Raw genomic sequence first — 72089 nt, forward strand, 5'->3', positions numbered from 1 at the left:
TTGAACATTGATGATTATGTTACTAATGTTCATGGATATTACTATGTTAATGTTTGTTAATTCTTCATTTCTCAGTGATCATGCCTACAAAATATTACAGGTTGGGTAGCATGTCACATCAAAAAATCTGTTTTTATCACTTACCTCCTCAAGGACGAGCATGTATTAAGTTTGGGGATGTTGATACGTATCCAACTATCTATATATTGTTTTATTGTTCCATGCTATTATATTATCATTCTAGGATGCTTTTTAGGTATTTACTTGTTGTTTTATATTATTTTTGAGCACTAACCTATTAACCAGGTGCTAAGTGCTTGTTACTGTTTTCTGCATGTTTTTGGCTTTTGAGTAATACTATACCAAGTGAAGCCCAATTACCCTACAACTTTTTGATGATTTTTTTTTTGGACAAAATAAGGCCATGGAAGCTTCGGAATGAGGTCGGAGGCCCCATGGGGTGGCGCAAAGCCAACAGGGCATGCTAAAGGGGGTGGCCATGCCTTGATTGCTTGGGGCCACCTCCCTTGGCCTCCGGTACCCCTCTTTATCCTATAAATTCTCTAATATACCCAAAACCCTAGGTAGCCTATAGAAACACTTTTTCCATTGCTGCAAGTCTCTGTTTAGCTGTGTGCCCATCTCGAGTTCTATTCCGGTGCCCTGTGAGAGGGGGGATCGATCATGGAGGGCCTCTACATCAACCTTGCTGCTCCCATCGTGATGTGTAAGTAGTTCACCACAGACCTGTGGGTCCGTAGTTAGTATCTAGTTAGCTATCTCTCTCTATATATTCTTCATTTCCATGATCACCGTGATTCTTGCGGTGATCTATCTTATGTAATCACTTTGTGCGATGCGTTTGTTGGGATTCGATGAATTGTGGGTTTATGTTCAGATTATTAAAGAAATATATTTGAGTCTTATCTAAATATTTATATGCATGATTCTGAAAGCTTCATAAATATCACTGATCTATTGATTAGTTTTGGAAAACTAGATTGATCTATCTTCAGTGAGTGGGGTGCGTTGTAGTGGGTTTAATCTTGCGGTGCTCTATATCCTAGTGACAAAGTAGGGGACAAGACATGTATTTGGATTGCTGCCACTAAGGATAAAACGATGGGTTTGATTCATATTAATTGGATTTTTTAGTCTATATCATGTCATTTTTCTCCAAGCATTACTCGGTTTTACTTAATAGTCGAGATGCATGCTGGAAAGCGATCGATGGGTGGAGTAATAGTAGTAGATGCAGGCAAGAGTCTGTCAACTTGCTTACGCACGTGATGCCTATATGTAATGATCATTACCATCAATAAATATTGCATAACTATGCATTTCAATCAATTACCCAAGAGTAATTTGTTTACCCACCGTATTCTTTGTACAAGAGAGAAGCCTCTAGTGAAAAATATTTCCCCCGGGTCCATTGAAAAATATATTGACAAACTCTCTCAATACCTTGTTGCCATTTATTTCATTTATTTTTATTTTACAATTTAAAATTATCAACTATCACCTAAACTACTCATTTGCTTGCAAGTAACGAGTTCAAGGGGATTGATAACCTTCTTGCCAGTGTTGGGTGCAAGTTTGTGCTCTTTTGTGTGTAGGAGCTGAAGATGGGAAATTACATAGTTCTTCTATTGGTTAGATAACCTTTGTTCTCATTGTGGGAAATACTTATCTGTAATGTGTTGCATCATCCTCTTGAGGGAAAAACCTAACACAGATCACAAGGATCAGGTACCCATCCCTCATGATGTACATTACACGTACCATCTATGAAGGAACACAACTGTGTTCCCGATGTCTATGAAAACAGACATAATCGTCCGTGCCACACCTTCTACTAGTAATGTGGGCACTCTGCTAGCATCGACCAAAGTAATCAACAAAGCCCCGTCCCACAAGGGGTAGTATGGTCGTACATGTATGGTTGGGACGGTCCGCATATGTTAAATCTATCTGTTTTCGAAAACACACACACAACTTGCCTCGGTACACCACTTCTTTATCAAGTGGATACTGATGACCCACACGTATAGGGGATCAATCGTAGTCCTTTCGATAAGTAAGAGTGTCGAACCCAACGAGGAGCAGAAGGATCTGACAAGTGATTATATGGTGAGGTGATTCGTAGCGAGCAACAAGTAACAAAAGTAGCTACGGTGCAGCAAAGTGGCCCAATCCCTTTTGTAGCAAGGGACAAGCCTGGACAAAGTATTATAGGAGGAAAAATGCTCCCGAGGACACACGGGAATTTCTGTCATGCTAGTTTTCATCATGTTCATATGATTCGCGTTCGTTACTTTGATAGTTTGATATGTGGGTGGACCGGCGCTTGGGTATTTCCCTTACTTGGACAAGAATCCCACTTATGATTAACCTATCTCGCAAGCATCCGCAACTACGAAACAAGAATTAAGACAAAGTCTAACCATAGCATTAAACTAGTGGATCCAAATCAGCCCCTTACAAAGCAACGCATAAACTACGGTTTAAGCTTCTGTCACTCTAGCAACCCATCATCTACTTACTACTTCTCCATGCCTTCCTCTAGGCCCAAATAATGCTAAAGTATTATGTAGTCGACGTTCAAATAACACCACTAGAGGAAAAAGAACATACAACACATCAAAATATCGAACAAATACCAGATTCACATGACTACTATTAGCATGACTTATCCTATGTCCTCAGGAACAAAAGTAAATACTCACAAAGCATAATCATATTCATTACCAGAGAGGGAATGAGTAGCATCAAGGATCTGAACATAAACTCTTCCACCAAATAATCCAACTAGCATCAACTACAAGAAGTAATTAACACTACTAGCAACCTTACAAGTACCAATCAGACTCGTGAGACGGAGATTGGTTACAAGTGATGAACTAGGGTTTGGAGATGAGATGGTGCTGATGAAGATGTTGATGGTGAGAGTCCCCTCCGATGAGAGGAGTGCTGGTGATGATGATGGCGACGATTTCCCCCTCCGGGAGGGAAGTTTCCCCGGCAGGATCGCCCTGCCGGAGCTCTAGATTGGTTCTGCTCAAGTTCCGCCTCGTGGTGGCGGCGAGTCCTCCGAAAAGCTCCCTTCTGATTTTTTTCCGGACGAAACCCTTCATATAGCAAAAGATGAGCGCCGGAGGGGCAACAGGGGGCCCACAAGCCCCTAGGCCCGGCCAGGGGGTAGGCCGGGCCTGGCTTGTGGCCTCGAGGTGGCGCCCCTCCGGTACTTATTTCGCCCAGTATTTTTTATATATTCCCAAAACATTCCACGTTGATTTTCACGGCTTTTGGAGTTTCGCAGAATAGGCATCTCAAACTTGCTCCTTTTTCAGGCCAGAATTCCAGCTGGCGGCATTCTCCCTCTTCATGTAAACCTTGCAAAATAAGAGAGAAAAGGCATAAGTATTGTACCTTGAAGTGTAATAACAACCCAAAAAGCAATAAATATCAACATGAAAGCATGATGCAAAATGGACGTATCAACTCCCCCAAGCTTAGACCTCGCTTGTCCTCAAGCGAAAGCCTAGCTCAATAAATATGTCCACATGTTTAGGGAGAGAGGCGTCGACAAAACAAGATACGAACATGTAGGCATCATGATCATGATTAGAACAGCGATACCAACGTTTAATCTCTCATGCTAAAGTGACAAATTCTTCACAAAGTAAAGCATGGATCACGAACCTTACCGAGAATCAACAACCGATAGCCTTTAGTCATTGAAGCAATTGCAATTTATCAGAACATCAGAAAGAGTCAAATAAGAGCTTGTAATGCAAATCCACATACTCAATCATCTTTTTGTCTTCTACAATTGCTACAACTCACGTGGTACTCATGAGATCAAAGTTTCAGCTGGACAAAGAGAAAGATAGGGGCTTATAGTTTTGCCTCCCAACTGCTTACCTCAAGGGTAATGTCAACAATAATAATTCTTGAATACGTACCTCCAAGTTGACATATGAATAAAGATATTTCCCTAGAATTGGTGGAGATCACCATGACTCTTTCAAGGGCAAAAAGTAAAGGTCCAAGATAGGCCCTTCGCAGAGGGAAGCAGAGGTTGTCATGCGCTTTTGAGGTTTGGATGCGTGTCCTCTTAGTACGGAGGAACGTCACTTTATATTGCCTCCTGTAATGAAGAACTTTATTATGCAGTCCGTCGCTTTTATGTCTTCCTCATCACAGGTTCGTACAAAGCTTATTTTCCACACACTAATATATCATACATATTAGGTAGCAATTCTTATTGCTTGCAATGATGACAACTTACTTGAGGGATCTTATTCAATCCATAGGTAGGTATGGTGGACACTCATCGCTAAACTGGGTTGAAGGTTTATGGATGCACAAGTAGTATATCTACTTGGTGCGGGAGTTTTGGCTAATATGAGGTGGAAGCAATCGTCACATGCTAAGGGATCTCTAATCATATAACATTGTTCGGAACCAAGCAAACACAATTCATTAGGTTGTCTTCCTTGTCTAACATCTACTTATAAGCATGTAATAGTTTAGTGAGTGTTCACAATCATAGATGGTGTCAAGGATGATATATTTATATGTGAACCTCTCCTTCTTTATCACTTCCTATTAATTGCAACAATGACCAAGGTCTACGTTTGTCTACCTCAACAAGTTTCAATCATCATCCTTCTTATATGTGAAGCCATCACTTCCCATAAGATCACTACATGATCTTTCATGCTTTTGTTCTTTCATGGCAAGAGGCAAAGCCCTTCAAGTAAGATATTGTTTATTATATGGCTCACGAGCTCGAATACATCGGGAGTGACACTTCTGTAGGATATGTCCTTGTTCATATTCAGGTACACAATGTCTAATAACACCATCTACTCCTTCCTTATAAAGGTGAGGATCATCCTAAAAGTAATGTCTCAAGTCAAAGAAGAATTTCTTCTTTTGTTGATATGTGAAACTAGGTGGTATCTATTTGGCAACGATATAGTTTGCATTATCAGCATACCACGGTGCACTACGTGAAGCATTGATGACATTCAATTGCTCATCTGGAAAGCTATCATCAATAGGTTGTGGGTCATCAAGAACGTTCTCCAACCTAGACAAGTTATCTGCTACTGGGTTATCAGCACCCTTCTGTCGACAACGTGCAAATCAAATTCTTGTAGCAAGAGAACCCATCTGATATGTCTAGGTTTAGCGTCTTTCTTCTCCATGAGGTACTTAATAGCAGCATGATCAGTGTGAATAGTGACTTTGGAATCAACTATGTAAGACCTGAACTTTTCACATGCAAACACGACTGCTAAAAATACCTTTTCCGTAGTAGCATAGTTTCTTTGGGCACTGTCTAAAGTTTTACTAGCGTAGTGAATAACATTTAACTTCTTATCAACTCTTTGCCTTAGGACAGTGATACGTCTCCAACGTATCTATAATTTTTGATGGTTTCATGCTATTATCTTGTCAAACTTTGGATGTTGTGTATGCCTTTTATATGTTTTTTGGGACTAACTTATTAACTCAGTGCCATGTGCCAGTTCCTGTTTTTTCCATGTTTTTGACCCCTTTCAGAGGAGGATTTTGAACGGAGTCCAAACGGAATGAAACTGCCAAAAAGATTTTTTCCGGAACAGAAAAAGATCGGAGACCCGGAGAATCAGGGCAGGAGGCCAGCAGGGACCCCACAAGCCCTCACGTCGCAGTCAGGGGGGGAGCGGCCACCAGGCTTGTGGCCTCCTTGAGGCCCCTTTGCCCTAGGTTTTGCGCCTATATATCCCCAAAAATTCCACAAAAAATCAGGAGATCATCGAAAGTACTTTTCCGCTACCGCAAGCTTCTGTCTCCGCAAGATCCCATCTGGGGCATGTTCTGGTGCCCTGCCGGAGGGGGGATTCGGATACGGAGGGCTTCTTCATCAACACCATGACCTCTGCGATGATGCGTGAGTAGTTCACCATAGACCTACGGGTCCATAGCTAGTAACTAGATGGCTTCTTCTCTCTCTTGGATCTTCAATACAAAGTTCTCCATGGTCTTCATGGAGATCTATCCGATGTAACCTTCTTTTGCGGTGTGTTTGTCGAGATCCGATGAATTGTGGATTTATGATCAGATTATCTATCAATCTTATTTGAGTTTCTTCTGATCTCTCTTATGCATCATTTCATATCCTTGTAATTCTCTTCGAGTTGTGGGTTTTCTTTGACCAACTAGATCTATTATTCTTGCAATGGGATAAGTGCTTGGTTTTGGGTTCATACCGTGCGGTGACCTCACCCAGTGACAGAAGGGGTAGCGAGGCACGCATCCTGTTGTTGCCATCAAGGGTAAAAAGATGGGGTTTTCATCATTGGTTTGAGTTTATCCCTCTACATCATGTCATCTTGCTTAAGGCGTTACTATGTTCATCATGAACTCAATACACTAGATGCATGCTGGATAGCGGTCGATGTGTGGAGTAATAGTAGTAGATGCAGAAAGTATAGGTCTACTTGTCTCGGACGTGATGCCTATATGTATGATCATTGCCTTAGATATCGTCATGACCTTGCGCGGTTCTATCAATTGCTCGACAGTAATTTGTTCACCCACCATGATATTTGCTATTTTGAGAGAAGCCTCTAGTAAACACTATGGCCCCCGGGTCTACTCCACACCATATTTTCAGCCTTACACTTTTTACTGCGTTGCACTTTCGGCCTTCAGATCTCACTTTGCAAACAATCTTGAAGGGATTGACAACCCCTTTAAAGCGTTGGGTGCAAGCTTGTTTGTGTTTGCGCGGGTACTGTGAACTTGACAAGACTCTCCTACTGGATCGATACCTTGGTTCTCAAACTGAGGGAAATACTTACTGCTCCTGTGTTGCATCACCCTTTCCTCTTCAAGGAAAAAACAAACACAAGCAAGTCTCCATCAACGTGTCAATTTCTGGCGCTGTTGTTTGAGAAGTAGCAAGAAGAATTTCTGGCACTGTTGCCGGGGAGGATCAAGTCAAGAACTCATCCAAGTAGGTGTCGCAAACTCATCTCTTGCATTTACTTTGTTTGCGAGTTGCCTCTCGTTTTCCTCTCCCCCACTTCACAATTTGCCTCTTTCGTTTGCCCTTTTCTCTCACTTGTTTTATGTTCGTCTGTGTGGGATAGTCTACCTATCCTCATGGCCAGATCCACCACTTCAAACGATAATCCCGAGAACGAAGTTCTCAATTTCAAACAAATTGAGGAAGAAAACTTAAAGGACACTTGGTATAGGATTTGCAATGCTCAGAGTAGATCTACTCATAAGCAATCGACTACCGTCCAGCTTCGCAGTTTTTATATGGGAGTTTCTCCTTGGAATAGGTATATTCTTGACACCATCGTAGGTGGAAATTTCTTGGGTAGCCATACCGTTGATTCTTACGGAGCTGTAATAAATTTGGTAGGCTCACCCCCACTCTTGGTTAATGGAACTACCTTAACTCTGGAACATGTGATGCGCAGGCTGGACGTCATTGAAAATAAAGTTGCTACGATAGAACTCATTGAGAATTTGGATAAAAAGATCCACAATCAAATCACACAGTACGGATCCAAGGTGTGAATGGTTTTGAAAAATTTAAAGGAGAAGGAACCCAGAGTTATCCAAAAACTAGGTCATGATTCCGCTAGGATTGGCAAACTAGAGGATGTTATAACCAACTTGTGTTCCGCTTTTGCCGCTGTGCAGAATACTCCAAACTTTACCCACAATAAGGTCACCAAGTCTGTTTTTGTTCCCAAAAATAGTGGTGAATCATCTAGCAAAAAATATGAAAACCTTAAGATGATAAGTGATCACGCTACTTATGGTTTGAGCACCAAAGACGACGATACGTGATTCTATCTCTTTTATGCCTAGCTCAGGGCTTTAAACAATAGCGCTTGTTGGGAGGCAACCCAATGAATTTATCTTTTTATTTCTGTTTTTTGCATCCACACCATCATAATTCTGTTGTGATTGTGTTTTTTGTGTTTCTTTTTGTGTTTGAGCCAAGCAAAACCTTTATGACTAGTCTTGGTGATGGTTGTTTGATCCTGCTAGAAAAAGACAGAAACTTTTCGCTCACGAGATGATTTTTCATTTTTATTCAGAAAGATATTTTGAGTTGATTCTTTTTTCTTCTGGTTGATATGCCTTTTGCGCAGGCAGTCGTAATGTTTGAGATTTTTTGAGGTACCATAAGTATACGAAGTATACATATTGCTACAGACTCTTCTGTTTTTGACAGATTATGTTTTTGTTGAGTTGGTTGCTTGTTTTGATGAAACTATGGTTACTATCGGGGGGTACTAGCCATGGAAAAGTGAGAATACAGTAGCCTAACACCAATATAGATAGAATTCAAGTTTGCTACAGTACCAAAAGAAGTGGTAGTTTATTTTCTTGTGCTAATGTTATCACGAGTTTCCGTTTAAGTTTTGTGTTGTGAAGTTTTCATGTTTTGGGTGATGTTCTCATAGACAAAGAGATAAGGAATGGAAAGAGCTCAAGCTTGGGGATGCCCCGGGAAGGCATCCCCTCTTTCGTCTTTAATCCATCGGTAACATTACTTGGAGCTATATTTTTATTTACCACATGATATGTGATTTGCTTGGAGCGTCTTGTATCGTAGGAGTCTTTTCTTTTTGTTGTGTCACAATCATCCTTTCTGCACACCTTTTTGAGAGAGAGAGACATGCACTCATCATGATTTTGCTAGAATGCTCATAGTGCTTCACTTATATCTTTTGAGCTAGATACTTTTGCTCTATGTGCTTCACTTATATCTTTTAGAGCACGACGGTGCGTGTCTTGGTAGTTGGCTTATGCTATGAAAGTAGTCCCAAATGTGATAGGTACTCCAAGAGGATACAAAAACCTCCATCTTCATGTGCATTGAGTAGAAAGAGAAGTCTTGATTCCTCTCAATTAGTTTTGAGACGTGGATTTGGTAATATTAAGAGCTATGTTAGTAGGGTGTTGTGAATCTAGAAATACTTGTATTGAAGTTAGTGATTCCCGTAGCGTGCATGTATGGTGAACCGCTATGTTAGGAAGTCGGAGCATAATTGATCTATTAATTGTCATCCTTTGTGTTGAGGTCGGGATTGCGTGATGGTTACACCTAGCAACCCTTCCCCTCGGAGTATGCGTTTAGCACTTTGTTTCGGTTACTAATAAAAACTTTCACAACAATTATGTGAGTTCTTCATGACTAATGTGAGTCCATGGTATAGATGCACTTTAACCTTCCACCTTTGCTAGCCTCTTTAGTGCCGCGCAATTCTCACCGGTGCACAAACCCACCATATGCCTTCCTCAAAACAGCCACCATACCTACCTACTATGGCATTTTCATAGCCATTCCGAGATATATTGCCATGCAACTCCCACCGTTCCATCTCATGACTTGTGCTGTCACTCTCATATTGCCATTGCATGATCGTAAGATAGCTAGCGATATGTTTTGAACGTCATATGCCATACTAGATCGTTGTACATCCCGGTACACTGCCGGAGGCATTTCCTATAGAGTCATCATTGTTCTAAGCTTTGAGCTATGAGTAAATAAAAGTGTGATGATCATCATTATTAGAGCATTGTCCCATGTGAGGAAAAAAAGAGAAGAGGCCAAATAACCCAAATAAAAAAAGAGAAAAAAGAGGTCCAAGTGGCCAAATAAAAAAGAGAGAAAAAAGAGAGAAGGGACAATGCTACTATCTTTTCCACACTTGTGCTTCATAATAGCCCCATGTTCTTCATGATTGAGAGCTTCTTGCTTTATCACTACCATATACTAGTGGGAATCTTCATTATATAACTTGGCTTGTATATTCCAATGATGGGCTTCCTCAAAATTGTCCTAGGTCTTTGTGAGCAAGCAAGTTGGATGCACACCCACTAGTTCTCCTTTTGATCTTTCACATACTTATAGCTCTAGTGCATCCCTTGTATGGCAATCCCTACTCATTCACATTGATATCTATTAATGGGCATCTCCATATCCCTTTGATACGCCGAGTCAATGTGACCATCTTCTCCTTTTTGTCTCACAACCACCACCACACTCTATTCCACTTATAGAGCTATATCCATGTCTCACACTCATGTATTGCGTGATAGTTATAAAAAGTTTGAGAAAGTAAGAGTGCGAAAACAACTACTTGGCCAATACGGGGGTTGTGCATGATTTACATTAGTTGTGTGAGGATGATGGAGCATAGCGAGACTATATGATTTTCTAGGGATAACTTTCTTGGGCCTTGTTATTTTGAAAGTTCATGATTACTTTGCTAGTTTGCTTGAAGTATTATTGTTTTCATATCAGTAGCAAACTATTGTTTCGAATCTTACGGATCTTAACATTCATGTCACGTGAAAGAAGTTGCAAAAGGACAACTATGCTAGGTAGCATTCCACATCAAAAATTCATTCTTTATCACTTCCCTACTCGAGGACGAGCATGAGTTAAGCTTGGGGATGCTTGATACATCTCCAACGTATCTATAATTTTTGATGGTTTCATGCTATTATCTTGTCAAACTTTGGATGTTTTGTATGCCTTTTATATATTTTTTGGGACTAACTTATTAACTCAGTGCCAAGTGCCAGTTCCTATTTTTTCCATGTTTTTGACCCCTTTCAGAGGAGGATTTTGAATGGAGTCCAAATGGAATGAAACTGCCAAAAAGATTTTTTCCGGAACAGAAAAAGATCGGAGAGCCGGAGAATCAGGGCTGGAGGCCACCAGGGACCCCACAAGCCCTGACGCCGCGTCCACCAGGCTTGTGGGCTCCCTGAGGCCCCTTTTCCCTAGGTTTTGCGCCTATATATCCCCAAAAATTCCACAAAAAATCAGGAGATCATCGAAAGTACTTTTCCGCCGCCGCAAGCTTCTGTATCCACAAGATCCCATCTGGGGCATGTTCTGGTGCCCTGCCGGAGGGGGGATTCGGATACGGAGGGCTTCTTCATCAACACCATGACCTCTCCGATGATGCGTGGGTTGTTCACCATAGACCTACGGGTCCATAGCTAGTAACTAGATGGATTCTTCTCTCTCTTGGATCTTCAATAAAAAGTTCGCCATGATCTTCATGGAGATCTATCCGATGTAACCTTGTTTTGCGGTGTGTTTGTTGAGATCCTATGAATTGTGTATTTATGATCAGATTATCTATGAATCTTATTTGAGTTTCTTCTAATCTCTCTTATGCATGATTTCATATCCTTGTAATTCTCTTCCAGTTGTGGGTTTTGTTTGGCCAACTAGATCTATGATTCTTGCAATGGGAGAAGTGTTTGGTTTTGGGTTCATACCGTGCGGTGACCTCACCCAGTGACAGAAGGGGTAGCGAGGCACGCATCGTGTTGCTGCCATCAAGTGTAAAAGGATGGGGTTTTCATCATTGGTTTGAGTTTATCCCTCTACATCATGTCATCTTGCTTAAGGCGTTACTCTATTCGTCATGAACTCGATACACTAGATGCATGCTGGATAGTGGTCGATGTGTGGAGTAATAGTAGTAGATGCAGAAAGTATCGGTCTAGTTGTCTCGGACGTGATGCCTATATGTATGATCATTGCCTTAGATATCGTCATGACTTTGCGCGGTTCAATCAATTGCTCGACAGTAATTTGTTCACCCACCGTGATATTTGCTATTTTGAGAGAAGCCTCTAGTGAACACTATGGCCCCCCGAGTCTACTCCACACCATATTTTCAGCGTTACACTTTTTACTTCGTTGCACTTTCCGCCTTCAGATTTCACTTTGCAAACAATCTTGAAGAGATTGACAACCCCTTTAAAGCGTTGGGTGCAAGCTCGTTTTTGTTTGCGCAGGTACTCTGGACTTGACGAGACTCTCCTACTGGATCGATACCTTGGTTCTCAAACTGAGGGAAATACTTATTGCTCCTGTGCTGCATCACCCTATCCTCTTCAAGGGAAAAACCAACGCAAGCAAGTCTCCATCAACGTGTCAATTTCTGGCGCTGTTGTTTGAGAAGTAGGAGACATCACAAACAGCATAATCACTAGCATCACACATGATTTCAAAAGGTAAGTTCCAATCAGGTGGTTGAACAATAGGTGCAGTTATCAAGGCCTTCTTAAGTATTTCAAAGGCTTCCTCACAATCATCATCAAAAACAAAAGGAATATCCATTTGCAAGAGATTGGTAAGAGGCCTAGAAATCTTAGAGAAGTCTTTAATGAACCTTCTATAGAAACCACCATGACCAAGGAAACTTCGTATACCTTTGATATCTGTGGGGTATGGCATTTTCTCTATTGCATCAACCTTAGCCTTATCGACTTCAATACCTCTTTCAGAAATTTTATGTCCGAATACTATGCCTTCATTAACCATAAAGTGGCATTTCTCCCAATTCAAGACAAGATTGGTGTCTTTACATCTCTGCAAGACTCGATCAAGGTTGCTGAGGCAATCATCAAAAGAAGACCTGTAAACGGAGAAGTCATTCATGAAAACCTCAACAATCTTCTCACAAAAGTCAGAGAATATAGCCATCATACATCTTTGAAAGGTGGCAAGTGCATTACATAAGCCAAAAGGCATACGTCTATAAGCAAAGGTACCAAAAGGGCAGGTGAAAGTGGTTTTCTCCTAATCAGATTGTGCAACTGGTATTTGGGAGAAACCAGAATAACCGTCTGGAAAGCAGAAGTGTGTGTGTTTAGACAGTCTTTCTAGCATTAGGTCGATAAAAGGCAAAGGGTAATGATCTTTCCTAGTGGCTTTATACAATTTCGTAAAATCGATCACCATCCTATAGCCAGTAATAATCCTCTGCGGGATCAATTCATCCTTATCATTAGGGACAACGGTAATGCCTCCCTTCTTAGGGACGCAATGCACCGGACTCACCCAATCGCTATGAGCAACAGGAGAAACAATACGTGCCTGCAGGAGCTTTAGTATTTCTTTTCTTACTACTTCTTTCATCTTAGGATTTAATCTCCTTTGATGATCAGCAACTGGTTTGGAATCAGGATCGGTTTTAATCTTGTGTTGCCATAGACTGGGCCTAATGCCCTTAAGATCATCAAGAGTATATCCAATAGCAGCATGGTGCTTCCTCAGAGTTTTTAGTAATTTCTTTCCTTCAAGCTCTGAGAGGCGAGCACTAGTAATAATATGATATATCTCTTTTTCATCAAGATAAGCATACTTAAGAGTATCAGGCAACTGTTTAAGCTCGAACAAAGGATCACCCTTTGGTGGGGGCGGATCCCCAAGCAGTTCAACAACAAGGATAGGATATTGTTCTAAGACAACTCTATCTATCTCATCCCTTTCATCCATATGCATATCATTTTCATGCTCTAGCAAGTATTGCTCAAGGGATCAGTAGGAGGCACGACAATAGAAGCTAAGGCAATAGTTTCATCCCTACTGGGCAACTCTTTTTCATGAGGTTGTCTACCAAACTTGGAGAAATTGAACTCATGTGACACACCTTCGAAACCAACAGTGACAGTCTGCTTCTCACAGTCAATATGAGCATTGACAGTATTGAGAAAAGGTCTGCCAAATATGATGGGACAAAAGCTATCTTGAGTGGTAGCAAGAACGAGGAAATCAGCAGGATACTTCGTTTTACCACACACGACTTCAACATCCCTAACAATTACCACAGGGAAGATAGTATCTCTATTGGCAAGATGAATAGTGACATCAATAGGTTCTATTTCAATAGGTGCAATATCATCTTTGATTTCATCATATAAGGATTGAGGTATTGCACTAACACTAGCACCCACGTCACATAAACCATGATAGTAATGATCTCCTATCTTAACAGAAACAACAGGCGTGCCAACAACAGGCCTATGTTTGTCTCTAGCGTGAGGTTTAGCAATTCTAGCACCATCTTCACATAAGTGAATATTATGTCCCTCAACATCGTCGGACAAAAGATCTTTGATAATAACACTGCTAGGTTCAACTCTAATTTGCTCAGGGGGTGTAGGTGTTCTAATATAGCCTCTACGTATCACAATTGAAGCTTTAGAATGATCCTTTATCCTAACAGGGAAAGGTGGTTTCTCAATGTAAGCACTGGGAACAACAGGACCATTATAGGCAATGACTCTCTCTTCAACTGGATTGGGTTTAACTACATTGACTTCTAAAGGAGGATGATATTTAAACACTTCTGTTTGGGGATATCAACATGAGCAACAAATGATTCACACAATGAAGCTACTATCTCAGAGTCAAGTCCATACTTAGCGCTAAAGTCACAAAAACTATTTGTTTCAACCAAGGATTTAACGCGAATCAAACTGGAAATTCATACCTGACTCCATACCTTCTTCAAGCTCCCAATCTTCAGAGTTGCGTTTAATTCTCTCCAATAAATTCCATTTGAAGTCAATATCTCTCTTCATAAAAGAACTGGTACAAGAAGTATCAAGCATGGTGCGATTACCATGAGAAAGCCGAGCATAGAAGTTCTGAATGATAATTTCTCTCAAGAGCTCATGATTGGGGCATGAATATAACATTGATTTAAGCCTCCCCAAGCTTGAGTGATGTTTTCTCTGTCACGACGCCAAAAATTATAAATATAATTCCGATCACGATGTACTAAATGCATAGGATAAAACTTTTGATGAAATTCTAATTTCAACCGATTGTAGTCCCATGATCTAGTATCATCACATAGCCTATACCATGTCAATGCCTTATCCTTCAAAGATAAAGGAAAGACCTTCTTATTGACCTCATCCTCGGGAAAACTTGCAAGCTTAAATAAACCACAAATTTCATCTACATAGATTAGATGCAAGTCTGGATGTGATGTTCCATCTCTTATAAAAGTATTAGCCAGTAGTTTCTCAAGCATACCCGAAGGAAATTCAAAGCAAATATTTTCAGTAGGTGAAGCAGGTGGTGGAGCAACTCTTTGTGCTCCCGCTCGAGGTGAAGATACCCCGAACAAGCCCCTCAAAGTATTAGTATCCATAGTGACAAGTGACAATAAATTCAGCACACTGTATGAATGTTTCCATACCAAGTTCCACTTACCAAAGGCGCTTCACTCCCCGGGAATGCGCCAGAAAAGAGTCTGGATGACCCACAAGTATAGGGGATCAATCGTAATCCTTTTGATAAGTAGGAGTGTCGAACCCAACGACGAGCAGAAGGATCTGACGAGTGGTTTTCAGCAAGGTAATATCTGCAAGCACTGAAATTATCGGTAACAAGTGATTGTATGGTGAGGTGATTCGTAGCAAGCAACAAGTAACAAAAGTAGCAATGGTGCAGCAAAGTGTCCCAATCCCTTTTGTAGCAAGGGACAAGCCTGGACAAAGTCTTATAGGAAGAAAAACGCTCCCGAGGACACGCGGGAATTTCTGTCATGCTAGTTTTCATCATGTTCATATGATTCGCGTTCGTTACTTTGATAGTTTGCTATGTGGGTGGACCAGCGCTTGGGCACTTCCCTTACTTGGACAAGCATCCCACTTATGATTAACCCCTCTCGCAAGCATCCGCAACTACGAAAGAAGAACTAATACAAAGTCTAACCATAGCATTAAACTAGTGGATCCAAATCAGCCCCTTACAAAGCAACGCATAAACTAGGATTTAAGCTTTTGTCACTCTAGCAACCCATCATCTACTTAGTACTTCCCAATGCCTTCCTCTAGGCCCAAATAATGGTGAAGTGTTATGTAGTCGACGTTCACATAACACCACTAGAGGAAAAACAACATACAACACATCAAAATATCGAACGAATACCAAATTCACATGACTACTATTAGCATGACTTATCCCATGTCCTCAGGAACAAAAGTAACTACTCACAAAGCATAATTATATTCATGACCAGAGAGGTAATGAGTAGCATCAAGGATCTGAACATAAACTCTTCCACCAAATAATCCAACTAGCATCAACTACAAAGAGTAATTAACACTACTAGCAACCTTACCAGTACCAATCGGAGTCGCGAGACGGAGATTGGTTACAAGAGATGAACTAAGGTTTGGAGATGAGATGGTGCTGATGAAGATGTTGATGGTGACGAGTCCCCTCTGACGAGAGGAGTGTTTGTGATGACGATGGCGACGATTTCCCCCTCCGGGAGGGAAGTTTCCCCGGCAGGATCGTCCTGCCGGAGCTCTAGATTGGTTCTGCTCAAGTTACGCCTCGTGGTGGCGGCGAATCCTCCGAAAAGCTCCCTTCTGAATTTTTCCATATGAAACCCTTCATATAGCAAAAGATAAGAGCCGGAGGGGCAACAGGGGGCCCACAAGCCCCCCAGGCCCGGCCAGGCGGGTAGGCTTGGCCTGGTAGGCTTGTGGCCTCGAGGTGGCGCCCCTCTGATACTTCTTTCGCCCAGTATATTTTATATATTCGGAAAAAAATCCACGTTGATTTTCACGGGTTTTGGAGTTGCGCAGAATAGGCATCTCAAACTTGCTCCTTTTTCAGGCCAGAATTCTAGCTGCCGGCATTCACCCTCTTCATGTAAACCTTGCAAAATAAGAGAGAAAAGGCATAAGTATTGTACCTCGTAGTGTAATAACAGCCCAAAAAAGCAATAAATATCAACATGAAAGCATGATGCAAAATGGACGTATCAGATACCTAGCACAACATCTCCCTCGGGCATTAGTGGCACCCGATGGAGTTTTCAAGAAGTCTTTGAAAACATTTTTCCCATCTCTATGCATATACACGTCCCGACTACTTGCACCTATCTACTTCCCACCCACATGACTCTCAACGGAACCAAGAGTCATGCACAATGCAAGTATCAACGATAAGTGCACTGGAGATCAACAGAGCAAGGTTGTCACGATAGCTTCATCATGCTTTCAACGCAACAAAATAAAGTGTTGTATGATATGCATAAAAATGGTTGGGTTAACATGGCCAAGAGATTGCTTGCCTAGCTCAATAAATTCCTTGAGGTCTTCAAAATCTTTTGGTCCAACTCCTTTGTCAACAATATAATCTATCATTAAAAAAGTAATGGGCACAGATAAGGCCATAGCAAAAACAAGAAAAGTAAAGCACTCACAAAAATATCAATCAATTTTTATTAAATACTAGATTTAAAACTAAAAATACAAGTTGTGTTAGTTTTGGAGTTGGAGTGATAAAAGCATAGATATTGATTTTTAACACTTGATTTAAATGCCCAAATAGGGATTTAAATTGGAACAATACACAAAATGTTGTCCAAATGGTGTGCAAGTAACAGGATTAAAGTAGGGATGATTACAAGATATTAGGAGTTGAAATCACTGGATTTGCATGAATATTCAAACTTGTAGAAAATTGCAAAGTGTAATGAAATTAAAAAAAGGCACTTGGGCCATTGGGCCAGGTCGGCCGTAGCTGTTCCATGCCGAGGCCAACTAGGCCAGGCGAGCCTGGGGCACGCACGCCCGCGAGGTTCAATCCTGACGCGCGGGTCCCTACTGCTAGCAAGGGGGGAGGCCACGGGAGGCTGACATGCGGGTCCCATGGGGTCGTTGTCATCCTCCAACCAAGTAGGAGGCGGCACTCACCAATAGTGACGGGGGCACAACGACGGTAGCTGTAGGTGCGGATGGACTTAGGGTGGTGCCATTCTTCACGAGGAGGTGGTGGTGGTCGCCGGGGAGGTCTGGGCCGCAGGCATCGAGGGATGTTACATCTCCAACGTATCTATAATTTTTTGTTGTTCCATGCTAAACATTATCATTCTAGGGCACTTTTGGGAATTTATTTGCTGATTCATATTTTTTAGCACTAACCTACTAACCTAGTGCCAAGTGCGAGTTGTTATTTTCTACATGTGTTTCACTTTTCAAGTTTATATTACCAAATGGAGACCAAATACCATGAAACTTTTTGAGGATTTTTTTCGACCAAAAGAAGATGTGGAAACTTCACAAGAAGGACAAGGGCCACACAGTGGCCCCACAAGCTAACAAGGCGCTCCTAGGGGGTGGCTGATCCCTGTTAGCTTCTGGTCCACCCCTGGTCTGTCGACCTTGTTCTTTGTCTTATAAATTAACATATGTTCTCAAAACCCTAGGAGAGCTCCCGAAACACTTTATTCATTGTGCGAAATCTCTGTTCTGCCGAGTGCCCAGCTGGAGCCCTGTTTTGGTGGCCTGTCGGAGGGGGGATCGATCATGGAAGGCCTCTACATCAACCTTATTGCTCGCATGGTGATGTGTGAGTAATCTACCATAGACCTACGGATCCCTCGTTATTACCTATATGGCTATCTCTCTCTATAAGTTCTTCAATACAAAGTTCATCGCATCTTCGTGATGTTCTATTCGATGTAATCACTTTGTGTGGTGCTTTTGTTGGGATCCAGTGAATTGTGGGTTTATGTTCATATGATTCATGATGAAAAATTGATTCTTCTTTGAATCATATGATTATTATTTTCAAGATTATTATAGCTTCCTAAATCTATCCGATCTATTTGTTGGAAATATGCCCTAGAGGCAATGATAAATAGTTATTATTATATTTCCTGTTTAAATATAATTGTTTATTACCCATGCTATAATTGTATTGAATGAAAACATAGATACATGTGTGGATAAATAGACACAACAATGTCCCTAGCAAGCCTGTAGTTGGCTAGCCAGTTGATCAAGGATAGTCAAGGTTTTCTGACGATGTGCAAAGTGTTGTTGCTTGATGACTGGATCACATCATTAGGAGAATCATGAGATGGACTAGACCCAAACTATGAACGTAGCATATTGATCGTGTCAATTTATTGCTATTGTTTTCTGCGTGTCAAGTATTTGTTCCTACGACCATGAGATCATATAACCCATTGGCACCGGAGGGATGCCTTGTGTGTATCAAACGTCACAACGTAACTGGGTGACTAGAAAGGTGCTCTACAAGTATCTCCGAAGGTGTCTGTTGGGTTAGCATGGATCAAGACTGGGATTTGTCACTCCGTTTGACGGAGAGGTATCTCGGGGCCCTCTCGGTAATACAACATCACACACAAGCCTTGCAAGCAATGTGACTAAGTGTAAGTCATGGGATCTTGTATTACGGAACAAGAAAAGAGGCTTGCCGGTAACGAGATTGAAATAGGTATACGGATACCGACGATTGAATCTCGGGCAAGTAACATACCGAAGGACAAAGGGAATGACATACGGGATTGCGTGAATCCTTGACACTGAGGTTCAATCGATAAGTTATTCGGAGAATATGTAGGATCCAATATGGGCATCTAGGTCCTGCTATTGGATATTAACCGAGGAGTAGCTCGGGGCATGTCTACATAGTTCCCGAACCCGCAGGTTCTGCACACTTAAGGTTTGGCGATGTTTTAGTATAGTTGAGTTATATGTGTGTTTACCCAATGTTGTTTGGAGTCCCGGATGAGATCACGGACGTCACGAGGGTTTCCGGAATGGTCCGGAGATGAAGATTGATATATAGGATGACCTCATTTGATTACCGTAAAGTTTTCACGCATTACCGAGAATGTACCGGGAGTGACGAATGGGTTCTGGATGTTCATTGGGGGGGCCAGCCCACCCGGGGGAAGCCCATAGGCCTTAGGGGTGCCGCACCAGCCCTTAGTGGGCTGGTGGGACTGCCCAAGAGGCCCTATCCGCAGGAGATAAGAAATCAAAGGAAAAAGAAAAAAAGAGGTGGGAAGGAAGGGAAGGACTCCACCTTCCAATCCTAGTTGGACTAGGATTGGTGGTGGACTCCTCCACCTCCTTGGCCAGCGGGCTCTTGGGTTCTTGGACCCCAAGGCAAGTCTCCCCACCCCTCCTTGTATATATAGTGAAGGTCTAGGGATGTTTTCAGACAACTTTGCCACGGCAGCCCGACCACAAAACATCATGGTGTTTCCTCTAGATCGAATTTCTGCGGAGCTCGGGCAGAGCGCTGGAGGAGTAGATCCTTTACCACCACCGGAGCACCGTCAAGCTGCCGGAGAACTCATCTACTTCTCTGTCTTGCTTGCTGGATCAAGAAGGCCGAGATCATCATCGAGTTGTACGTGTGCTGAACGCGGAGTTGCCATCCATTAGGCACTAAACCGGAGCGGATCGTGGGACGAATCACGGGACGGTTCGTGGGACGGTTCACGGGGCGGATCATGGGACATGAGGACGTTCCACTACATCAACCACGTTTCTTAACATTTCGTGTTGTGCGATCTACAAGGGTACGTAGATCCAAATCTTCTATCGTAGATGGACATCACCATGATAGGTCTTCGTGCGCGTAGGAAATTTTTTGTTTCCCATGCGACGTTCCCCAACAGTGGCGTCATGAGCTAGGTTCATGGGTAGATGTTATATCGAGTAGAACACAAAGGTTTTTGTGGACGGTGATGTTCGATTTGCTACCCTCCTTAGTCTTTTCTCGATTCAGCGATATTGTTGGATTGAAGCGGCCCGGACCGACATTATTCGTACACTTACGAAAGACTGGTTTCATCGATTGACATGCAACCTCGTTGCATAAAGATGACTGGCGGGTGTATGTTTCTTCAACTTTAGTTGAATTGGTTTTTACCGAGGTGTTCCTTGGAGAGGTTAAATAGCAATTTGCACATCTCCGTTGTGGTTTTTGCATAAGTAAGATGCGATCTACTAGATACCCATTGCAACCACGTAAACCATGAAACAACAATTAGAGGATGTCTAACTTGTTTTTGTAGGGTATGATTGTGATATGATATGGCCAATGACGTGATATGATATATTGGATGTATGAGATGATCATGTTGTAATAGTTAATATCGACTTGCACGTCGATGGTACGGCAACCGGCAGGAGCCATAGGGTTGTCTTTTAAACTAACGTTTGTGCTTGCAGATGTGTTTACTATATTGCTAGGACGTAGCTTTAGTAGTAATAGCATGAGTAGCACGACAACCCCGATGGCGACACGTTGATGGAGATCATGGTGTGGCACCGGTGACAAGAAGATCGTGTCGGTGCTTTGGTGATGGAGATCAAGAAGCACATGATGATGGCCATAGCATGTCACTTATGAATTGCATACGATGTTAATCCTGGTATGCACCTTATTTTTGCTTAGAATGACGGTACCATTATGAGGTGATCTCTCACTAAAATTTCAAGATGAAATTTTGTTCTCCCCGACTGTGCACCGTTGCCAGACTCCGTCGTTTCGAGACACCACGTGATGATCGGGTGTGATAGACTCAACGTTCACACACAACGGGTGCAAAACAGTTGCACACGCGGAACACTCGGGTTAAGCTTGACGAGCCTAGCATGTGCAAGCATGGCCTCGGAACACATGAGACCGAAAGGTCGATCATGAATCATATAGTTGATATGATTAGCATAGGGATGCTTACTGATAACCCACAAGTATAGGGGATCGCAACAGTTTTCGAGGGTAGAGTATTCAACCCAAATTTATTGATTCGACCCAAGGGGAAGCGAAAGAATATTCTCAACTATTAGCAGTTGAGTTGTCAACTCAACCACACCTGAAAGATTTAGTATCTGCAGCAAAGTATCAGTAGCAAGGTACGGTGATAGCAGGAGTAGAAACAGTAACCAGTAGCAGTAAAGTGACAGCAGTAGCAACAGAGTAACAGTAGCAGCAACAATAGTAGTAGCGGCAAAGTAACATAGCAAGGACCAGTAGTAAAAAGCTTGTAGGCATTGGATCGTTGATGGATGATTATGCCGGATGCTATTCATCATGTAACTGTTATAACACGGAGAGATATGTGATGTAGTTATACGTGTTTAGGGAAAAGAACTTGCATGACATCTATTGTCCATCCCCCCCGTGGCAGCGGGGTCCTAACGGAAACTACGGGATATTAAGATTCTCCTTTTAATAAAGAACCGGACCAACGCATTAACACTTGGTGAATACATGAACACCTCAGACTATGGTCATCTCCGGGAGTGGTTCCGGCTATTGTCAGTCCGGGGTTGCCGGGTCATAACACATAGTAGGTGACTACAACTTGCAAGATAGGATCTAAAACACACATATATTGGCGACAACATAATAGGTTCAGATCTGAAATCATGGCACTCGGGCCCTTGTGACAAGCATTAAGCATGGCAAATTAGTAGCCACATCAGAACATAGTGGATACTAGGGATCAATCCCCGTCAAAACTAACTCGATTACATAATAGATCTCATGCAACCCATCACCGTCCAGCAAGCCTACGATGAGATTACTCACAAACGGTGAAGAGCATCATGGAATTGGCGATGAAGGAAGGTTGATGATGAAGATGGCGACGATTTCCCCTCTTTGGAGCCCAGAACGGACTCCAGATCTGCCCTCCAGATGAAGAACAGGAGGTGGCGGCGCCTCCGTATCGTAAAACCTGATTAAGCGGACGAAACGGACTATATAGAGCTGGATTGAGAGGCGGTGGAGCTTTGTGGCCCCACAAGCCTGCTAGGCGCGGACAGGGGGGCCGCGCCTGGTGGGCTTGTGGGCTCACGGCTCTACTTTTCATAAATTCTAGAAAAATTCCATGGCAAAAAATTTCATACCAGGTGGGGCAGTATTTTTCATAAATTCCAGAAAAATTTTCTGTAAATTTTCAGGTCATCCCAAGAACTTTTATTTCTGCACAAAAAACAACACCATGGCAATTCTGGTGAAAACAATGTTAGTCCGGGTTAGTTCCATTCAAATCATGCAAATTAGAGTCTAAAACAAGGGCAAAAGAGTTCGGAAAAGTAGATACGACGGAGACGTATCAACTCCCCCAAGCTTAAAGCCTTGCTTGTCCTCAAGCAATTTAGTTGACAAACTGAAAGAGACAAAAGAAAAACTTTGACGAACTCTGTTTGATCTTGTTGTTGCCACTATGTCTAACTCATAACCAGAATTTCAGCAAGATCACAAGCAAACCACATAAGCAAATGACATCTAGGTCTCACGGTAAACTCATATCAATGGCATAATCAACTAGCGAGCAAATAATAATAAGTCTCAAACGTCAACACTTCAATCAAAACAATCATGAAGCAGTACGAACATATGGTATCTCGCTAGCTCTTTTTGAGACCGCAAGACATAAATGCAGAGCACCTTCAAAGACTAAGGGCTGACAAAACATGGTAATTCATGGCAAAGAAGATCCAGTCACAGTCATAATCAACACAGTTAAAAGCAAAGCATAAAAATGATAGAGGTGCTCTCTAATTGGTGATTTTATAAGAAGAGGATGACTCAACAGGAACATAAATAGACAGGCCCTTCACAGAGGGAAGCATTGATTTGCACAGGTGCCAGAGCTCAAGCTTTGAAAACAGAGATAATAAATTTGGGTGGCATGCTCTCATTGTCAACGCAGTGACTAAGAGTTCTCACCATCTTCCACGCTACACATGCTATAGGTGGTTCCCAAACAGAAAAGTAAAGTTTTGACTCCCCCACCACCAATCAATCACACTCCACGACTAGCCGAATACTCGGGTGCCGTCCATACCAACATCAATCCTGGGGGAATTTTGTTTGCAATTATCTTTCGATTTGAGCATGGAACTGGGAATTCCAATTACCGGCCCCTTTGTCGTGAATGATAGTGAATAAACACATATCGAGGATAAGACGCGTAGCATGGAAGATACTGATAGCCCCCTGTCACTACATGAGCGGTTCGGGCATGCAAAACAGATTATTTCTTGAAGATGTAGAGAGTGGCACATGCAAATTTACTTGGAACGGCAGGTAGATACCGCATATAGGTAGGTATGGTGGACTCATATGGAACAACTTTGGGTTTATGGAAGTGGATGCACAAGCAGTATTTCCGCTTAGTACAAGTGAAGGCTAGCAAAAGACTGGGAAGCGACCAACTAGAGAGCGACAATAGTCATCAAAATGCATTGAGATTAACTAACATTGAGTGCAAGCATGAGTAGGACATAAATCACCATGAACATGAATATCATAAAGGCTATGTTGATTTTGTTCCAACTATATGCATAAACATGCGCTAAGTCAAGCCACTTGAATCATTCAAAGGAGGATACCATACTATCATACTACATCATAGTCATCTCAACATTCATGTGGGCATCCAAGACAAACCATTATAAGCTCCTAGCTAAATAAGCAGGGCATCAGCAACTATGATCTCTAAGTTATCACTGCAAATATGTTTCTCTCACAACAAAGCTGATCTAGGAACAATGAGCTAGTCATATTTACAAAAACAAAATAGATCGAGTTCATACCAGCTTTTCCAGGCTCAGTCACTTCATCATAAATCGTCATTATTGCCTTTCACTTGCACTATCGAACAATGTGAACAATAATAAGAGTGCTCGTGCATTGGACTAAAGCTGGAATCTGCAGGCAAACACAAAGGAGAAGAAAAAGTAATATGGCTCTTTGACAGCTAAATAGGTATGCATGCGAGAGCCACTAAACATTATAACCATTATCTTCTACCTTGACCCAAAGAAAAAGAAAACTATTTACACGGGAAAGCTCCCAACAAGCAAAAGAAGAACAAGAAAATCTTTTTGGGTTTTTTTCAAACTAGATAGACACACGAAAAGAAAACGAGAAAAAGAAAATAAACTAGTATGGATGATACAGTGGCAAAGTGTGAACACCGACGAACAAAGTGAAAGCATAAGCAAGAATGTAAAGTCGGTGGGAAACACGTACTCCCCCAAGCTTAGGATTATGGCCTAAGTTGGTCTACTCCAAAGGAGGGAAATAACCAGCTCCGGGGTACTCCGGAGTGGACTGAGGATGCCACTGCTGTGTGAGCTCCTCTGGCTCCCACCAATAAACTGGCGTCTGGTACTCGACTGGTGGCTCGGGCACGGGCACCTGAGGTTAGGTTAAGCTCCAATATGTGTAGATGTCCGAGGAAATAAAAATGAACCTGCCTTCATGAAGATTGAACAAAGAAGGAGCAGGCAAAGTAATAGTCTCACGAGTACCCACACTAAATACCAGGTTATAAATCATCCTTCTATTTATATCTCTATCGAGAAAGTCATGTCGAACCATGCTATCATAATATAGATATCTCTCGGGAAGAAGAATCTCTTCTTCCTCATCTAGTCTATTAGGTATCTCAAAGTGTGTGGCAAGACGGGTAGCATAGATACGTAATACGTCCATTTTGCATCATGTTTTCATGTTGGTATTTATCACTTCTTTGGCTGTTATTTCACTTCACGGTACAACTCTTATGCCTTTCCTCTCTTATTTTGCAAGGTTTACATGAAGAGGGAGAATACCGACAACTGGAATTCTGGCCTTAAAGTGGAGCAAAGTTGAGATACCTATTCTGCGCAACTCAAAACGCCGTGAAAATCAACGGAGATTTTTTTCCCAATTTATCAAAAATACTTGGCCGAAGAAGTGCCACAGGGGCACCAGGGGGTGCCCACAAGCCTGCACTACATGGCCACACCCCCCAAGCCGCGCCATGGGGGCTTGTGGGCAGCCCACTGGACCACTGGCCCCCCTCTTTTGCTATATGGATGGTTTTGTCCAGGAAAAAAAATCAAAGTGTAGCTTTTTCGTGGTTTCGCCGCCGCCACGAGGCGGAACTTGAGTAGAACCAATCTAGAGCTCCGGCAGGACGATCCTGCCGGGGAAACTTCCCTCCCGGAGGGGGAAATCGTCGCCATCGTCATCACCAACACTCCTCTCATCGGAGGGGACTCGTCACCATCAACATCTTCATTAGCACCATCTCATCTCCAAACCCTAGTTCATCACTTGTAACCAATCTCCGTCTCGCGACTCCGATTGGTACTTGTAAAGTTGCTAGTAGTATTGATTACTCCTTGTATTTGATGCTAGTTGGATTATTTGGTGGAAGAGTTTATGTTCAGATCCTTGATGCTACTCATTACCTCTCTGGTCATGAATATGATTATGCTTTGTTAGTAGTTACTTTTGTTCCTGATGGACATGGGATAAGTCATGATAAGTCATGTGAATTTGCTATTCGTTCGGTAATTTGATATGTTGTATGTTGTTTTTCCTCTAGTGGTGGTATGTGAACGTCGACTACATAACACTTCACCATTATTTGGGCCTAGAGGAAGGCATTGGGAAGTAGTAATTAGATGATGGGTTGCTAGAGTGACAGAAGCTTAAACCCTAGTTTATGCGTTACTTCGTAAGGGGTTGATTTGGATCCACTAGTTTAATGCTATGGTTAGACTTTGTCTTAATTCTTCTTTCGTAGTTGTTGATGCTTGCGAGAGGGGTTAATCATAAGTGGGATTCTTGTCCAAGTAAGGGCAGTTCCCAAGCGCCGGTCCACCCACATATCAAACTATCAAAGTAACGAACGCGAATCATATGAACATGATGAAACTAGCATCACAGAAATTCCCGGGTGTCCTCGGGAGCATTTTTCCTCCTATAAGACTTTGTTCAGGCTTGTCCCTTTCTACAAAAGGGATTTCGCCACTTTGCTGCACTGTTGCTACTTTTGTTACTTGTTGCTTGCTACGAATCATCTCACCACACAATCACTTGTTACCGACAATTTTAGTGCGTGCTGATTTTTCCTTGCTGAAAACCACTTGTCAGATCCTTCTGCTCCTCGTTGGGTTCGATACTCTTACTTATCGAAAGGACTATGATTGATCCCCTATACTTGTGGGTCATCAATACTCCTTTCTGGCGCCGTTGCCGGGGAGTGGAGCTCCTTTGGTAAGTGGAAATTGGTAAGGAAACATTCATATAGCGTGCTGAAATTTGTTGTCACTTGTCACTATGGATACTAATCCTTTGAGGGGCTTGTTCGGGTATCTTCACCTCGAACGGAAGCATAGAGAGTTGATCCTCAAGATGCTGCACCTACTGAAATATTTTCTTTGAATTTCCTTCGGGTATGCTTGACAAACTAGTGGCTAATCCTTTTACAAGAGATGGAACATCACATCGAGACTTGCATCCGATCTATATAGATGAGGTTTGTGGTTTATTTAAGCTTGCAGGTGTGCCCGAGGATGAGGTCAAGAAGAAGGTCTTTCCTTTATCTTTGAAGGATAAGGCGTTGACATGGTATAGGCTATGTGATGATACTGGATCATGGGACTACAATCGGTTCAAATTGGAATTTCATCAAAAGTTTTATCCTATGCATTTAGAAGATCGTGATCGGAATTATATTTATAATTTTTGGCCTCGTGACAGAGAAAGCATCGCTCAAGCTTGGGGGAGGCTTAAATCAATTCTATATTCATGCCCCAATCATGAGCTCTCGAGAGAAATTATCATTCAGAACTTCTATGCTCGGCTTTCTCATGATGATCGCACCATGCTTGACACTTCTTGTACCGGTTCTTTTATGAAGAGAGATATTGACTTCAAATGGAATTTATTGGAGAGAATTAAACGCAACTCTGAAGATTGGGAGCTTGAAGAAGGTAAGGAGTCAGGTATGAATTTCTCTTTTGATTGCGTTAAATCCTTTGTTGAAACAAATACTTTTTGTGACTTTAGCGCTAAGTATGGACTTGACTCTGAGATAGTAGCTTCATTGTGTGAATCCTTTGCTGCTCATATTGATCTCCCCAAGGAGAAGTGGTTTAAATTTCATCCTCCTTTAGAAGTCAATGTAGTTAAACCCACTCCAATTGAAGAGAAAGTCATTGCCTATAATGATCCTGTGGTTCCCAATGCTTACATTGAGAAACCACCTTTCCCTGTTAGGATAAAGGATCATTCTAAAGCTTCAACTGTGATACGTCGAGGCTATATTAGAACACCTACACCCCCTGAGCAAGTTAGAGTTGAACCTGGCATTGCTATTATCAAAGATCTTCTGTCTTAAGAAGTTGAGGGACATAATATTCACTTATGTGAAGATGCTGCTAGAATTGATAAACCTCACGCTAGAGACAAACATAGGCTTGTTGTTGGCATGCCTGTGGTTTCTGTTAAGATAGGAGATCATTGCTATCATGGTTTATGTGACGTGGGTGCTAGTGTTAGTGCAATACCTCAATCCTTATATGATGAAATCAAAGATGAGATTGTACCCGTTGAGATAGAGCAGATTGATGTCACTATTCAGCTTGCCAATAGAGATACTATCTGCCCCTTGGGAATTGTTAGGGATGTTGAAGTCTTGTGTGGTAAAATGAAGTATCCTGCTGATTTCCTTGTTCTTGCAACCGCACAAGATAGATTTTGTCCCATCATATTTGGTAGACCTTTTCTCAATACTATCAATGCTCATATTGATTGTGAGAAGCAAACTGTCACTGTTGGCTTTGAAGGTGTGTCACATCAGTTCAATTTCTCCAAGTTTGGTAGACAACCTCATGAAAAGGAGTTGCCTAGTAGGGATGAAACTATTGCCTTAGCCTCTATTGCCGTGCCTCCTACTGATCCCTGTATACTTGCTTGAGCATGAAAATGATATGCATGTGGATGAAAGGGATGAGATAGATAGAGTTGTCTTAGAACAATATCCTATCCTTAAGAATCACTTGCCTGTTGAACTTCTTGGGGATCCACCTCCACCAAAGGGTGATCCTGTGTTCGAGCTTAAACAGTTGCCTGATACTCTTAAGTATGCCTATGTTGATGAAAAGGAGATATCCTATCATTATTAGTGCTAGCCTCTCGGAGCATGAAGAAAAGAAGTTGCTAAAAACTCTGAGGAAGCACCGTGGTGCTATAGGATATACTCTTGATGATCACAAGGGCATTAATCCCACTCTATGCCAGCACAAGATCAAAACTGATCCTGAATTCAAACCAGTTGCTGATCATCAAAGGAGATTAAATCCTAAGAGGAAAGAAGTAGTGAGAAAAGAAATATTAAAGCTCTTGGAAGCGGGTATTATCTATCCTGTTGCTCATAGCGATTGGGTGAGTCCGGTGCATTGCATTCCTAAGAAGGGAGGCATTACCGTTGTCCCTAATGATAAGTATAAATTGATCCCACGGAGGATTATTACTAGCTATAGGATGGTGATCGATTTTAGGAAATTGAATAGAGCCACTAGGAAAGATCATTACCCTTTGCCTTTTATCGACCAAATGCTAGAAAGGTTGTCCAAACACACACACTTCTGCTTTCTAGATGGTTATTCTGGTTTCTCCCAAATACCAATTGCACAATCTGATGAGGAGAAAACCACTTTCACCTGCCCTTTCGGTACCTTTGCTTATAGACGTATGCCCTTTGGCTTATGTAATGCACCTGCCACTTTTCAAAGATGTATGATGGCTATATTCTCTGACTTTTGTGAAAAGATTGTCGAGGCTTTCATGGATGACTTTTCCGTTTACGGGTCTTCTTTTGATGATTGCCTCAGCAACCTTCATCGAGTCTTACAGAGATGTAAAGACACCAATCTTGTCTTGAATTGGGAGAAGTGTCACTTTATGGTTAATGAAGGCATCATCTTAGGACATAAAACTTCTGAAAGAGGTATTGAAGTCGATAAGGCTAAGGTTGATGCAATCGAGAAAATGCCATACCCCACAGATATCAAGGGTATAAGAAGTTTCCTTGGTCATGCTGGTTTCTATAGAAGATTCATTAAAGACTTCTCTAAGATTTCTAGGCCTCTTACCAATCTCTTGCAGAAGGATATTCCTTTTGTCTTTGACGAGGATTGTGAGGAAGCCTTCGAAATACTTAAGAGGGCTTTGATAACTGCACCTATTGTTCAACCACCTGATTGGAACTTACCTTTTGACATCATGTGTGACACTAGTGATTATGTGGTTGGTGTTGTCCTAGGGAAAACAGTTGACAAGAAGTTGAATGTTATTCACTACGCTAGTAAAACTTTAGACAGTGCCCAAAGAAACTATGCCACTACAGAGAAGGAGTTTTTAGCAGTCGTGTTTGCATGTGAAAAGTTCAGGTCTTACATAGTTGATTCCAAAGTCACTATTCACACTGATCATGCTACTATTAAGTACCTCATGGAGAAGAAGGACGCTAAACCTAGACTTATCAGATGGGTTCTCTTGCTACAAAACATTTGATTTGCACGTTGTCGACAGAAAGGGTGCTGATAACCCAGTAGCAGATAACTTGTCTAGGTTTGAGAATGTTCTTGATGACCCACAACCTATTGATGATAGCTTTCCTGATGAGAAACTGAATGTCATCAATGCTTCACTTAGTGCACTGTGGTATGCTGATTATGCAAACTATATTGTTGCCAAATACATACCACCTAGTTTCACGTACCAGCAAAAGAAGAAATTCTTCTTTGACTTGAGACACTACTTTTGGGATGATCCTCACCTTTATAAGGAAGGAGTAGATGGTGTTATTAGACGTTGTGTACCTGAACATGAACATGGACAGATCCTACAGAAGTGTCACTCTAAGGCCTACGGAGGACACCATGCGGGAGATAGAACTGCACACAAGGTATTGCAATCAGGTTTCTATTGTCCCACTCTCGTCAAGGATGCCCGTAAGTTTGTCCTGTCTTGTGACGAATATCAGAGAATAGATAATATTAGCAAACGTCAGGAAATGCCTATAAACTATTCACTTGTCATTGAACCATTTGATGCCTGGGGCTTTGATTATATGGGACCTTTTCCAAAATCCAATGGGTATACTCACATCTTAGTTGTTGTTGATTACGTCACTAAGTGGGTAGAAGCTATCCCCACTAGTAGTGCTGATCACAACACCTCTATCAAGATGCTGAAAGAAGATATTTTCCCTAGATTTGGAGTACCTAGATATCTAATGACCGATGGTGGTTCAAACTTCATTCATGGTGCTTTCCGTAAAACGCTTGCTAAGTACGATATCAACCATAGAATTGTGTCACCCTATCACCCAGTCCAGTGGTCAAGTAGAGCTAAGTAATAGAGAGATTAAACTGATTCTGCAAAAGACTGTCAATAGGTCTAGAAAGAATTGGTCTAAGAAGCTCGATGATGCACTATGGGCTTATAGAACTGCCTATAAGACTCCCATGGGCATGTCTCCGTACAAAATGGTGTATGGGAAAGCATGACACTTACCTCTTGAGCTAGAGCATAAATCGTATTGCGCAATCAAAGATCTCAACTTTGATTTCAAACTTGCCGGTGAGAAGAGGTTATTTGACATTAGCTCGCTTGATGAGTGGAGAACTCAAGCATATGAGAATGCCAAGCTCTTCAAAGAGAAGGTTAAGATAGCTCTTCCGGTGCTATCAAGATCAACAACACGGAAGGTAATTGTCCGAGAGTGGTAAATGGGTAGAGAATCAAGCATTATATCTCAGGTACTCCCATAAATGTTGAAAGCAATATCATCAATACCATAACTCCGGAAGAATGCCTAAGGGATATTTATCAGCCTGTTAAAGACTCCGAAAATGAAGAAGCATGTGATTTGGTAAGAAAACAGAGTCCAAAACTTTTCCAATAGGAAATTTTCTCCGCTTTGGAATTTTTGAAAAAATACAAAAGTTGCAAGTAGTTGGGAAAGTGCGCGAGGAGGCGACAAGCCTGCACGGCGTGGGCCCACCCCCTGGCCGCGCCGTGAGGGCTTGTGGCCACGTCGTGCGCCTCCCGGACTATTTTTCGTGCAGGGTACTCCTTCTGGTGTGGAAAAACCATTATATATACTTCCGTTTGGTCTGACCCCTGCATCATGCAGATTTCCTCTGTTTTTCGTTTCGAGCGTGTTTTCTGCCGCAGATTTAGAGCAAGATGTCATCCCAGGAATCTGTGGGGGAGAACAATATCCATCAAATCTATGGAGAAGTTCATGCTGATCTGAAAAGGATGGAGGTCATGGAGGCTAAGGAAAGGCTACCTAAAGAAACCAAGGGCAAAGCTAAGGAGAAGGATCAGGCATGGGACGAAGTGCAATCTGTGCTCAACAAGGAAGAATTTGAAGAAGTGGATTTCTTCCAACCCTACCTCCACCTATAGTCTCCATCTTTGATTGAACTATTGAGGTTTCGTGAAACAACTCGTGCTCGCAATATTTGTCTCACTCGTGAAGTTGTTTTGGTGGAAAAACATATCGCAGATCTCCAAGGTATAAATCAAAGATTAATGGCCCTCTTGGAGTCAAAGACTGCAACTACTCCACCATCACCACCAAAGGAAGACAACTGAGCATTAGTATGGGCAATCCCCTTGGCATGTGCCAAGCTTGGGGGAGTTCCCCGGTATCGTATCACCATCACATCTTTTGCCTTTACCTTTGTTTTAGTTTTCCTTTTCAGTTTTCTCTTTCTCTAGTAGTTTAAAAGTCTTAGGGTTTTAGTCTTGAGTTTTGCTTTGTGTCACCCCCGATGTATTCTTGCTCATGATCCTTATAGTAAAGAGTGTCTTGGTTGAAGGGATTTGCCTCTTGCCATGATCAAACGAGTGAGATTAGAAAAAAAGCATGTAAGATCATGTAATGATCTTATGGGAAGTGATGGCTTCACATATAAAAAGAATGAGGATTGAAACTTGTTGAGGGTAGGCAAACGTAGACCTTGGTCATGGTTGAAATTAATAGGAAGTGATAAAGAAGGAGAGATTCACATATAAATATATCATCTCTGACACCATCTATGATTGTGAACACTCACTAAACTATTACGTGCCTAGAAGTAGATGTTGTACAAGGAAGACAACATAATGAATTGTGTTTGCTTGGCTCTGAACAATGTTATATGATTAGAGATCCCTTAGCATGTGACAATTTCTTCCACCTCACATTAGCCAAAACTCCCGGACCAAGTAGAGATACTACATGTGCATCCATAAACCTTCAAACCAGTTTTGCCATGAGTGTCCACCATACCTACCTATGGATTGAATAAGATCCGTCAAGTAAGTTGTCATCGCTGCAAGCAAGAAAAAGTGCTCTCTAATATGTATGATCTATTAATGTGTGGAAAATAAGCTTTATACGAACCTGTGATGAGGAAGACATAAAAGCGACAGACTGCAGAATAAAGTTCTTTATCACAGGGGGCAATATAAAGTGACGTTCCTCCGCACTAAGAGGACACACATCCATACCTCAAAACCGCATGACAACCTCTGCTTCCCTCTATGAAGGGCCTATCTTGTACATTTACTTTTTGCCCCTGAAAGAGTAATGGTGATATTCACCAATTCCTTATTTTTCCTTTGTCTTGGCTACCGTCACATGCTTGGGAGAGATCTATATTCATATGTCAACTTGGAGGTAAGTATTCATGAATTATTATTGTTGACATTACCTTTGAGGTAAGCAGTTGGGAGGCAAAACTGTAAGCCCCTATCTTTCTCTGTGTCCAGCTGAAACTTTGATCTCATGAGTACCACATGAGTTGTAGCAATTGTAGAGAACGAAAGAATGGTTGAGTATGTGGATTTGCTTTACAAGCTCTTATTGACTCTTTCTGGTGTTGTGATAAATTGCAATTGCTTCAATGACTAAAGGCTATCGGTTGTTACTTCTCGGTAAGGTTCTTGACCCATGCTTTACTTTGTGAAGGAATTATCACTTTAGCATGAGAGATTATATGTTGGTATTGCTTTCTGATCTTGATCATGATGCATGCATGTTCGTATCTTGTTTTTTCGACACCTCTCTCCATAAACATGTGGACATATTTATTGAGCTAGGCTTTCGCTTGAGGAAAGCGAGGTCTAAGCTTGGGGGAGTTGATACGTCCATTTTGCATCATGTATTCATGTTGATATTTATCGCTTCTTTGGCTGTTATTTCACTTCACGGTACAATTCTTATGCCTTTTCTCTCTTATTTTGCAAGGTTTACATGAAGAGGGAGAATATCGTCAACTGGAATTCTGGCCTGAAAGTGGAGCAAAGTTGAGATACCTATTCTGCGCAACTCAAAATGCCGTGAAAATCAACGGAGATTTTTTTCCCAATTTATCAAAAATACTGGGCCAAAGAAGTGCCAGAGGGGCACCAGGGGGTGCCCACAAGCCTGCACGGCGCGGCCACCCCTAGGCCGTGCCATGGGGGCTTGTGGGCAGCCCACTGGCCCACTGGCCCCCCTCTTTTGCTATATGGATGGTTTCGTCTAGGAAAAAAAATCAGAGGGGAGCTTTTTCGTGGTTTCGCCGCCGTCACGAGGCGAAACTTAAGCAGAACCAATCTAGAGCTCCGGCAGGACGATCCTGCCGGGGAAACTTCCGTCCCGGAGGTGGAAATCGTCGCCATCGTCATCACCAACACTCCTCTCATCAGAGGGGACTCGTCACCATCAACATTTTCATCAGCACCATCTCATCTCCAAACCCTAGTTCATCACTTGTAACCAATCTCCGTCTCGCGACTCCGATTGGTACTTGTAAGGTTGCTAGTAGTGTTGATTACTCCTTCTAGTTGATGCTAGTTTGATTATTTGGTGGAAAAGTTCATGTTCAGATCCTTGATGCTACTCATTACCTCTCTGGTCATGAATATGATTATGCTTTCTGAGTAGTTACTTTTGTTTTTGAGGACATGGGATAAGCCATGCTAATAGTAGTCATGTGAATTTGGTATTCGTTCGGTAATTTGATATGTTGTATGTTGTTTTTCCTCTAGTGGTGTTATGTGAACATCGTCTACATACACTTCACCGTTATTTGGGCCTAGAGGAAGGCATTGGGAAGTAGTAAGTAGATGATGGGTTGCTAGAGTGACAAAAGCTTAAACCCTAGTTTATGCGTTACTTCGTAAGGGGCTGATTTGGATCCACTAGTTTAATGCTATGGTTAGACTTTGTCTTAATTCTTCTTTCATAGTTGCGGATGCTTGCGAGAGGGGTTAATCATAAGTGGGATGCTTGTCCAAGTAAGGGCAGTACCCAAGCGCCGGTCCACCCACATATCAAACTATCAAAGTTAGGAACGCGAATCATATGAACATGATGAAACTAGCATGACAGAAATTCCCGTGTGCCCTCGGGAGCGTTTTTCCTCCTATAAGACTTTGTTCAGGCTTGTCCCTTGCTACAAAATGGATTGGGCCACTTTGCTGCACCGTTTCTACTTTTGTTACTTGTTGCTTGCTATGAATCATCTCAACACACAATCACTTGTTACCGACAATTTCAGTGCCTCCACATTTTGCCTTGCTGAAAACCACTTGTCAGATCCTTCAGCTCCTCGTTGGGTTCGACACGCTTACTTATCGAAAGGACTACGATTGATCCCCTATACTTGTGGGTCATCAATACCTCCATAGACAACACCTTTAGAACGGTTCATGTTCAACCATTGAGCTACTATAGCGCCCAAGCTATAAGTTTTATTGTTATAAAGGGCTTCGCGCAAGACAGCAAGATCTGGGGAACTAAGTGACCCAGCTTTCCCACAGCCAATCAAACATTTTCCCATGAATAATGAGAAGTACCGAAGCACAAGACACTCCTCTCTCCTCTCATACAACAATTGTATCGATGAAAGCCTCCAAGTCTCGTGGACGAGGTTCATGAATATCCCCAACGTAAGGTAATTTACAAACATTGCAAAAATCCTGGAGTGACATGCGCTCGGAGATATCATAAAGTTTGAACTCAACCATAGGAGGATTCTTCCTCGGATAGAAGTTAAAGCTTTGTACGAAGATATTATTGAGGAGGAGGTATTGTGGACACTTACCTTAAACAAAGGCGGTAAGGCGTGCGTTCTCCACCGAGTAGTAAAAGTCCTCATAAAGTCCGGCGACGTGTAAGAACACATCGCTTGGCCACTCGCACGCTCGAACTTCTGCGACTTGAGGGACCGGATACTTGAGCTTCTTCTCACTTCCATCATCCTTGGGGTCACGGCTTGAAGAGCCTCTTAAGAACCTCCTCATCTTTTCCCTTTTCTATCTCTAAAAATTTCTGAAATTTTTAGTGACTCTAAGGAAAAGGGAATAAGGCTCAACAAAACTCATAGCCACTACTCCAATAAGTTCCTAGAGGCCATATTACGCATCAAAACTGCTTGGGACCAGCTAAAATTAGCATGCAAAGCTCAAGAAGATGGTCACCAAGGCAGCAAAAATACGCGATGTATAAGGCACTAGAGCAAAAACTAATTGGACCAATGGAGGAGTCACTTACCAAGGAGTAATTTCCCCAAAACAATTCGGAGAATGGTGCTTTGAGCAAAGAGATCGAAAATCCCAGCAAGAGGAGCAAGAACACGGGTTTGAGCTGCAAAACAATTTTTTCTAGAGGTAGGAGAAGCAAATGGGATCCAGAATGAGTGGAGAGGGTGCACGTGGGCCCCACAAGCCACGTAGGCGCGGCCAGGGGGGGGGGGCCCGCGCCTCCAAGGCTTGTGTCCCACTAGTGCAGCCCCAGACTAGCTCTTCGTCTTAGTATTTTTCAAAAAATCCAGAAAAATCATACTTGATTTTCAGGACGTTCAGAGAACTTTTATTTTCAGGGTACTTTTCTACTCGACGCTAAAACAGAAAACAGGGAAAACTAAACTAAATCTATCATTTTTCTTCTAAGCAACCAAAGGTGAAAGTTTGGAACAGAGGTTTGTGACTCCTCGATTCATCCATCTCATGGTCATCGAAAGAAATCCATCAATGAGGTTGATCAAGTCTCCTCGACAAACCTTTTCGAATCGCGAAAGAAGAAGGAGAATTCTCGAATAACCACTAGGTCATCTCAATGGGGATGTGTATTTCCACAACAAGCAAATCATACTTCGTCTTAACAGGAGGAATAGGGCATTGAAAGCTCCCAATTCGAATCGATGAAGTTTTTTCAATAGCATTGATGTAATGTACGCGATATTGTTTCTTCGGAAAGTGCACTGTATGCTCATTACCGTTGACATGGAAAGTGACATTGCCTTTGTTGCAATCTATAACAGCCCCTGCAGTGTTTAAAAAGGGTCTTCCGAGGATGACCGCCATGGCATCGTCCTTGGGAATATCCAAGATAACAAAGTCTATTAAGATAGTGACATTAGCAACCACAACAGGCACATCCTCGCAAATGTTGATAGGGAAAGCAGTTGATTGATCGGCCATTTGCAAAGAGATTTCAGTGGGTGTCAACTTATCCAGTTCAAGTCTACGATAAAGAGAGAGAGGCATAACACTAACACCGGCTCCAAGGTTGCATAAAGTAGTTCTAGCGTAGTTACCATTAATGGAGCAAGGTATAGTGGGCACACCGGGATCACCTAGTTTCTTGGGAGTTCCACCCTTGAAGGTATAATTAGCAAGCATGGTGGAAATCTCAACCTCAGGTATCCTCCTCTTATTAGACACAATATCTTTCATGTACTTAGCATACAGAGACATTTTGAGCATATCTGTCAAATGCATTTGCAGAAATACATGTCTGATCATTTCAACAAATCGCTGAAAATCCTCATCATCCTTTTTCTTGGATGGTTTGGGATGAAATGGCATGGGTTTCTGAACCCATGGTTCCCTTTCTTTACCATGCTTCCTAGAAGTGAAGTCATTCTTATCATAACTTCTATTCTTAGGTTGTGCGTTATCAAGATCAACAAGTTCAATCTCCACATCCTTATCATTGCTAGTTTGAGCATCATCATGAACATCACTATTGATATTATCATTAGGCTCATGTTCATCACCAGATTGCGTTTCAGCATCAGAGACATAGACACCGTTGGGACTCTCAGGCATAGCAGCAACAGGGTTGCTAGCGTGCAGGTTCCTATCATCTTTCTTCCTCTTCCTAGGATGACTAGGTGCATCAGCGCTAACTCCTTGAGAATCTTGTTCAATTCTCTTCGGATGACCCTCAGGATACAAATGTTCCTGGGTCATTCTACCGCCTCTGGTGATGAGTCTAACGGAATTGTCATTCAGCTCATTGAGAAGTCATTCTAAGCTTTAAGTACTTGTTCTACCTGAGTGGTAACCATAGAGGCATGTTTACTCAGAAGCTTAAGATCATTGACATTTCTGTCCACACAAGCACTTAAATGACTAAGCATACGAGCATTCTGTTCCAATTGTCTGCAAACATAATCATTGAAACTCTGTTGTTTGGCAACAAAGTTATCAAATTCATCCAGGCATAGGCGAGCAGGTTTATCAAAAGGAATATCACTCTCATCAAACCTACGCAGAGAATTTACTTCTACTACCTGTATCGGGTTATCAAGACCGTGGATCTCTTCGATAGGTGGTAGATTTTTGACATCTTTAGATTTAATGCCTTTCTCTTGCATAGATTTCTTAGCTTCTTTCATATCTTCAGGACTGAGGAATAGAATACCTCTTTTCTTCTGAGTTGGCTTAGGAGGTGGTTCGGGAATAGTCCAAGCATTCTCATTGCACAAGATGTTATTCAGTAGAATCTCAGCTTATTCTACAGTTCGTTCCCTAAAAACACAACCAGCACAACTATCTAGGTGGTCTTTGGAAGCATCGGTAAGTCCATTATAGAAGTTATCAAGTATTTCATTCTTCTCAATAGGGTGATCAGGCAAAGCATTCAGCAGCTGGACGAGCCTCCCCAAGCTTGTGAGAGACTCTCTTCTTCAGCTTGAGCAAAGTTGTATATTTCCTGCAAGGTAACTTACTTCTTATGGGCAGGGAAATATTTTTCACAGAAGTAGTAGACCATATCCTGGGGGCTAGGCACACAACCAGGAGCAAGAGAAGTGAACCAGGTCTTAGCATCATCCTTTAGCGAGAAAGGAAACAGCTTGAGGATATAGTAGTGGTAGATCTTTTCCTCACTCGTGAATAGGGTGGCTATATCGTGCAGTTTGGTAAGATGGGCTACAGCCGTTTCGGACTCATAACCGTGAAAAGGATCAGATTTGACCAGAGTGATTAACTCAGGGTCGACAGAGAATTCATAATCCTTATCGATCACAAAGATAGGCGAAGTAGCAAACTTCGGGTTGTATTCCATCCTAGAGTTTAGAGATTTTTGTTTCCACTTGCGTAGTAATTTCTCAACATCATAGCTATCCTTACACGCAAGAAAATCCTGAGCTATCTCTCCCTTCATAACATAACACTCAGGCATAACAAGCAATTCAGGCATAATAGCAGGTTCTACTTCAATACTATCAACAGTTTGAGAAGTATCATCACATCTAGCAGCAACTCTAGCAATTTGTGCATCAAGGAATGCACCAAGTGGCAAAGAAGTATCAATAATAGCATCATTAGGCAAAGTAGTATCAAGCAGGGCATCATCAGGCAAAGCAGTATCAAGCATGGCATCGTCATAAGCATCATGGGCAGTAGAAGTAGCATCATCAAGCACAGGCGACATATCAAGATTTCTAGCAGGAGGTGGTGTCGCAAACTTACTCATAACTGAAGGTGAATGAAGTGCAGAGCTAGATGGCAGTTCCTTACCTGTCCTCGTGGTTGAGGGAAAGACTTTAGTTCTTGGATCTATCGGATTCCTCATAGTGACCAGCAGACGTAAATCCCAAGTGACTCAGAGAATATAGTTGTGCCTCCCCAACAACGGCGCCAGAAAATAGCACATTGACGGGAGAATATTCTTGACTTGGCTTCCCCGGCAACGGCGCCAGAAAAATAGTGTTGATAACCCACAAGTATAGGGGATCGCAACAGTTTTCGAGGGTAGAGTATTCAACCCAAATTTATTGATTCGACTCAAGGGGCAGCGAAAGAATATTCTCAACTATTAGCACTTGAGTTGTCAATTCAACCACACCTGAAAGATTTAGTATCGCAACAAAGTATCAGTAGCAAGGTAGGATGATAGCAGGAGTAACAACAGTAACCAGTAGCAGCAAAGTGATAGGAGTAGCAACAGAGTAACAGTAGCAGCATCAACAGTAGTAGCGGCAAAGGAGCGTAGCAAGGACCAGTAGTAAAAAGCTCGTAGGCATTGGATCGGTCATGGATGATTATGCCGGATGCTATTCATCATGTAACAGTTATAACACGAAGAGATATGTAACTAGCTCCCGTTCGTCAATCTAATGTAGGCATGTATTCCGTATGTAGTCATACGTGCTTAGGGAAAAGAACTTGCATGACATCTATTGTCCATCACTCCCGTGGCAGCGGGGTCCTAATGGAAACTACGGGATATTAAGGTTCTCCTTTTATTAAAGAACCGGACCAACGCATTAACACTTGGTGAATACATGAACTCCTCATACTATGGTCATCTCCGGGAGTGGTTTCGGCTATTGTCACTCCGGGGTTGCCGGGTCATTACACATAGTAGGTGACTACAACTTGCAAGACAGGATCTAAAACACACATATATTGGCGACAACATAATAGGTTCAGATCTGAAATCATGGCACTCGGGCCCTAGTGACAAGCATTAAGCATGGCAAAGTAGTAGCAACATCAATCTCAGAACGTAGTGGATACTAGGGATCAATCCCTGTCAAAACTAACTCGATTACATGATAGATCTCATCCAACCCATCACCGTCCAACAAGCCTACGATGAGATTACTCACGAACGGTGAAGAGCATCATGGAATTGGCGATGAAAGGAAGGTTGATGATGACGATGGCGACGATTTCCCCTCTCTGGAGCCCATAACGGACTCCAGATCTGCCCTCCAGATGAAGAACGGGAGGTGGCGGCGCCTCCGTATCGTAAAACGCGATGAACTCTTCTCCTTGATTTTTTCCGGACGAAACGGACTATACAGAGCTGGATTAAGAGGTGGTGGAGCTTTGTGGGCCCCACAAGCCTGCCAGGCGCGGCCAGGGGAGCCCGCACCTGGTGGGCTTGTGCGCTCACGGCTCCACTTCCTCCATTGATTCTTGCGCCGGTATTTTCATAAATTCTAGAAAAATTCTCCGTAAATTTTCAGGTCATTCCGAGAACTTTTATTTCTGCGCAAAAACAACACCATGACAATTCTGCTGAAAACAACGTTAGTCCGGGTTAGTTCCATTCAAATCATCCAAAACAAGGGCAAAAGAGTTCGGAAAAGTAGATACGACGGAGACGTATCACTTACCACTGAAACTATCCTCAACTCATGTGATGATTGGACTTGAGCTAGTGGAATTGTATCATGAACCACTCAAATGACTAGAGAGATGTACTTTTTGAGTGGGAGTTTAGCAAGTAATTTGATCAGTTAAACTCTAATTATCTTGAACATAGTCTAAATCCACTTTGAAAATATTTGTGTTGTAGATCAATGGCTCACGCGACAGTCACCCAGAATTTTAATACGTTCCTAGAGAAAGCTAAGTTGAAAGATGATGGAAGCAACTTTGTAGACTAGGCTCGTAATCTTAAGTTGCTCCTGCAAGCTGGGAAGAAGTATTATGTCCTTAATGGTGCGCTAGGAGATGAACCAAGCGCCGCGGCTGACCAAGATGTTAAGAACGCTTGGTTAACGTGCAAGGAGGACTACTTAGTAGTTCAATGTGCAGTCTTGTATGGATTAGAGCCGGGACTTCAACGTCGCTTTGAGCGTCATGCAGCATATGATATGTTCTAGGAGTTGAATTTTATCTTTCAGAAGAACGCTCGGATCGAGAGGTATGAGACCTCCAATAAATCCTATGCTTGCAAGATGGAGGAGAATTCCTGTGTCAATGAACATGTGCTCAAAACGTCTAGCGGAGCTGGGGATTGAACTCCCACAAGAGGCTATCACTGACAGAATTCTTCAATCACTGCCACCAAGCTATAAGGGCTTTGTGTTGAATTATAACATGCAAGGGATGAACAAGTCACCCGGAGAGTTATTCGCGATGCTGAAAGTCGCAGAGTCAGAACTCCTTAAAGAGCATCAAGTGTTGATGGTGAATAAGACCACTGGTTTCAAGAGAAACGGCAAAGGAAGGAAGGGTAATTCAAAGAAGAGCGGCAAGCCTGTTGCCAATCTGACGAAGAAACCCAAAGCTAGACCTAAGCCTGAAACGCAGTGCTATTATTGCAACGGTATGGGTCACTAGAAGCGCTACTGTCCCAAGTATCTGGTTGATAAGAAGGCGGCCAAGGAAAAATCAGGTATATTCGATATACATGTTATTGATGTGTACTTAACCAGCTCTCGTAGTAGTGCCTGGGTATTCGATACCGATTCTGTTGCTCATATTTGCAACTCGAAACATGAACTGCGGAATAAGTGAAGGATGGCGAAGGATAAAGTGACGATGCGCGTGGGAAATGGTTCCAAGGTTGATACAATCGCTGACGGCACACTTTCACTTCCGTTACCATCAGGATTAGTTATGAACTTAAATAAATGTTATTTAGTGCCTGCGTTAAGCATGAACATTATATCTGGATCTTGTTTATTGCGAGATGGTTACTCGTTTAAGTCAGAGGATAATGGTTGTTCTGTTTCTATGAGTAATATCTTTTATGGTCATGCACCCAGTGTGAGAAGATTGTTCATGTTGAATCTTGATAGTGATAATACACATATACATAACATTGAGACCAAAAAGGGTTAGAGTTAACAATGATAGCGCCATGTTTTTATGGCACTGTCGCTTAGGTCATATTGGTGTAAAGCGCATGAAGAAACTCCAAACCGTTGGACTTTTGGAGTCACTTGACTTTGATTCACTTGACACATGCGAACCATGCCTCATGGGCAAGATGACTAAAACTCCGTTCTCCGGAACAATGGAGCGTGCAAGTGACTTGTTGGAAATCATACATACCGATGTGTGTGGTCCGATGAGCGTGGAGGCACGCGGCGGCTATCGTTATTTTCTCACCTTCACTGACGATTGGAGTAGATATGGTTATGTCTACTTGATGAAGCACAAGTCTGAGACGTTTGAAAAGTTCAAACAATTTCAGAGTGAAGTCGAAAATAATCATAACAAGAAGATCAAGTTCCTACGGTCTGATCGTGGGGGTGAATATCTGAGTTTCGAGTTTGGTGCTCACTTAAAACAATGTGGAATTGTTTCACAGTTGACACCGCGTGGAACACCACAACGTAATGGTGTGTCCGAACGCCGTAATCGTACTTTATTAGAGATGGTGCGATCTATGTTGTCTCTTACTGATTTGCCGTTATCATTTTGGGGCTATGCATTAGAAACAGCTGCATTCATTTTAAATAGGGCACCATCAAAATCCGTTGAGACGACACCATACGAACTGTGGTATGGCAAAAGACCAAAGTTGTCGTTTCTTAAAGTTTGGGGATGTGATGCTTATGTCAAAAAGCTTCAGCCTGAAAAGTTGGAACCCAAAGCGGAAAAGTGCGTCTTCATAGGTTACCCAAAGGAGACAGTTGGGTATACCTTCTATCTCAAATCCGAGGGCAAAGTGTTTGTTGCTAAAAACGGAGCTTTTCTTGAGAAGGAGTTTCTCTCGAAAGAATTGAGTGGTAGGAAGATATAACTTGATGAGGTTGTCGAACCTCTAATTCCTCTTGATGGTGGCGCAGGGCAAGGGGAAACCCCTGTTGCTGCGGCACCGGTTGAGGAACAAGTTGTTGATGATGATCATGAAACTTCGGATCAAGTTACTGTCGGACCTCGCAGGTCGACTAGATCACGTACTGCTCCCGAGTGGTACAGTAATCCTGTCTTGACGATTATGTTGTTGGACAACAATGAACCTACGAATTATGAAGAAGCAATGGTGGGCCCGGATTCCAACAAATGGCTGGATGTCATGATGTCCGAGATAGGATCCATGTACGAGAACAAAGTGTGGACTTTAGAAGTACTACCTGAAGGCCGCAAGGCTATTCACAACAAATGGATCTGTAAGAAGAAGACAGACGCATACGGAATGTGACCGTTTATAAAGCTCGACTTGTGGCAAAGGGTTTTTCACAAGTTCAAGGAATTGACTACGATGAGACTTTCTCACCGGTAGTGATGCTTAAGTCTGTCCAAATCATGTTAGCAATAGCTGCCTTTTACGATTATGAAATCTGGCAGATGGATGTCAAAACGGCGTTCCTTAACGGTTTTCTTAAGGAAGACTTGTATATGACGCAACCTGAAGGTTTTGTCGATCCTAAGAATGCTAACAAAGTATGCAAGCTCCAGTGATCCATTTATGGACTGATGCAGGCATCTCGGAGTTGGAATAAGCGCTTTGATGAGGTGATCAAAGCATTTGGGTTTATACAAGTGGTTGGAGAATCTTGTATTTACAAGAAAGTGAGTGGGAGCTCTTTGGCATTTCTAATATTATATGTGGACGGCATATTGTTGATTGGAAACAACGTGGAGCTTTTGGAGAGCATAAAAGGTTACTTGAATAAAAGTTTCTCTATGAAGGACCGAGGAGAAGCTGCTTACATTCTAGGCATTAAGATCTATAGGGATAGATCGAAACACCTGATAGGACTTTCACAAAGCACATACCTTGATAATTTTTGAAGAAGTTCAAAATGGATCAGTCCAAGAAAGGGTTCTTGCCAGTATTACAAGGTATAAAATTGAGTAAGACTCAGTGCCCAGCAACTGCGGAAGATAGAAAGACAATGAGTTCCGTCCCCTACGCTTCAGCCGTAGGTTCTATCATGTATGCAATGTTGTGCACTAGACCAGACGTCAGCTTGGCCATAATTATGGTAGGCAGGTTTCAGAGTAATCCAGGAGTAGATCACTGGACGGCGGTCAAGAATATTCTGAAGTACATGAAAAGGACTAAGGAAATGTTTCTCGTGTATGGAGGTGACAAGGAGCTCGTCGTAAAAGGTTACGTCGACACAAGTTTTGACACAGATCCGGATGACTCTAAGTCTCAAACCGAATACGTGTTTATTCTTAATGGGGGTGTGGTAAGCTGGTGCAGTACCAAGTAGAGCGTCGTAGCAGATTCTCCATGTGAAGCGGAGTACATGGCTGCCTCGGAGGCCGCAAAAGAGGGTGTCTGTATGAAGCAGTTCATGACAGATCTTGGAGTTGTGCCAAGTTTACTCGATCCATTGACTCTGTTATGTGACTACACTGGTGCCATTGCCTTAGCAAAGGAACAAAGGTTTCACAAGAAGACCAGACACATCAAACGACGAATCAACCTCATCCGCGACTACGTCAAGGGAGAGGACGTGAATATTTGCAAAGTGCACACGGATCTGAATGTAGCAGACCCGCTGACTAAGCCTATTCCATGGGCAAAACATGATCAACACCAGAACTGTATGGGTGTTCAACTTTTTACAAGGTAAATCGCATGGCGATGTGAGGACTAGATTATTGACTCTAGTGCAAGTGGGAGACTGTTGGGAATATGCTCTAGAGGCAATGATAAATAGCTATTATTATATTTCCTGTTCGAATATAATCGTTTATTATCCATGCTATAATTATATTGAATGAAAACATAGATACATGTGTGGATAAATAGACACAACAATGTCCCTAGCAAGCCTCTAGTTGGCTAGCCAGTTGCTCAAGGATAGTCAAGGTTTTCTGACTATGTGCAAAGTGTTGTTGCTTGATGACTAGATCACATCATTAGGAGAATCATGTGATGGACTAGACCCAAACTATGAACGTAGCATATTGATCGTGTCATTTTATTGCTATTGTTTTCTACGTGTCAAGTACTTGTTCCTATGACCTTGAGATCATATAACCCACTAGCACCGGAGGGACGCCTTGTGTGTATCAAACGTCACAACGTAACTGGATGACTATAAAGGTGCTCTACAGGTATCTCCAAAGGTGTCCGTTGGGTTAGTATGGATCAAGACTGGGAGTAACTCCGTGTGACGGAGAGGTATCTCGGGGCCGTCTCGGTAATACAACATCACACACAAGCCTTGCAAGCAATGTGACTAAGTGTAAGTCATGGGATATTGTATTATGGAACGAGAAAAGAGACTTGCCGGTAACGAGATTCAGATAGGTATACGGATACCAACGATCGAATCTCGGGCAAGTAACATACCGGAGGACAAAGGGAATGACATACGGGATTGCCTGAATCCTTGACACTCAGCTTCAACCGATAAGTTATTCGGAGAATATGTAGGATCCAATATGGGCATCCAGGTCCCGCTATTGGATATTGAGCGAAGAGTACCTCGGGGCATGTCTGCATAGTTATCGAACCCGCAGGGTATGCACACTTAAGGTTCGGCGATGTTTAGTATAGTTGTGTTATATGTGTGGTTACCGAATATTGTTCGGAGTCCCGGATGAGATCACGGATGTCACGAGGGTTTTCGGAATGGTCCGGAGATGAAGATTGATATATAGGATGACCTCATTTGATTACCGAAAAGTTTTCGGGTATAACTGGGAATGTACCGGGAGTGACGAGTGGGTTCCGGATGTTCAACGGGGGGGGGGGGGGGGGGCAGCCCACCCGAGGGAAGCCCATAGGCCTTAGCCGTTCCGCAGCAGCCCTTAGTGGGCTGGTGGGACAGCCCATGAGGCCCTATGCGCACGAGATAAGAAATCAAAGGAAAAAGAAAGAAAAGAGGTGGGAAGGAACGGAAGGACTCCACCTTCCAATCCTAGTTGTACTAGGATTGGAGGTGGACTCCTCCACCTCCTGGGCCGGCGGGCTCTTGGGGTCTTGGACCCAAAGGCAAGTCTCCCGACCCCTCCTCCTATAGATAGTGAAGGTCTAGGGCTGATTTGAGAGAACTATGCCACGGCAACCCGACCACAAAACATCATGGTTTTTCCTCTAGATCGTATTTCTGCGGAGCTCGGGCGGAGCCGTGTAGGAGTAGATCCTTCACCACCACCGGAGCACCGTCACGCTCCCGGAGAACTCATCTACTTCTCTGTCTTGCTTTCTGGATAAAGAAGGCCGAGATCATTGTCGAGCTGTACGTGTGGTGAACGCGGAGGTGCCGTCCATTAGGCACTAGATCAGAGCAGATCGTGGGACGGATCGCGGGACGGTTCGTGGGACGGTTCGCGGGGCGGATCGAGGGACGTGAGGACGTTCCACTACATCAACCGCGTTTCTTAACGCTTCCTGTTGTGCGATCTACAAGGGTACGTAGATCCAAATCTCCTCTCGTAGATGGACATCACCATCATAGGTGTTCGTGCGCGTAGGAAATTTTTTGTTTCCCATGCGACGTTCCCCAACACTATTGACTTGGTTTGGCGAACTAGATTGATCTATCTTTAGTGAGAGGCGTGCGTTGTAGTGTGTTCAATCTCGTGGTGCTCCTTATACTAGTGGAAGAAAGAGACAAGACACATCTTTGTATTTTTTCCACTAAGGATAAAATTATGGGGTTGAATCATATTAATTGATTTATGTTTGTCGACATCATGTCATTGTTCTCCAAGCATTACTATGCTTTACTTAGTACTCTAGATGAATGTTGGATATCGGTCGATTGGTGGAGTAATGGTAGTAGATCAAGGCTGGAGTCAGTCTACTTGCTTATGAACGTGATTCCTATATATACACGATCATTGCTGTGAATAAATATCGCATAACTATGCACTTTTCTATAAATTGCCCAGGAGTAATTTGTTTACCCACCATATGCCTTCTTCGAGAGAGATGCCTTATGGCCCCCGGGTCTTTCCACATATATTAATTTAAAAAACTAAAAAATACCTTGTTGCCTTTTATTATTTTCATTTGATTTTAATATTTAATACATTCAAGTATATATCTACACTACTTATCTTCTTGCAAGTAACGAGTTCAAGAGGCTTAACAACCTTCTTGTCTGTGTTGGGTGCAAGTGTTTGCTTTTCTGTGTGTAGGCGCTAAAGACGGGAGTTGCATGGTCCTCCTATTGGTTTGATAACCTTGGTTCTCACTGAGGGAAATATTTATCTATACTATCGTGCAACATTTGTTCCTCTTCACGAAAAAACCCAACGCATATCACAAGTATTAGGAAGGATTTCTAGCACCGTTGCCGAGGAGTATCACCAACTTACTATCAAGTACCTTCGCAAAGATTAGCTTACACTTTTCTACTTATTATTTGTTGTCATATTCTGCTTGCTATAAAAATAAAAAATACAAAAATATCTACCTTTGCTAGTTTGCTCGTTGGCTTTCTTGACTTTCTAGTTCACTTGTCGTGCTTGTTACCTTGCCTACTTGATCACCATGTCTTAAGACAACACTAAATTGTATGACTTCACAAATACTAATAAAAATGATTTCATTAGTACTCCTGTACCACCCGCCACTTGTGCGAAGTTTTATGATATAATGCTGCTTTGCTGAATCTAGTTATGAAAGAACGATTTTGGGAAGTCCTAATGAGGATCCCTCTACTCATATCAATAACTTTGTTGAATTATGTGATATGCAACAGAAAATGAATATGGATAATAATGTGGTCAAATTAAAATTATTTCCATTTTCTTTACGTGATAAAGCTAAATCTTTGTTCTCATCTTTACCGCACAATATTATTGGAACATGGGATACATGTAAAGATAATCTTATTGTTGGAATTATGCCCTAGAGGCAATAATAAATATAGTTATTATTATTATTCCTGTATCAATATAATCGTTTATTATCCATGCTATAATTGTATTGAATGAAGAATCATTTACATGTGTGGATACATAGACAAAACACTGTCCCTAGCAAGCCTCTAGTTGGCTAGCCAGTTGATCAAAGATAGTCAGTGTCTTCTGATTATGAACAAGGTGTTGTTGCTTGATAACTGGATCACGTCATTAGGAGAATCACGTGATGGACTAGACCCAAACTAATAGACGTAGCATGTTGATCATGTCATTTTGTTGCTACTGTTTTCTGCGTGTCAAGTATTTGTTCCTATGACCATGAGATCATATAACTCACTAACACCGGAGGAATACTTTGTGTGTATCAAACGTCGCAACGTAACTGGGTGACTATAAAGATGCTCTAGAGGTATCTCCGAAGGTGTTCGTTGAGTTAGAATGGATCAAGACTGGGATTTGTCACTCCGTGTGACGGAGAGGTATCTCGGGGCCCACTCGGTAATACAACATCACACACAAGCCTTGCAAGCAATGTGACTTAGTGTAAGTTGCGGGAGTTGTATTATGGAACGAGTAAAGAGACTTGCGAGTAAACGAGATTGAAATAGGTATGCGGATACTGACGATCGAATCTCGGGCAAGTAACATACCGAAGGACAAAGGGAATGACATACGGGATTATATGAATCCTTGGCACTGAGGTTCAAACGGTAAGATCTTCGTAGAATATGTAGGATCCAATATGGGCATCCAGGTCCCGCTATTGGATATTAACCGAGGAGTCTCTTGGGTCATGTCTACATAGTTCTCGAACCCGCAGGGTCTGCACACTTAAGGTTCGACGTTGTTTTATGCGTATTCGAGTTATATGGTTGGTTACCGAATGTTGTTCAGAGTCCCGGATGAGATCACGGACGTCACGAGGTTTCCGGAATGGTCCGGAAACACAGATTGATATATAGGATGACCTCATTTGATTACCGGAAAGTTTTCGGAGTTACCGGGAATGTACCGGGAATGACGAATGGGTTCCGGGAGTTCACCGGGGAGGCAACCCACCCCGGGGAAGCCCATAGGCCTTGGGGGTTGCACACCAGCCCTTAGTGGACTGGTGGGACAGCCCAAGAAGGCCCTATGCGCCATAGGAATAAAATCGAAGAGAAAAAAAAAGGAGGAGGTGGGAAAGGAAAGAAGGACTCCACCCACCAAACCAAGTAGGACTCGGTTTGGGGGGGAGACCTTCCCCCCTTGGCTCGGCCGACCCCCTTGGGGCTCCTTGAGCCCCAAGGCAAGGCTCCCCCTCTCCCACCTATATATACGGAGGTTTTAGGGCTGATTTGAGATGACTTTTCCACGGCAGCCCGACCACATACCTCCACGGTTTTTCCTCTAGATCGCGTTTCTGCGGAGCTCGGGCGGAGCCCTGCTGAGACAAGATCATCACCAACCTCCGGAGCACCGTCATGCTGCCGGAGAACTCTTCTACCTGTCCATCTCTCTTGCTGGATCAAGAAGTCCGAGATCATCATCGAGCTGTACGTGTGCTGAACGCGGAGGTGCCGTCCGTTCGACACTAGATTGTGGGACTGATCGCGGGACGGTTCGCGGGGCGGATCGAGGGACGTGAGGACGTTCCACTACATCAACCGCGTTCACTAACGCTTCTGCTGTACGGTATACAAGGGTACGTAGATCACACATCCCCTCTCGTAGATGGACATCACCATGATAGGTCTTCGTGCGCGTAGGAAATTTTTTGTTTCCCATGCGACGTTCCCCAACAGTGGCATCATGAGCTAGGTTCATGCGTAGATGTATTCTCGAGTAGAACACAAAAGTTTTTGTGGGCGGTGATGTGCGTTTTACTGCCCTCCTTAGTATTTTCTTGATTCCGCGGTATTGTTGGATTGAAGCGGCTTGGACCGACATTACTTGTACGCTTACGAGAGACTGTTTTTATCGCTACGAGTAACCCCGTTGCTCAAAGATGACTGGCAAGTGTCAGTTTCACCAACTTTAGTTGAATCGGATTTGACCGAGGAGGTCCTTGGATGAGGTTAAATAGCAACTCATATATCTCCGTTGTGGTGTTTGCGTAAGTAAGATGCGATCCTACTAGATACCCATGGTCACCACGTAAAACATGCAACAACAAAATTAGAGGACGTCTAACTTGTTTTTGCAGGGTATGCTTGTGATGTGATATGGCCAACGATGTGATGTGATATATTGGATGTATGAGATGATCATGTTGTAATAGATAATATCGACTTGCACGTCGATGGTAAGGCAACCGGCAGGAGCCATAGGGTTGTCTTTAAACTAACGTTTGTTCTTGCAGATGCGTTTACTATTTTGCTAGGATGTAGCTTTAGTAGTAATAGCATGAGTAGCACGACAACCCCGATGGCGACATGTTGATGGAGATCATGGTGTGGCACCGGTGACAAGAAGATCGTGCTGGTGCTTTGGTGATGGAGATCAAGGAGCACGTGATGATGGCCATATCATGTCAGTTATGAATTGCATGTGATGTTAATCCTTTTATGCACCTTATTTTGCTTAGAACGACGGTAGCATTATGAGGTGATCTCTCACTAAAATTTCAAGACGAAATTGTGTTCTCCCCGACTGTGCACCGTTGCTACAGTTCGTCGTTTCGAGACACCACGTGAAGATCGGGTGTGATAGACTCAACGTTCACATACAACGGGTGCAAAACAGTTGCGCACGCGGAACACTCGGGTTAAGCTTGACGAGCCTAGCATGTGCAGACATGGCCTCGGAACACATGTGACCGAAAGGTCGATCATGAATCATATAGATGATATGATTAGCATAGGGATGCTTACCAGTGAAACTATGCTCAACTCACGTGATGATCGGACTTGAGCTAGTGTAAGTGGATCATGAACCACTCAAATGACTAGAGAGATGTACTTTTTGAGTGGGGGTTTAGCGAATAATTTGATTAAGTTAAACTCTAATTATCTTGAACATAGTCTAAGTCCACTTTGAATATATTTGTGTTGTAGATCATGGCTCACGCGACAGTCACCCTGAATTTTAATACATTCCTAGAGAAAGCTAAGTTGAAAGATGATGGAAGCAACTTTGTAGACTGGGCTTGTAATATTAAGCTAATCTTACAAGCTGGGAAGAAGGATTATGTCCTTAATGCTGCGCTACGAGATGAACCACCCGCTACGGCTGATTAGGATGTCAAGAACGCTTGGTTAGCACGTAAGGAGGACTACTCAGTAGTTCAATGTGCAGTCTTGTATGGCTTAGAACCGGGACTTCAACGTCGCTTTGAGCGTCATGGAGAATTTCAGATGTTCGAGGAGTTGAAGTCTATCTTTCAGAAGAACGCCCGGATCGAGAGGTATGAGACCTCCGATAAATTCTATGCTTGCAAGATGGAGGAGAACTCGTTTGTCAGTGAACATGTGCTCAAAATGTCTGGGTACTCAAACCGTCTAGCTGAGCTGGGGATTGAACTCCCGCAAGAGGCTATCACTGACAGAATCCTTCAATCACTGCCGTCAAGCTATAAAGGCTTTGTGTTGAACTACAACATGCAAGGGATGAACAAGTCTCCGGCGAGTTGTTTGCGATGCTGAAAGTCGCAGAGTCTGAACTCCGTAAAGAGCATCAAGTGTTGATGGTGAATAAGACCACTAGTTTCAAGAGAAACTGCAAAGGCAAGAAGGGTAATTCAAAGAAGAGCGGCAAGCGTGTTGCCAATCCGACGAAGAAACCCAAAGCTGGACCTAAGCCTGAAAGAGAGTGTTACTATTGCAAGGGTATGGGTCACTGGAAGCGCAATTGCCCCAAGTATCTGGCAGATAAGAAGGCAGCCAAAGAAAAGTCAGGTATATTTGATATACATGTTATTGATGTGTACTTAACCGGCTCTCGTAGTAGTGCCTGGGTATTCGATACCGGTTCTGTTGCTCATATTTGCAACTCGAAATAAGAACTGCGAAATAGACGAAGCCTGGCGAAAGATGAAGTGACGATGCGCGTAGGAAATGGTTCCAAGGTTGATGCAATCGCCGTCGGCACAGTTTCACTTCAGTTACCATCAAGATTAGTTATGAACTTGAATCATTGTTATTTAGTGCCTGCGTTGAGCATGAACATTATATCTGGATCTTGTTTATTGCGAGACGGTTACTCTTTTAAGTCAGAGAATAATGGTTGTTCTATTTCTATGAGTAACATCTTTTATGGTCATGCACCCAGTGTGAAAGGATTGTTCATATTGAATCTTGATAGCGATATACACATACATAACATTGAGACCAAAAGAGTTAGAGTTAACAATGATAGCGCCATATTTTTGTGGCACTGCCGCTTAGGTCATATTGGTGTAAAGCGCATGAAGAAACTCCATGCCGATGGACTTTTGGAGTCACTTGACTTTGATTCACTTGACACGTGCGAACCATGCCTCATGGGTAAGATGACTAAAACTCCGTTCTCCGGAACAATGGAGCGTGCAAGTGACTTGTTGGAAATCATACATACTGATGTGTGTGGTCCGATGAGCGTAGAGGCACGCGGCGGATATCGTTATTTTCTCACCTTCACTGACGATTTGAGTAGATATGGTTATGTCTACTTAATGAAGCACAAGTCTGAAACATTTGAAAAGTTCAAGCAATTTCAGAGTGAAGTTGAAAATCATCGTAACAAGAAGATCAAGTTCCTACGGTCTGATCGTGGGGGTGAATATCTGAGTCTCGAGTTTCGTGCTCACTTAAGACAATGTGGAATTGTTTCACAGTTGACACCGCCTGGAACACCACAGCGTAATGGTGTGTCCGAACGTCGTAATCGTACTTTATTAGAGATGGTGCGATCTATGATGTCTCTTACCGATTTGCCGTTATTGTTTTGGGGTTATGCATTAGAAACAGCTGCATTCACTTTAAATAGGGCACCATCAAAATCCGTTGAGACGACACCATACGAACTGTGGTATGGCAAAAGGCCAAAGTTGTCATTTCTTAAAGTTTGGGGATGTGATGCTTATGTCAAAAAGCTTCAGCCTGAAAAGCTGGAACCCAAAGTGGAAAGGTGCGTCTTCATAGGTTACCCAAAAGAGACAGTTGGGTACACCTTTTATCTCAAATCCGAGGGCAAAGTGTTTGTTGCTAAAAACGGAGCTTTTCTCGAGGAGTTTCTTTCGAGAGAATTGAGTGGGAGGAAGATAGAACTTGACGAGGTAGTCAAACCTCTCATCCCTCTGGATGGTGGCGCAGGGCAAGGGGAAACCTTTGTCGTTGCGACGCCGGTTGAGGAGGAAGTTAATGATAATGATCATGAAACTCCGGTTCAAGTTTCTGTCGAACCACGCAGGTCGACGAGACCACGTGCTGCTCCAGAGTGGTACGGTAATCCCTTCTTATCAATCATGTTGTTGGACAACAATGAACCTGCAAATTATGAAGAAGCAATGGTGGGCCCAGATTCCAACAAATGGCTAGAAGCCATGAAGTCCGAGATAGGATCCATGTATGAGAACAAAGTGTGGACTTTGGAAGTACTGCCTGAGGGCCGCAAGGCTATTCAGAACAAATGGATCTTTTAGAGGAAGACGGACGCTGACGGCAATGTGACCGTTTATAAAGCTTGACTTGTGGCAAAGGGTTTTTCACAAGTTCAAGGAGTTGACTACAATGAGACATTCTCACCCGTAGTGATGCTTAAGTCCGTCAGAATCATGTTAGCAATAGCTGCATTTTTCGATTATGAAATCTGGCAGATGGATGTCAAAATAGCGTTCCTTAACGGTTTCCTTAAGGAAGAATTGTATATGATGCAACCCGAAGGTTTTGTCGATCCTAAGAATGCTAACAAGGTGTGCAAGCTCCAGCGATCCATTTATGGACTGGTGCAAGCATCTCGGAGTTGGAACAAATTCTTTGATGAGGTGATCAAAGCATTTGGGTTTATACAAGTGGTTGGAGAATCTTGTATTTACAAGAAAGTGAGTGGGAGCTCTGTGGCGTTTCTAATATTATATGTGGATGACATATTGTTGATTGGAAACAACGTAGAGTTTTCGAGAGCATAAAGGATTACTTGAATAAAAGTTTCTCTATGAAGGATCTAGGAGAAGCTGCTTACATTCTAGGCATTAAGATCTATAGGGATAGATCAAAACGCCTGATAGGACTTCCACAAAGCACATACCTTGATAAATTTTTGAAGAGGTTCAAAATGGAATAGTCCAAGAAGGGGTTCTTGCCAGTTTTACAAGGGACGAGATTGAGTAAGACTCAGTGCCCAACAACTGATGAGGATAGAGAGCATATGTGCTCCGTCCCCTATGCTTCAGCCATAGGCTCTATCATATATGCAATGCTGTGCACTAGACCGGACGTTAGCCTGGCCATAAGTATGGCAGGTAGGTTCCAGAGTAATACAGGAGTGGATCACTGGACGGCGGTCAAGAATATCCTGAAGTACCTGAAAAGGACTAAGGAGATGTTTCTCGTGTATGGAGGTGACGAAGAGCTCGCCGTAAAAGGTTACGTCGATGCAAGCTTTGACACAAATCTGGACGACTCTAAGTCGCAAACCGGATACGTATTTATTCTTAATGGGTGTGCGGTAAGCTGGTGCAGTTCCAAGCAAAGCGCCGTAGCAGATTCTACATGTGAAGCGGAGTACATGGCTGCCTCGGAGGTGGCTAAGGAGGGTGTCTGGATGAAGCAGTTCATGACGGATCTTGGAGTAGTGCCAAGCGCACTGAATCCAATAACCTTGTTCTGTGACAACACGGGTGCCATTGCCTTAGCAAAGGAACCACGGTTTCACAAGAAGTCCGGACACATCAAACGACACTTCAACCTCATCCGCGACTACGTCGAAGGGGAGGACGTAAATATATGCAAAGTGCACACGGATCTGAATGTAGCAGACCCGCTGACTAAACCTCTTCCACGGCCAAAGCACGATCAACACCACAACTGTATGGGTCTTAGATTTATTACAATGTAATTCGCATGATGATGTGAGGGCTAGATTATTGACTCTAGTGCAAGTGGGAGACTGTTGGAATTATGCCCTAGAGGCAATAATAAATATAGTTATTATTATAATTCCTGTATCAAGATAATCGTTTATTACCCATGCTATAATTGTATTGAATGAAGACTCATTTACATGTGTGGATACATAGACAAAACACTGTCCCTAGCAAGCCTCTAGTTGGCTAGCCAGTTGATCAAAGATAGTCAGTGTCTTCTGATTATGAACAAGGTGTTGTTGCTTGATAACTGGATCACGTCATTAGGAGAATCACGTGATGGACTAGACCCAAACTAATAGACATAGCATGTTGATCGTGTTATTTTGTTGCTACTGTTTTCTGCGGGTCAAGTATTTGTTCCTATGACCATGAGATCATATAACTCACTAACACCTGAGGAATACTTTGTGCGTATCAAACGTCGCAACGTAACTGGGTGACTATAAAGATGCTCTACAGGTATCTCCGAAGGTGTTCGTTGAGTTAGTATGGATCAAGACTGGGATTTGTCACTCCGTGTGACGGAGAGGTATCTCGGGGCCCACTCGGTAATACAACATCACACACAAGCATTGCAAGCAATGTGACTTAGTGTAAGTTGCGGGATCTTGTATTACGAAACGAGTAAAGAGACTTGCCGGTAAACGAGATTGAAATAGGTATGCGGATACTAACGATCGAATCTCGGGCAAGTAACATACCGAAGGACAAAGGGAATGACATACGGGATTATATGAATCCTTGGCACTGAGGTTCAAACGATAAGATCTTCGTAGAATATGTAGGATCCAATATGGGCATCCAGGCCCCGCTATTGGATATTGACCGAGGAGTCCCTCGGGTCATGTCTACATAGTTCTCGAACCCACAGGGTCTGCACACTTAAGGTTCGACGTTGTTTTATGCGTATTTGAGTTATATGGTTGGTTACCGAATGTTGTTCGGAGTCCCAGATGAGATCACGGACATCACGAGGGTTTCCGGAATGGTCCGGAAACGAAGATTGATATATAGGATGAGCTCATTTGATTATCGGAAGGTTTTCGGAGTTACCGGGAATGTACCGGGAATGACGAATGGGTTCCGGGAGTTCACCGGGGGGGCAACCCACCCCGGGGAAGCCCATAGGACTTGGGGGTGGCACACCAGCCCTTATTGGGCTGGTGGGACAGCCCAAGAAGGCCCTATGCGCCATAGGAAGAAAATCAAAGAGAAATGAAAAAAAAGGAGGAGGTGGGAAAGGAAAGGACTCCACCCACCAAACCAAGTAGGACTCGGTTTGGGGGGGGGAGACCTTCCCCCCTTGGCTCGGCTGACCCCCTTGGGGCTCCTTGAGCCCCAAGGCAAGGCTCCCCCTCTCCCACCTATATATACGGAGGTTTTAGGGCTGATTTGAGATGACTTTTCCACGGCAGCCCGACCACATACCTCCACGGTTTTTCCTCTAGATCGCGTTTCTGCGGAGCTCGGGCGGAGACCTGGTGAGACATGATCATCACCAACCTCCGGAGCGCCGTCACCCTGCCGGAGAACTCTTCTACCTCTCCGTCTCTCTTGCTGGATCAAGAAGGCCGAGATCATCGTCGAGCTGTACGTGTGCTGAACGCGGAGGTGTCGTCCGTTCGGCACTAGATCGTGGGCCTGATCGCGGGACGGTTCGCGGGGCGGATCGAGGGACGTGAGGACGTTCCACTACGTAAAACGCGTTCACTAACGCTTCTTTTGTATGGTCTACAAGGATACGTAGATCACACATCCCCTCTCGTAGATGGACATCACCATGATAGGTCTTCGTGCGCGTAGGAAATTTTTTGTTTCCCATGCGACGTTCCTGAACACTTATTACCAAGTATTTTCTTCCTGCTAAGATCCTGTCCCTTAGAAATCTAATTATGAATTTTAAGCAACATGACCAAGTACATGTTGCACAAGCTTGGTAAAAGAAAAAATTATTTATTAAAATTACCCTACTCATGGTTTGAACTTGTGGATGATTATGCAAAATTTCTGTGTTGGACTATACTTCGTATCTAGAAATGTTCTAGATTCTACTGTAGGTGGTACCTTCATGGAGGTGAAATTAGGAGAGGCCACCAAACTTCTGGAAAACATTATGAGAAACTATTCTCAATGGCATACTAAAATAGCTTCCAACTCGTAAGAAGGTAAACTCTGTTGAGTAAATCGCTACTTTGAGTGAAAAAGTAGATGGTCTTATGAATGTGGTTGCTAATGAAAATGCTCTTGTTGATCCCAATGATATACCTTTGTCTACTTTGATTGAGAAAAATGATGATGCCATTGACGTGAATTTTATCTCTCGAAACAATTTCAATAACAATGCTTATAGAGGTAATTACAATGCTAGGCCATATCCCCGTATATCCTCTAATAGTTATGGCAACTCTTATGGTAATTTTTATTGAAATAATTGTACCAATATTAATAATTTATCCTCTGATCTTGTTAACACCATTAAAAAATTCATTAGTTCTCAAAAAGTTCTCAATACTATGGTAGAGGAAAAGTTGCATAAAGTTGATGATATGGCTAGGTACATGGATATAATTGCTCTTGATGTGGAAACTCTTAAGAATAAAAAATTTCCACCAAAGAATGATATTAATAATTGCATTAAATATATCCAAATATATGTTAATTAGAGCAAGGATAAGACCACAAGGTTGAGATCTAAACAGGAATTCTTGGAAAAGGCTCTTCCACTCGTTTTTTATCATAATCATGATGGAGATCTTAAAATGCTTGGTACTTCTCCCATTGAGTCTTTGTTTACTAATATGAAAATTTATGATAAAGTGACTGGGTATTATTCAACTTTATCTACAAGGCATCCCAATTTCATGAAGGGTGATGATTATAATGATAAAATTGAAAAAGTGGGCTTGGAGAGGTCAAAACATAATAGTGATGTGCCCACTATCTTGGATCACAAAGACTTCAATTATGAAAGGTGCTCTTTAGTACAATGTATTTCCTTGATGCTATGCATTATTATACCACCCTAGGCGTATGAACAAAACAAAGCTTTTACTAAACATATAGTAGAAGTTATGGTGAAAGCCTACGATGAGAAACTTGAGCTAGAAGTGTCCATTCCTAGAAAGTTGCATGATGAGTGGGAACCTACTGTTGGAATTAAGCTCAAAGAATACGAATGCAATGCTTTGTGTGACCTAGTTGCTAGTGTCTCAAATATACCTAAATCTTTATGTGGTTTGGTCTCACCGATGTACATGAGTGTTCCCTTTATTTACATCTTGCATACTCCACTATCAAGAAACATTTGGTAAGAATAAATGATATTCTCATAATTACTAATACAAATTATGTGCTTGTAGATTTCATAGTTCTTGATATTGAAAGCAACCAATCTTGTCCAATAATATTTGGGTGAACTTTTCTATGAACTATAGGTGCAATAATTGATACAAAAGGGGGAAATATAAGGTTCCAATCCCCATTAAAGAAAGAGATGGAACACTTCCCTAAAAATAGAATCAAACCACCTCATGAATCTATCATAAGGGATACTAATGGCTGGAGTGTTAAATATGACAACACTTGAATCAAATGCATTGTGCCTAGCTAGGGGCGTAAAACACTAGCGCTAGTTGGGCGGCAACCCAATAGTTGTCCTAATTTGTCTTGTTCTACTTTCTGTTTGTGTGTGATAACATGATTATTACTACTTTAATTATTCTGTTTTCATTTCTGAATTAGTGTTTGTGCCAAGTAAATCATTTGGGATGATTTGAATGATAAGTAGAACTGATATGGTGGAAAAATAAAAACTTTGACATCTAGTGCAAAATTTCTGTGATTTTAATGGAACATATTTTCTAGCTGAATTTTTTACAAAATATTTTTGTACAAATTCCTCATCTTGCCATAATTGTTCATAATTTCCGGAGTAACATAAGTAGGGTGTCTTTGTTGATTACTACACACTATTATATTTTAAACATGTTATGTTTTTTGCTTGCATAGTTACGTGTTTTGATGATGCTATGGATTATATTGGGGGGTATAAGTCATGGAGAAGTTAGAATACAATACTTATGCAATAGTAAAATATGAATTAATTTATAACAGCACCTAATGTTTATGGTGCACATATCATACTGATGGATCTCACGAGGTTTTTGTTGAGTTTTGTGTGTTGAAGTTTTCAAGTTTTGGTTGTTATCATGATGGATGAAGCAATAAGGAGCGGCAAGAGACTAATATTGGTGATGCCCAAGGTACACCAAGGTAATATTATAGGAAAACTCAAATGTCTAAGCATGGGGATGCCCCCAATGCCATCTTCTCTTTCGTCTCAATCCATCGCTATGTCACTTGGAGCTAAATTTTATTCATCACATGCTATGAGTTTTTTTGGAGCGTCTTTTGCTTTAGTTTGCTTTTGTTTTAGTTTCCCACAATCATTGTTTGAAGGACACACCCACTTTATATTGACACATGTTCGCCATAATTAGTTAGAATACTCTATGTGCTTCACTTATATTTTTTGAGCTAAGAAGTTTCTAGTGCTCCACTTATATCTTTTAGAGAATAATGGACTATAGATTTTATAGAAATAATTACACTATATTTCTTCAATTAAATTTATTTCAGAGTAAAAAAACAGCGACGGTGATGAGACCAGTCCAAAAATAATAAGTATTCCAGGAGTGTATAATCAAAACCACATGTAGTACATTAAAGAGAAATTGTGGGTTAATGATATTGATGTGGTAATACGAAAGGGTATGAGTGCATGATTGTTGTTTATTAAAAATATTGATATTTAAAGGATGTTAATTTGTTGTTCAACTAAATATTGGTCATGGCATGGTGATCATGTGTGACCATTCTTATTCGTCGTTGAAATCTTGTGCTACTTAGGTCGGGGCACGCGATTCTTAACTCCTACCAACCTCCCCCCAAGGGGCATGCGAGTAGCACTTTGCTTTGAGAAAGCTCATAAAACCTTGCGATAAGTATGTGATTTCTTTATGATTAATGTGAATCATGGATGTACACACTCTCACCACCTCATATGTGCTAGCCTCTTCGGTACCGTGCATCGCCCATTCTCACCTCGAGGATCGGTGCAAACTTCACTGGTGCATCCAAACCCAACGACATGATACGCTCTGTTTCACATAATCCACCTTAAATCTTCCTGAAAACAACCACCATACCTTTCTATCATGGAATTCATATAGCCATTTCGAGATATATTGTCGTGCAACTTCCATCATCACATCATATGACTACTACCTTGATTATCATATTGCTTTGCATGATCATGTAGCTGGCATAGTATTTGTGGCAAAGCCACCGTTCATCATTATCATACATGTTACTCAAGATCATTGCACATTCTCGTACACTAACAAAGGCATTCATATAGATTCATATTGTTTAGTAGTTTTTCATATCGATTGTAAGTAAATAGAAGTGTGATGCTATTCATTATTTAGGGCACTGTCTTAGTGAGGAAAGGATGATGGAGACAATGACTCCCCCACAAGTCGGGCTGAGAATCCGGACAAAAAGTTAAAGAAAAAAAATAGGAACAAAACGAAAAAAAGACAAAGAAAAAAATAAAAAACAAGAAAAAGAGAAGAACAATAAATAAACAAATAAAATGCGAGAAAAGAGAGAAGGGACAGTGTTGCTACCTCTTTTCCCACACTTGTGCCTCAAAGTGTCACCATGTTTTTCATATAAAGAGTCTTGTTTTGTCACTTCCATATGCTAGTGGGAATTTTTCATTATAGAACGTGTCTTGTATATTTCGATGACATGCTTCCTCAAATGTGCGAGGTCTTCTTGAGCATGAAAGTTGGATGCACACCCACTTAGCTTCAGTCGAGTTTTCATACACTTATAGCTCTAGTGAATCTATTGCATGACAATCTCTACTCCTCGCATTGATATCTATTGATGGGCATCTACATAGACCATTGACACACCAAGTTGATGCAAGACTTTCTTCTCCACTTTTACCCCTTTGAAATCTTCCACCATATTCTATTCCACCTATATGTTATGTACATGGTTCACGCTCGTGTCGAGCGAGTAATAAAAAGTTATAGCACATCAAAAAGTTAGATCGAATTGCCTCGCTTAGCACCGTGGTGCTTGAAATTTGTATTTATGTGGTGAAGATGGATCCATGCCATGCTAATATGAGAAAATGAATGGAGGGTAAACATTATTTAAGGGTCATATATTTTGAACATCAAATGATCATGTTACTTATGTTGATGTTTGTTAATTCATCGTTTCTCAATGATCACACTTGCAATAGGTTACATGTTCGGTATCATCTCACATCCAAAAAATTCCATTTTTATCATTTACCTACTCGAGGAAGAGCATACATTAAGCTTGGGGATGCTGATACGTCTCGAACAAATCTATGATTTATGATTCTTCCATGCGACAATATTGCCACTTTCAGATACTTTTTTGGCATTTATTTGGTTATTATTATTATTATTATTTAGCACTAACCCATTAACCTAGTGCCAAGTGCCAGTTTTTTTTTCATGTTTTTGACTTTTTAAGTTTATAGTACAAAACGGAGTCCAAATACCACGAAACTGTTTGCTGATTTTTCTGGATGGAAATAGGACCTGGAAATTTCGGAAGAAGGGCGGGGGCCACAACCGGCGCACCTTGGGGGGTGGCCGTGCCTATTAGCTTGTGGGCCACCCCATTGTATTCCGACGTTGTTCTCTCTCTTATAATTTCACATATAATCTGAAAACTCTAGGGACCTCCCGAAACACCTTTTGTGCCGCAACAAGTCTTTGTTCTGGTGTGAGCCCATCGGGAGCCCTATTCCGGTGCCATACCGGCGGGGGTTCGTTCATAGAGGGCCTCTACATCAACCTTGATGCTCTCATGGTGATGTGTGAGTAGTCTACCACACACCTACAGGTCTATAGTTATTATATAGATGGCTCTGTCTCTCTATTTTCTTCAATACAAAGTTCATCACATCTTCGTGATGATTTATTTGATGTAACCACTTTGTGCGGTGTGTTCATTGGGATCCAATGGATTTTGGGTTTATGTTAAAATTATTCATGATAAAAAGATTTGAGTCTTCTCTGAATTATATGATTCTTATTTACATGATTATTACAACTTCATAAATCTCTCCAATCTATTGATTGTGTTTGTCCAACTAGAATGATCTATCTTAAGTGAGAGGGATGTGTTGTAGTGGGCTCAATCTAGCGATGCTCTATATCTCGTTGATAGAAAGGGAAAAGACACGTCTTTGTATTGTTGCCACTAAGGATAAAACAATGGGTTATTCATATTAATTGAGTTATCATTGTCTACATCATGTCATTGTTCTCCAATAATTATTCTATTTTACTTAATACTTTACATGCATGCTGGATAGTGGCCGATGGGTGGAGTAATAATAGTAGATGTTGGTAGGAGTCAGTATACTTGCTTAGGAAGGATGTGATTCCTATTTACACACGATCATTACTGTGAATAAATATTGCATAATATATGCTTTTCTATCAATTGCCGAACAATAATTTGTTTACACGCAATATGCCTTCTTCGAGAGAGGTGACACCAGAGAACACTACGGCCCCCGGGTCTATCCACATATATACATTTACAAAAATACAAAATACCTTGTTGCCTTTTATTATTTGCATTTAGTTTTTATATATAATATATTTCAACTATCTATCTACACTACTTATCTTCTTACAGATAACGAGTTCAAGGGGCTTGACAACCCTCTTGCCCGCTATCGAGAATATGACCCTATGCTATAACCCGCCATTTGGGCCGGGTTGGATTGTACGCGACTCGTGGCATATACGTGCAAGGGGAATGTATAAAGGACAAAGGGACAACAAGGAGACTTAAGAAGTGAGTCGCCTGGCGGCCCAGTACCTGAAGGTGGGACTCAAGGCCCACAAAGTAGGATACGCCAGAAGGTTTCCTAATTTGGGAAACAAGATAAAGTATAATTGTAGTAGGTCACGGACGTTGATTGGCCTCGAGTCTATTGTAAACTCGATACTTCCACCTATATATGAAGGGGAGCCCTCGAGCCAGAAAGATTAAGCAAGAAACCCTCGAGAGCTAGGTTAGCTATTCTGCATCTTTGTAATCCAGATCTCCAGCAATATAGACACCAAAGCAGGACATCAACTTTTACCTCTATGGGAGAGGCCAAACCTGGGTAAATCTGTCTCTCCTTCCCGATCAACCTCTTCGAGTTGCCACACAACAACAATGGTCTCACCACTAAGTACTTTCACAAGGACATCTGCTGTGACAAAACCACGACAGTTGGCGCCCATCGTGGGGCTATCATAAGGTGGAGTTGAGTTTTCGAAAGGATCTCTTCCTGGGTTCGGGTGCTATGTGATGGGTCATATGACCAAGATTCGTCGCGGCAAGATCTACATCAATGATTCAAGCTCGGGATCCGACGTCGACTCAATCGAGTACGGGTACCGAGTCCCCTTCGACGATATCCACATCTTCATCGGCATAATGAACGAAGTGATGCCCGAGCCGGACATTTACACCAACATCTCGAGCCGGCTCGCCGCGTTTGACCCAGCCGGCGTAGAGCCGGCCGAAGCCATGCCTTTGGTGAGAACACTGGTTTAGTACGTCCTCTCAAAGGTGGGAACGTTGAAGGCCAAGGCAATAACAAGCGGAAGCAGCCCTAAGGTGGGTCAGAATGTGCGGCTAGTACCAACGCGAGTTTCAAAAACCAGCAGCGGAGCGGCCGTCCTAGAAAGATTCATCACGTGAATAAAGCGCGCAACTATGAGGATAATGTCGGGGCACCTTGCCCCAAGCATGGCACTTGGGAGAAGCGGACCAATCAGTCATGGGAAGACTGATATATTTTGCCGGATTTCCAGAACCGGGTTCTCAAGAAACACGAAGAGGAATGACTGATTCAGAATATCCCTGGCAGACCAGCTGGAGATCTCAAGCAGACAAGTAATGGTCAGTACCATGTCTTCACCACCAATACTTTGAAATGAGACACAAAGGTCAGAAAGAGAGCTATCAGCATGGCTGATCCGGCGATTCTCGAGTATCTTCGTTGGTTTGAGCATCCGGTCACATAGAGCTAGGAAGATCACCCCCCCCCCCCGAGTAGACAACCCTAGAGATCTGGCCTTGGTGGTAGCGCCCCAATTGGGTGGCTATACCCTCACAAAGGTCCTCATGGATGGAGGAAGTACCATCAACATACTATATTATGACACCTTTCGATGGATGAACCTCCCCGACATCAGCTTGGAAACTTCAACCACGGTTTTTCATGACATTGTCCCTGGGAAGTCGGCGTACCCAGTTGGGAGAATTAAGCTCCACGTAGCTTTGGTGATGAGCATAACTACAGAGTCGAGCTCTTGACTTTTGAAGTGGTGAAGAAACAGAGCACTTCTCACACTCTCTTTGGAAGACATGCTTATGGACGTTTCATGTCTCTCCCCTATTATGTCTACCTCAAGCTTAAGATGCTGGGTCCAAATGATCACGGTGTAAGGAGGCAGGAAGATGGCTCAGGAGTGTGAGGAAGGGGCGCAGCCTACGCTGAGTTGGCCTGCACCACCGGGGAACTAAATTTTTACACGACTAATGTTGACCCGACTAACATGAGTCCTCTCAAGAAGCCAACCACTGAGTCCGAAGAACCTCTCAAGTTTAAGCCGGTCGAAGATACCAAACAGACTGACTTCGTCCCAGGCGACTCATCCAAGCAGTTCACCATTGGGACCGATGTGGATACTAAATAGGAAAGCTCGCTCATCGAGTTCATATGTGACAATTAGGACATCTTTGCATGGAAGCCTTCTAACATTCCTGGAGTATCGAGGGAACTCGCTGAGCACCATCTTAACGTGGATCCAAAGATGAAACCAGTACGACGGTACCTCCTCGTTTTATGAAGGAGAGATGTAAGGCTATCGGAGAAGAGCTAGCCCGGCTCCTAGCTACCGGGTTTACTGTTGAAGTTTTTGACCCTGAATGGCTGGCTAACCCGGTGCTTGTTCTGAAGAAAAACGACAATTGGCGCATGTGTGTTGATTACACAAATCTAAACAAAGCATGCCCCAAAGATCCGTTGTCCCTCCCGTGTATCGACCAAATCATTGACTCTACGGCGAGTTGCAACCGATTATGCTTTTTGGACGAATACTCTGGTTATCACCATATCAAAATGGCTAAGGAAGATCAGGAGGTGACGACTTTCATAACCCCTTTTGGTGCGTTCTGCTATGTCTCTATGACTTTCCGGCTTAAGAGCGCACGGGTGACTTATCAACGATGTGTGCAGAATTGCCTTCACTCACAGATTTGGCGCAATGCTCAAGCTTATGTTGATGACATCATGGTGAAATCTCAGAAGAAGGAGACACTATTGGACGATCTCACGGAGACGTTTGATAACCTTAGAGTATACCAGATGAAACTTAACCCGACGAAGTGTGTCTTTGGGGCCCGTGCAGGTAAGCTGTTGGTCTTCATGGTCTCTGAACGAGGCAAGTAAGCTGACCATGACAAGATCAAGGCGGTCAGCTCACTGGATAAGCCGGCTAATATAAACCAGGTCCAATGCCTGGTTGGCCGTATCGCAACATTGAGTAGGTTTATAAGCCACCTGGGGAGAAGGCAATACCTCCCTATCAGCTACTAAAAAATACGAACAATTTTGCTTGGACACACGCGGCCAATGAAGCTTTTGAAGCCATCAAGAAGCAGTTGGCTCAGCCGCCGGTTATAGCCGCCCCGACTGACAAAGAGGCTATGCTCTTGTACATTCCTGCCAAATCAAAGGCGGTAGGTGTTGCAGTTGTTGTCGAACGGAAGGAAAAAGGAAAGGAATGTTTGGTTCAGCGACAGTCTATTTCGTAAGTGAAGTCTTGACCTTATCCAAACAACGATATCCACATTAACGGAAATTGGTGTTTGGGGTCTTTATGGCAAGCTGGAAGTTAAAACACTACTTTCAGGAGCATCCAATCACTATGGTGTGTTCAGCACCCCTTGGCAATATCATACAAAATGGAGAGGCCACTAGACAAATCGCTAACTGGGCAATCAAGCTCGGCCCACATCAGGTGAAATACGTGCCCCGAATGACCATCAAATCTCAAGCGTTGGTGGATTGAATCAATTACTGGACACATCTACAAATTCCAGAAGACATGCCAGATAACACGTACTAGACTTTGCACTTTGACGGGTCGAGACAATTATAAGGATCCGGGGTTGGGGTCGTGTTAACTGCTCCACGAGGTGACAAATTCTGCTATGTTTTACAACTCATGTTTCCCTGTACTAACAATGCAGCTGAGTATGAAGCCCTGTTGCACCGGCTGAGGATGGCTAAAGGAATGAACCTTAGTCGTGTCAGATGTTTGGGCGACTGAGATCTAGTGGCTCAACAAGTTTCAGGGACCTGGGATTCGAAAGATCCCTTGATTGTGGCTTATTGATGAGCCGTTACTCATGTGGCGGGTTACTTTCATGGATATCAAGTCGATCACATAGATCGTCGGATCAATGAGGCGGCGAACTCTTTATCGCAACTTGGTTCCCAACACAAGCCGGTCCCACCCAATGTCTTTTTGGATGTCTTGCACAACCCCTCGGTAAAATTACTATCTGAAGAGGATATAGCTATTCCTGATCCGGAATAACAACTGGTGGCGACTCTACGTGCTACCCCAGACTGGATGGTACCCTATTTGGCTTATCTCACTCGAGGAGAACTCCCGGCTGAGGAAGTCGAGGCCCACCAAATAGTTCGTCAATCCAAGTCGATGACCATTATGAAGGGTGAGTTACATCAGTAGAGCAACACTAGCGTTTTTCAATGTTGTGTATCTCCTGAGCAAGGGAAAGAAATTGTCAATGAAATCCACGCTAGCGATTGTGGACATCACGCCGGCTCAAGATCTTTGGTGGCAAAGGCCTTTCAACATGGGTTTTATTGGCTAACGGCTCATGCAGATGCAGAAGACCTCGTATGCAAGTGCGATGGATGCCAAAAGTTTTCCCGACAAGCCCATGTGTTGGCTCAAGAGTTGTGCATGATCCCAATCACATGGCCTTTTGCGGTATGGGAGCTTGATATGGTTGGTCCATTCAAAATGTCTCTCGATAAAAATACCCACCTGTTGGTGGCAGTTCACAAGTTCCCAAATGGGTTGAGGCACAACCTGCCAGCAACTACGATGCGGAAACAATGCAAAAATTCTTGAAAAAGTTAATCTACCACTTTGGCTATCCTAATAGCATTATCATGGACAATGGAACCAATTTATACAAAGGAGCTATTGAGCAATTCTATCAAAAAGAGCACATCCGGCTTAACTTGGCGGCGGTAGCGCATCCGCAATCCAACAGGCAGGCTGAGAGATCAAAGAAAGAGATTTTGAGAGGGATCAAACCTTTGATCATGGTCCCATTAAAACATACTCCGGGGTGTTGGGTTGAGGAACTCCTCTCAGCAGCCTCGAGTATCAATACTACTCCAAACAGGTCCACTTGATACACGCCTTTCTTTCTAGTCTCTGGTGTTGAGGCGGTATTACCGAGTGATATCCGACATGACTCTCCTAGAGTTGCTCCTCGTGTTGAGGCCGACAATGAACAAGCACGACAACATTCTTTGGTTGCTTAGGAGGAAGAGCGTGACTTAGCAGCAACTAGGTCAACCATATACCAATGAACAAGCCGTATAATTTTAAGCCGCATGTACGATCGAAAGTATGTCTAGAGGGAGGGGGTAATTAGACTACTTGACAAGATAAAAACTTAGCCTTTTCCTAAATTTAGTTGTGGGCCAGTTTTTGCAACTATGACTAGTCAATTTCACCTTACACATGCACATATAAGACTGTAGCAGTGGAAAGTAAAGACATGTAAATGGTGTAACGACTGTGGGAGTCCATGGAGGGCTCCACCCACAAGGGGTCCATGAAGAAGCGGCCTTGTCTATTCCACCACGACTTTCGTTCACACAGGACTAGCCTCACTCATGGTAGATCTCCACAAAGTAGGCGATCTCCCTGCCTTTACAACCTTCTTGGTTCAACTCTACAACATGAAGTAGGATGCTCCCAAGCGACACCTAACCAATCTAGGAGGCACCACCCTCCAAAAGGTAATAGATGCGGTAGAACGATGAACTCCTTGCTCTTTTGGTTCAAAAGATAGTCTCCTCAAACTCAATAATTCTCTCACAGATTTGGCATGGGTAGGAGAAATTTATCTTATGGAAAGCAACATAAGAAGGCTAGCAATCAAGGTTCAAATGGTTAGATTGGAATCTCTTGATCTCAACACATGAGTAGGTGGCTCTCTCCCAGAAAAATGGATCTAGCAAGTTAAGTGTGTTCTGAGTGCTTCCTCTATGAGTGAGAGGAGGTGGATGGGGTATATATAGGCATCTCCCAAAATCCAATCACTACAACATTATTGCCCAACTCGATGACACCGAAATGAATCTGAGTGGTACGAGTTGTACTAAATGTGGAAACTTTTGAATTCTCGGTGAGACCGATATATGAATCTTGATAGTACCGATATAATGACCTAGACCAGTTTCCAAATCTCGGTGAGACCGATTTCAAACTCAAAAAATACGATTCTTGAAATCTTCTCAATAGAATTTTGGTCACTGAATTTCAGTGGAACCAATGTGAAAGCTGTTGGTACAGAGATGGTAGGGTTTGGCAAAGGATTTGTTTCTTGGAAAATCGGTAGGTACGAGTGGAAATAGTTGGTGGCATCAATTTTTCTTGTATAGATTTGGATAGAGATATTTTGCGGGAGAATGGCTGAGTACTTATGGTGGCTACCTCTAAGCACTTGAGCAACCAATTCATCATAATCCCTCACCCCTTTTAATAGTATTGGCTTTCCTATGTACTCAAAGTGATTTCTCACAAATATAAAATGTAGAGTCTTCTTGCTTGAAGCTTGAGCCAATCCTTCCAGGCAATAAGGGGCTTCTCCTCACAATCTTATAGCCAAGGCATCTTTGAACTTTTGTGAAATATACTTGAATAAGATCATTAGTCCAATGATGCATATGTTGTGATCAATTATCAAAACCACCTTAGGGAGCATTTGTGCTTTCACCACACCTTCCAAGTGGGCGACTTGGTTCTCCGCCCGATACAAGATCAAACAGGGATGCATATACTTTCGCCACCCTGGGAAGGCCCATTTATCATCAGCAAAAATCTCAACAATGGTTCATATCACCTGATCGATCTATGACCCGGTAAGAACACCTCTGAAGCAGAGACAACCCATCCCTGGAACATTGCTCACATGCGGCTTTATTATACTTAGAGCCACTATCTCATTATTTCCTGTATCTCCCCAAATCTTTGTACATACTTCTATAGTTTTGAACATAATAAAGCCAACATCCTCGAATCTCGGGGCCTCTGTCGTTTTCAGCCTACAAATCCAACATGAGTCTTTATTATTTCAAAGCATGTAACTTGGGGGCTATTGGTCCAAATAAATAATCATGATCAATGGAATAAAGTCGGCTTATCTGAACTCCACATTATTTGCAGTAGAAGCATTGTCTCCTGTAATTGTATGTTGGGATTTTCCATTTATCATAGGTTACATGGGGGCTTCCTACTCATCGAGTTAGCTTTCCCACCCTCTTGATCTGGCAAAGATCCCACAAAATGGTTAAACCTGCCTGTATGTTTGATGTGACTCCGATCAAGTGATTCCATGTACTCTTGACTAGTCAATCCACTGCGACCCTCACTTCTTAAGGTTAAAACATTGGTTTGTCACGTGAGAGCCGGCGTACTGAAGCTAGGATAAACCATGGGTTATCATACCCGCTTCATTGAAGCAAGGCTTGTGCCTCGAAAGACGGTGTCATCTATCGTGCCTCACTGAGCTGCATTATTATTGCTTTATATTACCAATATTTGATCCTTTGAGGTAAAAACACTATTTTTGAGGCTCGTAAAATAGTTCCCGGGTCAAAACTCATAATACTATCATGGACAGTTCGAAGTTATATGGCTTAGTAGGCAAATATCATGGAGGAATCTCATGGACCGAGTTACAACAACCTACCCCGTGTTGCTTCAAGCAGTCAGATATTAAGCAAGAGTAAGACAAGACAGAACAAATTAAGCTACTAAAATTTATCTGACCTGTATGCATAAGGATTTAAGACGAGTTAACAAAGACTCGCCCAGACAGAGATTCCTTGGTATCATGACAAGATAAAAGGGTTTGATAAAAGTGCACAAAGGCACGGTACATGCAAAAAAAATATTGGCTTAAATATATTACAAGGAACCTTAGGCCCAAAAGGGTGGAATCAGAGTTCTTTTTTTTGTAACCCGGCCTTTACATGTTCCGCGTTAAGCCTTGTTTTGGTCTTGTGCCTGAGATGTCTCCGGCTGGTCTTCTGCTCGAGTCCCCGGGTCTACGATTTCAGTATCGTCCAAGTTCTAGTAGCACTGGGTCAAAGCTTCGAACATGGCTCCTTCATGCAAAATGGGAGTCGGATCAACATCGGGGGCGAAAAATTGCTTATGACGTTCCGGAGTCAGACTAACCGATTTTAAAACGGCTGGCTAGACTCGAGCATTATTGGAGTCATTGACTGTATGATAACTCTTTAATGACATATCATTTACAAGCTTACTAGCAAACACCCAAGACGCCTTAATGCACTGATGATAATCATCCTCGGTAAAAGCTGATCCATCCGCCTTTAGTGCTGGAAAACCCCCAGCCTTTTACGTTGGGTCAAGCTCCGTGAGTAACCAAAGCTCGACTCAAGGAATATGTGGCTCCAACTCAGGAGGCTGATCTCTTAAGTTCTCCAATTTGCCTTGGGATCATAGAGAGGAATTTCAGCACATCTTTTATGAGCTTCACCGACTCTTCATTTCCCATGACAGCTTTGATCGTGCATAAGCTTCCGGTGTAAAGAAGCTCTCTCAAAGCATATACGACTTTGAGTTTTAGTAAGAAGTTATCTTGAAGATTGCATGTACGGCGGCCTGCCAAAATTGAAGTTCATGAATCACCACGAGGTTGTCTTCATAAACAAGTATTAGGTGGATTAATGAAAAAGTAATTCTCACGATACTCATCGAAGGTGGCTCGAGTCATGTGGTCAATATGCTTTTTTAACCCGGATAGCTATTCAGAGATGACTTTCAGTTGATCTTCTGCATTTTTAGCACATTTGGCCAAGGTGGCTTTCACAGTTTTGAAGGATTTCCTTTCTGCCTCAAAGCTTGCCTTGATTTTTTCTGTCTCTTCCAAGGATAGTCAAAGTTTTTCCTCAAGCTTCGATCGAGCGGTCTGTCCCCACCTCAAGAGATTTTGTCAAATCGGTAACTTTTATCTCGATGGCCTTCACAGCTTCCTAAACAAATTAGAGTAACAATAAGTCGGAGGTAGGACAATATGATGACTGTGACAAGGAAGATTATAAAAAAGTCCCAAGCATATTGAAAGCAAAATACTTGGCACTTGGGGGCTAATGCATATTAGCTTTTTTCTGAATGTATGATGGAAAATACCTGACTCATCTCAAGGAGATGAGCCGTCCCTTAGGGGCTACAGGTGAATTCTTCTACAAAATATTAATACCCGACTCATCTCAAGAAGATGAGTCGGCCCTTGGGGGCTAGAGGTTGAATT

Source organism: Hordeum vulgare, chromosome 4H (genome assembly GCF_904849725.1).
Source record: "Hordeum vulgare subsp. vulgare chromosome 4H, MorexV3_pseudomolecules_assembly, whole genome shotgun sequence".
In the NCBI taxonomy this organism is placed as follows: domain Eukaryota; kingdom Viridiplantae; phylum Streptophyta; class Magnoliopsida; order Poales; family Poaceae; genus Hordeum; species Hordeum vulgare.